We start from the raw sequence: 72,089 nt of genomic DNA, 5'->3' as shown, positions 1-72,089 counted from the left end.
TCTGTAATGTTGTTTTAAAATATTTCCTGTGATTCTGAACTCTTAGTTACTGTGTTGTTTGAGTATTGTCTTGTTCTTTTATTAATTGTTATTAAATATATTTAAACCGTTTAACTGTGGCTGGTTTGTTTAGAGATATTTAAGCTCTTAGAGGACTTGCATATGTATTTGGTGACACTGTACAGGCCACTCCTAAATAGCCTTGAAAGTCTTGGTTACACTTACCATTTGGATAATAGTAACATTACACAGTAAGATTGGGCACCCTTTGGTAAGGGCCTTAAAAGTAGTTGATAAGTGGTGGCTGGTGGCAGCTGGTACTACCTTATAGTCTGGGCAGAAGGGATCATAGCTAGTAAACCTGTGCCAGCCTTTCCCAGGTATGTGTTTGTGTTTGTGTATAAATCAAATCTCAAAGTGTGTGTGTGTGTGTGTGTGTGTGTGTGTGTGTGTGTGTGTGTGTGTGTGTGTGTGTGTGTGTGTGTGTGTGTGTGTGTGAGCTACTTGGGCAGGGACATGAAGTACTGGTTGGACAGAGAGGGTTCTGGAGGTTTTGGCTTGGCCACTCAGCTGATATCTCAACCCTATAGCTGTCCCAGTGGGGAGTGTTATTGGGGATCTGAAGAAAGAGGAAGAAACCAGCCCAAAACTGAGTGTGATCTCTGTATGCTCTTAAGGGAAATTGTACTTTACTGTGTGTGTACTTCTCATCCTCCCAATGTGTACGTCCCTCACTGGTGTCAGTGGTGAAGATGGAGGCTCCTTGATTACTGGCCAGTGCAGGGGCATCACAAAGCTATTCCCAACATTTGTGTGTAAATTTAAGTTGCTCATTTATACTGACAAAAAAATAGATCAGGGCGGCCATGGAGGTACAGTGGTTAGCATTGTCGCCTCACAGCAAGAGGTTCTCCGGTTCGATCCTTGGCTGGGGTGCCTTCTGTGCGGAGTCTGCATGTCCTCCTTGTGGTTGTGTGGGTTCCCTCCGGGTGCTCCGGTTTCCTCCCACATCCCAAAGACATGCAGTAGGTGGATTGGACACTCTAAATTGGCCCTAGGTGTGAGTGCGTGTGTGTGCCTTCTGTGGAAGGTTGGGTGCTGGGCTGGCAACTCGATACTGTAAAACTCCACTGCCAATCATGAGTGGACAGATGATCCGCTGTGGCGACCCCTAACCGGGGAAAGCCAAACGAAGAAGAAGATAGCATTTAGCATGTACTGGGGGATTAGAGAAGTCTAACACAATCTATTCAAAATTTTGAAAAGCGAACTCACTGGTAGTATCAGGATGAAATAAAAAATACTAGACAATGTAGCTGGAGGCATGGCAAAATTTCAGAGACTGACTCACTTAATACTGAGCATGAGCATTGTCACAGATCTTCTGGTGATTTTAGATGTTTTAAAGATACTGAGGAGAAGCTGTGCTTGGTAGACTAAGCAGAACAGTCAGCATTACTACTACTATTACTTAAAGCACTTTTCCAGGCAAAAACTGAAAAAAATATATATATATATGTGTGTGTGTGTGTGTGTGTGTGTGTGTGTGTGTGTGTGTGTGTGTGTGTGTGTGTATATATATATATATATATATATATATATATATATATATATATATTTATTTATTTATTTTTTTAATCTTACCACAAATTTCTACACAATCCAAACCTGCCATGATCACAAAAAATATTTATTACTAATTTTATTTTTCCTATCCCTGAATGCTCTCACTGGAGCAGACATGCTGACACGGTTTTGTTTTCTTGAAAAGCTATCTCTTGATCATAATGCACTGTGAGAGCATAGCTGATGAAATTACAGTGTCCTGCTCTGCATTGTAAGATCACAGTCTCATTCACTTAGAATGGAAGAAGTAAGGCAACTGCCATCCTTAAGAATCCTGAATAAAACTGTCAGTGACTTTTTTGCTATGACCCTTAAATGTGTTTCCTGCATATGCATTACACCAACTATGAAAAGTTCTTGTAAAAGGATAAGGAAATAACTGAGATAATTTAGCCTTTCAAAACTGATACTGATCTGAGTTTCAGGGTCTGTCTTCTTTCCCTGAATCAGCCAGAATGAGAATGCTATATTTCTTGGCTTGCAAATCTCAGCTAATTAGTGAAGTTGTTCTGAGTGGTTATCAGGTTTATTCTTCTCCAGTCTTTAAAAAAGGTTTAACAGATTTACAGTCCCAGCAAGGAAGAAGAATGCAGGCTTTTACAAGAATACAGAATCAAAGAGTTACACATTTTGAGTCTAAATAGCTTTATGACTTTAGCAGTTGTGGAATAAAAAAAAGATCAACAGGTGTCTTGCTGTATTTGTTTTCTGTAGAAAAATACATGTAAAAGGAATTGTGAGATGAGGTTTCATTCAACTTCAGCATAACATACACAGAGAAAACAGACTAGGAGAGAAATGTCACAGAGCTGGAGAAACTGCAACATCATGCTTTTTTAATACATGAAAGCATGGTGATCATCCTCTAGGGAGAGAAATACACCCTGCAGAAAGAAAATGTTGCATTTGTCCCTTTAAATGGATAGTAGTGCCATTAAATAATTCATAAAGGCTTTTGTAAGAAAGTGGCACCATGAATGTCCAAGGCTAAAAGCTGTGAGGAATACATGTACAGCTTGTCTTCACCCAGCTGTTCAAATCATTGTCTATTGGCTACAGATTAAGATAACCTCAGCACCGGACTCCCTAAGAATACCAGTGCTACAGATATGAAGACTTTTCCTAAAAATACATTGTATTTTGAAAATATCTTATCTGCTGTCCACATTTCTACAGTTCACTGTTAATGAATATTAAAATCAATTCATCAGATTACATACCGTGGTGGTACGGCGGTAGCGTTGTTACCTCACAGTAAGAGGTTCTCCCGTTCGCTTCTTGGCGTGGCTTGATAGTGCCTTCTGTGTGGAGTCTGCATGTCCTCCCTGTGGTTGGGTAGGGTTCAAAAGACATGTGTGTGTAAATGGGTGTGCCTTTGTTGAAGGTTGGGTGTCGGGCTGGCACCTCAGCATTACGTAAAAATCTACTGCCAATCATTAGCGGACTGGAGTTCTGCTGTGGCGACCCCTTACCGGGAAAAAGCTGGAAAACAAACAACAACAGACAGATGCATGGAAACCTACAGTAAGTGGAGTAAGATCACAGACTTTTAAGGATGTAACTGAATTTCTCAGATGTACATACCTGGACCCTAGCAATTACTATTTTTTCCCAATTGGAATTCATAGAGAATGTACTCCACTGAAGGGGAAGCAGGCAGCCTAGCTTCCTGCTATGCTAACACCTACAGGAGGGTAATGGGTGTAACATACAGCACTATGGGTGAGGGTCAGTCATGGCTACAGGATACCAAGTGGATTGGCATACGCGTATGATGCATACATTAGTCTTCTTAGGAAGCAGCCATTTTATTACTACAGCTATGAGAGGGTTAAGCTGAGGCTGCTTAGGGCCTGCCTCATACTCTTACTGCTTGTCTGCTGGAGGAATGAATTAGATCATTAGATTTTGCCTCAACCAGAATAAAATGGACTGTAGGAGTCTCATCTTGGTTGGGGAATGAATGTGCCCGTTCATACCCTTAGGAGGAACAAATACTGGTATATGCAGCTGTGAGGGGGGCCAAAAGAAATCAACAAATGGAGGCAGGTTAAGAAAATGATCAAATCAAATTTAAAATTATCTTTTCTACATTTACTCAAGGAAAGCCTCACGAAATTAGCATATTATGGCACAATTAGTTCTATTTAGAGTATAGGCATCTTGAAAGGAAATCACTTTAAAGCACTTAAAACACACTAGGCAGCTTATCACAGGCAAACCCAATATTTCAGAACTGCATTGTCATATCAGCAATAAATGTACTTCTTACTAAAGTGTTTTCCACTGTATTATTGTGAAACTACAGCTTTTAATTATAACATGCTCTACTATTATTTTATAAAGGCTCAGATATGGGTGCTTATTTAAAATGGAAACCATTGAATGGCACTTTGTATTTTTTTCTTTTGCAGTATTTTTGGAACATCTTTTATAGAAACAGACAAACATTTTGCCTGTTTTGTTATATAGTGGCAATGGAAGATGAGGTACAAATATTCTTAGTGAGTCCTATGAGATATATTGTGGAAGTTGGCATAATAGTTAAGGTGTTTACCTTATAGACACAAGGTGGAGAGTTTGATCCCCACATTGGGTTACTGGATAGGCTTAAAATAGCCCACAAGGACAGTTGGCCTAGTACTAAACTATGTAATAAAACTGAATGCATATAATGGACCATTAGCAGTGACAACTGCATTAGCTCAGTCATACATATTTGATTTTGTCCATTTTATTTGCAGTAATACCGTAAGCTAATTCAGCTACCATGTTTGTATTTACTACAACCAGCTTGCACCCCTTTTTAACAGAGACCAAGGAAAAATGCACAAATATAAGTAAACACGACATAAAAATAGCAGTATATAACAAAATGCATAACATAAAAATATCAGTATAACAAAATACAAGAATATGTAAAGTACACTTGAGTAATTAGATACAGTTAACATAAGCAACACAGACTCATGGGTAAGTTAATATTTCAAAGCAAGCTGTGCAGCTTCCATAACCTACAAGTGAAATGACAACAGCATAGAGTTCACTCTGGGCTATTACAGAAAAGAAGCAACAAGATAACATAACGGTATAGCAAGAAAAATTTCATAGAGTTCCTGAGCACTTGACTAAGGTTAAGAAAGCAAATAATTGTATTACAAGTAATTAATGTTCATTCTATAGTTTGGAGACTAAAGCACATGCACGTTAAATGTATAATTTGTGATTGTTTTAAAATTTTATTATGATAGAATTCTTTACACAAGAAATAGTAAAAGTCCTTTAGAGCAGGTTAATGGCTTCAAAATTTTAACATGCATTTTCTAATAGTAAGAGGCATGAATGTCTCTTTAAAAACAGGTTGTAGGTGTTTATTATGATCTGCAGTTGCTGAATTTATTTTGTAGTGAGGTTTGGAAAATGGCTTAGAAGTAGGATGTGAGATTTCTTGCTTGAAGCTAACTGTGAAACACAACCCCTGGAAGCTAATCAAGGAAGGATTGAATGGGAAGGGTGGAGCAATGAAGCAGAAACTGTAAACAACCTTATCACCTATACTCAACCCTTAATCTCACACCAATTAACAATAAATAGTATGGGAGGTTTGTTGATAAAGTCACACCATTAGAAGACTGACAAAGACAGTCATTCATAGACAGGTTAAATAACAGACTAAATACAGATTGCGGAAACCCTATTTGGGGAAAATGCAGCAGTAGATCTAATGAGCCACCCTTCTTATATACTCTTACAGCACAAATTGTTATTTTATCACTATTCAATGTAGGGACAGCTGTTGAATAAAATAACTTTTATTCACCTTGATAGTCTTTATATTCAAACTGAGTTGCCTCCTCTTGCAATATTTACTAGAACAATTTCTTGAAAGGAACTTTAAAATGAATGATACAGTTCTAACAGAATACAGATGAGAGGCCTAATGTAGCAAAAGCTAGTATAGCCATGATATATACCAGTGATGGCGAGCCTTTTGGGCACGGTGTGTCAAAAATTCAGAAAATGCCTATCTTGACTCTATTGTCGTGCCCCCACCCGAACAAAAGAGAAACAATTCTTTACATATTTATTTTTAAAAATACCGTTCAATCATGTGTGCTGCTCTGTATTATAAAAGAAAAATCAGTGACGTGTAATAGACAAAACTTTATGTGCACTGATAATTGGGCTTAAAACAGTGTACTAAAAATTACCCTACTTTTAACAGTAATTTTAAATTGAAACTGAAAAAAATATGGAACACATTGCATTTAATTTGATTAACATCAATGAATGACTTTTTTGTTGCTGTGTTTTAATAGATAAGTGCAGGGTCTCATATTTCTTGCATTTTTGTTGATTCAGTTTCTTTGGTAGCTCAGGTGGTGAATGCTGGTGTGTCACCCAAAACATTGTGGTGTGTCACCTTTGACATGCATATCATAGGTTCGCCATCACTGATATGTTCCATGCACTTGTCTCACTTGCGTGACAAAATGTCCAGGTCAGACCAAGAGGATTAAGCAACCAAAACTGGTATATCTCCATGCTGACCAGTTAGAGAAATTAAGAATTTTATAAAGGTCAGTTACCTACAGTGTTTTACAGAACTGACATGCTGCCTAGCAAGAGCAAAGATATCCAGTCAAACGTGACAAGCCTGGCAGGTTAATATGTCTCTCAAAACTTTCATGTGACAGTCCCTAATAGGCTAGACCATTAAAATATCCATATTCAAGAAATAAAAACAGAAAATCAGTGGCAGCATACAAATGAATCAAGTGGGCACCTACAACATGTTCTACTTTATCAAAGCCTTCACATTGTTATTTGTATTCTGCACTTGGGTGTTTGTGTGTGTGCATGTATGTCATTTGCTCAGTGCTACATTACATCTTGTTTTCTCAAGCTTCATATCCTAAGGTTATTAGAACTTCCTGATTTGTATATTTCATTCAGTTTAAAATATTTTTTCCTTGGCCAATAGTTTTTTTCATTGCTTCAGACTGCAGCCTCCCTTTAAAAGAATGAATTGATTTCTGTTTTTTTGCTGATATATGTAACCTTGGACTGAGTAATAAAGTAGCATGGGCAGTGAAGCTCCCACGTAGGGGGACGAATGGTAGTTTGCCCTCCCTCAAAAAAATGTTTCTGGTGAGTTTGTAGGTGTTTTGTTTGCTCAAAGTTGCAGCCAAACTGTTCCAAAGCTGTTCATTTTCAAGAAGATGTTACAGTTCATCTCTCTCTCTTTCTCCTCTCTTCTATATATATATATATATATATATATAATATGTATAATATATACATATGGTCTATATCAGATATTCGAACGCTTAAAAGTTTGAATCACTAAAGAACGAACTTTAGTGATCAAACGCGTAAAAGTTTGAATATCTATAAACAAAATAGTAAAAAAAAAAGAAAAAGTAAAGGGTTTAAGAAGGGGGGCAAGCGCCCCTGCACCTCCCACACCCCCCGCTACTTAAATATACCAACTCCGAGATCGCACTTCAGTCTGCTACAGTTCGGAAATGGAAAATTTCCCATTTTCTACACTGTAGCGAGATCTTTGAGTTGGTATATTTAAGTAGCGGGGGGTGTGGGGGGTGCAGGGGAGGGCTTGCCCCCTTGCTTATACCCTTTAGTTTTTCTTTTTTTTATTTTATTTTTTTTTATTTTTATGTATATTCGAACATTTAAGCGTTCAGTCACTAAAGTTCGTTCTTTAGTGATTCAAACTTTTAAGCATTCGAATATCTAATATAGACCCTATATATATATATATATATATATATATATATATATATATATATATATATATATATATAACCTTGTGTGTGTGTGTGTGTGTGTGTGTGTGTGTGTGTGTGTGTGTGTGTGTGTGTGAGTGTGTGCGAGGGACTGTAGAATGGGTGTGAGTTTGCTTTCTTTTTCTGTTTGTGTGATCTTGGAGTTAGTATATATAAGTAGGGGATTGGGGAGGTGCAGCCCCCCACATGGGGAGTGCAGGGGGGCTTGCCCCCTTGCTTATTTGTAGTGTAGGTTTGTGGATTTGTGGTATCTTTTTGTGTGTTTTTTGTTTTGCCCTGTGGGTATTGTGGTGTATGTGTGGTGTGGTGTATGCTGTGTGTTCGGAATTTTAAATTTTGCAGTTTTGGGCTGTCGGTATTTTATGGATTCGCCTTTATGGTTTTGAGATACTGAAATTTGAGATTTCAGTATTTCGAGATTATAAAGGGGAACTATATATATATATATATATATATATATATATATATATATATATATATATATATATATATATATATATATATATCTATATATACATTTTGCGACATTGTGTGATGGCACCACTGGGAATAGCCCGGCAGACAGTAGCGATATATGAAGCAGGTTCATTGACATCATGGCAGAAGTCAGTGTTCATGAGTCCTGAGAAGACTGGAGGGGAGTTCCCTGTAAAATGAGATGCACCTAGCCTGAAGTAGTTGCCTCTGAGGTGGAAAGTCTTTATCCCGAGCTGCACAGTCCTGGTGATTTGAATCCTGAGCCATATCTTCCAGTAAGGAGTGGCGAGCCATAGACACTGGTTTGCACAACTATTTAAGGTATTGCTTAAGAGACCTGTTACCAAAAACATTGTCAGAAACTTCCATTTGCCAGACACTAGTTTCCAAAAGTTGTAGAAGATTGTTAAAGACCTGATTTTATGTGCAAAAGACTTTTATCTTCATTCACCATACTGCCCATATGTGAGACTTTTCAGCCATGTGACCTGACTGCTAGTTTTGAATATAAAAGACACAAACCTAAAGAACTACTTCTGCTTGACAGTGTGAGGTTTGGTAAAAGAGACTTTCTGTTACTTTCCTTAGTAAGACAGCGTTACTGTTACTGATCACCAGGCCATGACCTGAAGGAAAAGACTTAAGGTGGTATTCATAGCTGCTTGTACAAATGCAATAGTGTAGCTAAGGGGAGATTTGTAGAGGCCAAGGCAGCACAGTGGCACAGTGGACTGTGTTGTCACCCAACAGCAAGAGGTTGCCTGGTTTAATTCTCTGCAAGAGTGCCTTCTGTGCAGACTCTGCATGTCCTACCTGTGTTCTCCTGGATTTCCTCCAGATGTTCCGGTTTCCTTTCACATTCCAAAGACATGCAGTAGGTGAACTGGACAATCTAAACTGGCCGTAGGTGTACATGCAAGTGTGTTTTGTGGAAGAACCACCACAGCAGGACTAGCCATCTGGCAGATTATACTTTGGTTCTAGATGATTGTCACTGTTGAAGTGACACCCTGATCCCATATGCAAAAATGGGAAAAAAGCGTTGTGAATGGATAGATTTATGCTAATGTACAAGGCCTGAAAAATATGACATGCAAATAAGAAATGTTGTAAAGCATAATATGCTAATGAAGTGGTTTTGGAATCCATAGTCCAATATCCCTGCAGTATGCACATCCATTGTCAAATGCCATTTTTCACCTTTGATATTGGAGTTGCAATCCATGAACTTGTTTGCCCAAGTACATGGAAGCACTTCCCTGACACACCAATGAATTATTTCCCCCAGCAACCTGTTCATTAGTTTGTATTATGTATTCACAAGTACTACAATGATAAAATAAATTATTTTTTCCAGCGATCATTTCAGCAGTATAACAATATATGCACAAGCACTTCCCCAACACACAAATGAATTATTTCCCCCGCGACCCCTTCAGTAACATTTCCTAGCATGCACAAGCACCAAAATAAAATATTCACCCAATCAACCCCTTCAGTGACATGCCCCAGTATGCACAAGCACCAAAATGAAACATTTTCCCAAATGACCCTTCAGTAACATACCCTAGTATGTGCAAGCACCAGAATGAAGCATTCACCCAAGCAACCCTTCAGTAATATGTCCAGGCATGGACAACCACTAAAATAAAACATTTCCTCAAACGACCCCATCAGTAACATGCTCTAGGTATGCAGTAGCACTTAAATTAAACATTTCCCCAAGCGACCCCTTTAGTAGCATGCCTACTATGCACAAGCACAAACATGAAGCATTCACTTAAGTAACCCCTTCAGTAACATGCCCCAGTATGCACAAGCACCAAAATGAAACATTTTCCCAAATGACCCTTCAGTAACATACCCTAGTATGGATAAGTACCAGAATGAAGCATTCAGCCAAGCAGCTTAGTCAAATAGAATTTAATATATAATTCTATCAACTGTATAAATAAATGTAAAATACAGGCTTGTGTTTTTAAATGTAAGAAAACACTCTGAAATGTGGAACTGCAAAATATGTGACAACATTGCACTCTACTGGCCCAGTGAAGCATGTTGTATCCTTTCATGTTAGAATTTGGCCCGCGGGCGGCTGGATGAAGATTTCATGCCCATTGTTTTAAGGCTAAAGTTTATGACTAGAATTTAGATGTGAAAGGTGCTTTATGGCTTTAGTTTCTGTTAGTATATACATATGAAATGTCTTCTATTGTTGTAAGTTTCTGTGCAGGTGTTAGATTGCTAAATAATACAGTTTGTGGCATGAGAACTCAGACCAGGTGTTAAGATGATGCAATATGAATACTGGGAAAATCTAAGTGTCAAAAATGATGTAATTTTGGGAGGGCCTTAGGGACATATTTGTTAGTAATGTTTAAATACTATTTCTCCCAAGCGACCTAAGAGCAGTTTGATCTGGACATCTAACTTATCATAACTCTGCTTATGCTCACATGTAAGTTTTTAGCACTGTGATATCTTGTAGGAAGAGTTAAAGATAGTAAAGATTAATTAGGTATTTTTCTTTGAAACCAGACCTGTCCTACTGTATTATTTTAAGTTTCTGTGTGATCTGTGAACTCTTAGATATCTCTGTAGTGTAGTAGTTTTGTCTTGTGTTTTAATTATTTATTATTAAATATTTTTAAAACCTTCTACCTGTGACTGCTTGTGTACAGATGAAGTATGCTTTAGAGTACATTATATATTTATAGAGTTTACTGTCTAAGCCCTTCCAATAAGCCTTAGACTGTATAGTCACATTACCATTGGATATTAATATTGCACAGTAATAATTGGACACCCTTTAAGGGCTTTTTAGTAGCTGATATTATTAACTGGGTGGTGGCAGTAATTACTACCATATAGTCTAGGTAAAGGGGCACAGCTGGAGAATCTGTGTCAGCCTTTCCCAGGAGTGTCTGTAAAGTTGTATAAATACTTATCTCAAAGTGTGTGTGTGTGTTGTGTCAGCTACTTAGGCAGGGGCACAAAGCGCTGGTTGGACAGAGAGGGTACTGGAGGTCCTAGTTTGCCCAGTTAGGCTGAGACCTGGGCCCTATAGCTGTGCCAGTGGGAAGTCTTATTGGGGACCTGGTGAGCAAGGGAGCAGCCAGCCCCAGACTGATTGTGATCTCTGTGTGCACTTAAGGGAAATTGTACTTTACTGTGTGTATTAGTTATCCTTTCCTCTTCTAGGAGATGACCTCCCTGGTGTTAGTGGTGAGGATTGAGGCTCCTTGATTGCTGGGCCAGGGCATGGTCATCACAAGTGTTTGGCAGTGGTGGGATCTACTTCACATACTAATTGGCTTGTAGAGGGGTGGGTAGAGCGAATTCCTGTAGCTTATGTACAGTGATCTCTAAAAGTGTTTTGTACTCTAAAACAACCACGCAGTGTATACCAAGAGTTCAGATCACAATTGTTTATTTCTTTTGTTAGCTTAGTGTTAATCAGGGTGAGCAGGCAGCATGTCAGCAGAAGAGTATGGAAAGCTGACAAGAAGCCAGCTGGCGGAGATGTGCCAGGCTAGGGGGCTGTTGCATGGAAAACTGACTAAGGCAGACCTGATTTCAGCCTTGGTTACAGCTGCATCAGAAAACAGCAGGAGGATAATCAGACTGACAGTGGAGATATGGACAGCTCAAACTTTCTGTAATGGACTTAAAAATCCAGCTGGAGCTAAAGAGACTTGAGTTGGAGGCCAGGCGTATGGAACTAGAAGCAGCCGAGAGAATGAAAAGCCTAGAAGCTGAAGAAAATGAACAGCAGAGGAGGCATGAGAGGGAAATGCTGACTCTTTGCCAGAGTCATGGAGGTAATGGGGAAGGGAGTAACCGGAACCCAGAAGCACAAAAGTTCAGTCAATTTCTTCCACAGTTTAAAGGGGGATAATTTTGATAGCTTCATTCATATGTTTGAGCAGGTATCTAAACAGTAATGCTGACTCTTTGCCAGAGTCATGGAGGTAATGGGGAAGGGAGTAACCGGAACCCAGAAGCACAAAAGTTCAGTCAATTTCTTCCACAGTTTAAAGAGGGGGATAATTTTGATAGCTTCATTCATATGTTTGAGCAGGTATCTAAACAGTATGAAGTTTACCAAAGGCTCTGGGTATGGTTCCTGACCCTCTTACTCCATGGTAAAGCTGTAACGTCTTTAGCAAAAATGCATGACACTGACTGTTTTGATTATACTGCTGTAAAAAGACATTTATTAGAATGTTTTAAGCTAACACCTGAAATGTATAGGAAAAAGTTTCATGAGCATAGATTCAAGGCAGACGAAAATGTATGTGAATATGTTGTTGAACTGAGCACTTATTTTCATAGCTGGGTGAGTGGATGTCAGGTCACTACTTTTGAAGGGCTGGCAGACCTTTTGGTAAGGAAACAAGCCCTTAGCACTTTGCCTGAGGACATGAGGATCTGGTTAGCTGATAGACAGTGTGCTACTTCAGAGGAGTTGGGGAAGAAGGGAGACCTATACCTAGCAAGCAGGGCAGCCCTGCACAGGAAAGGGACCCCCAGTACTGCTCATGAGACTAAAGGAACTCATGGTGGGCAGCACAGACTGCCCCAACAGAATCCGCCGGTAGCAGGGGAAGCTGCTAGTCCAGGTACACGTCCAGGAGCTAGGGTTAAATGTTTTGAATGCAACCAGTGGGGCCATGTGGCATACAGGTGTCCACGGAGGCAAGGTGGGGAACCAAAGGTAAAAGAGCCAGTAAGTGGTAAAGACAAAATGCCAATAGCGGGTTGTCTTGAGACAACAGGGGTATGGAACTACCATTCTGCAGATGTCCTGAGAGGGAAGGATTTGGATGAGGCAGTACCATGTACTTACGCAGTTAAATGCAGTGAGGCTAGGAGACAAGCATGTGGATCTGGTAGCCTGAGGGAGACCCAGACAGACTGTATACTTGCAGCCAGGACTGTTGAGGTGGTTACTTCAGGGAGTGAGCTACGCTGTAGCAGTGAGACTGAATGTGAGCCACAGTTGCTTGTGGGTACTAATGTTCCCTTGGACAGGGTAACTGTAAAGGTAGAGGTGAATAGTAGTACCCAGGCTGACAGAGAGGCACCGCTGTCAGAGAATGCCAGACTTCCCATGGAAGGGGAGCTGGGAAGGGTTAAAAGGAAAGATTTGAGACAGGCTCAGCTCTCAGACTCTACATTGCAAGGCCTGAGGCAGGTAGTTAGGGAGGCACCTGATTTTCAAGGGAAGGGGGAATCTGTATACTGGAACAAAGGGTTACTGTACAGAGAGTGAACCCCTGAGGGAGGGCTAGAAGGTGAGAGAGTACAGCAGTTGGTAGTGCCTAGAGCTTACCATCTGACGCTTCTAGCCATAGCCCATGATATTCCCTTTGCAGGTCATATGGGCATAAAACGTACAAAGAGGCGTATTATATAACATTTCTATTGGCCTGGAATTTCCAGAGATGTAACAGGGTACTGTAGGACCTGTGAGCAGTGCCAAAAGGTAAGCAAGGCAGGAGACAAGTTGAGAGCTCCTTTGATGCCTTTGTCTGTGATTAAGGAGCCATTTCAGAGGGTAGCTATGGATATTGTGGGTCCTCTGAGTACCCCAAGTTCCACAGGGAAAAAGTATATCCTAGTGATTGTAGATTATGCTACACGATACCCTGAGTCAGTGGCTTTGTCTTCCATTGAGGCAGAAAAGGTGGCAAATGCTTTGCTAGAGATTTTCAGCAGGGTAGGTTTCCCAAAGGAAATACTGTCTGACAGAGGTGCCAATTTTATGTCAGACCTGCTGGCTTGTCTGTGGAAGTCCTGTGGGGTGAAGCACATAAAGACCACCCCTACCATCCCCAGACTAATGGTCTTGTTGAGAGGTTAAACTCTACAATCAAGCCCATGCTACGGGCATTTGCAGATCAGTTTAAGAGGGAGTGGGACAAATATTTGCCCCATCTGTTGTTTGATTACAGAGAGGTTTCCCAGGAATTCAGTTTTTTCACCCTTTAAGTTGCTGTATGGGCATAGGGTGAAGGGTCCTCTAGATTTAATTTGAGATGAGTGGGAAGGTGAGTGTCAGTCTCACAAGGAATCTGTTGTGGCATATGTCCTGCACCTCAGGACAAGGCTCAGGGAACTCATGAGCCTGGCCCAGGAGAACCTGGCAGAAGCCCAACAACAGAAAAAGTTGTGGTATGACAGGAATGTTCGAGCTAGAGAGTATGCTGTAGGGCTGCAGGTGATGGTTCTCATTCCTGTCAGACACAACAAGTTGCAGGCAGTTTGGAAGGGACCCTACAAGGTGGTAAAAAAGGTAAGTGATGTTAACTACATGGTGGAAATGCGAGGCAGATGGCAGGGGAACAAATTGTACCATGTTAACATGATGAAACCTTACCATGATAGGGAGGTCCTTGTGCTGAGCATTTGCAGTGGATTGCAGGAGTCTAAGAGAGATCTTGTGACTGATCTCCTCATTGAGGTTCGGCTTGACACCTCAGTGGAAGAGGTAGCAATGTCCCAGCAGCTATCTCCTACCCAGGTTTGAGAAATCTGAGCAGTGTTGCAGGAGTTTGGGGGCATGTTCACCGGGAAACCAGGGAGCACCCACCTGGTGCAGCACCAGGTGGATATAGGACCTCAAAGGCCTACCAGGCATGCCCCTTATAAGGTGCCTGAGAGAGTCAAACAGACTCTGAAGGAAGAGGTACAAGAGATGTTGGAACTAGGGGTGATTCAAGAGTCCAACAGTCCCTGGGCCTCACCAGTGGTTTTGGTACCAAAGAAGGATGGCAGCACCAGGTTCTGTGTGGATTACAGGAAATTAAATAGTCACACAGAGTCAGATGCTTACCCAATGCCTAGGACAGATGAGGCCCTAGAGCAGCTGGGTGGGGCTAAGTATCTTACAACCATTGATCTTACCAAGGGTTACTAGCAGGTGCCCCTGACTCCCAGTACTAGAGAGAAGTCAGCCTTTGTGGATCCTTTTGGTTTGTATCAGTTCACAAAGATGCCCTTTGGGATGAAGAATGCCCCAGTGACTTTCCAGAGGCTGGTAGATCATATCTTAGCAGGAGCAGGAGGGTTTGCCCTTGCCAACACAGATGATATTGCTATCTACAGCATTTCCTAGCAAGAGCACCTTCAGCATGTCAGGGAGGTGCTGGGCAGACTACAGAGGTCTGAGTTGACCATTAAGCCAAGCAAATGTCAGGTGGGAATGGCAGAGGTCTCCTACCTAGGACATAGACTGGGGAGTGGTAAGATAAGGCCAGAACCTGCCAAAGTGGGAGCTATTCAGCCATAGCCTGCACCTGTTGGGACAGCAGGGTACTACAGAAAGTTTGTTCCCAATTATAGTACCATAGCTGCTCCCCTCACAGACCTGACAAGGAAGAACAGGCCAGATAAAGTAGTGTGGACCCCAGCATGTGAGCAGGCATTTCAGAAGCTTAAGGAAGTTTTGGGAGGACTCCCTGTGTTAGCCAGTCCAGACAACAGTAATGACTTTGTTCTGCAGGTGGATGCTTAAAACTATAGGGTGGGGGCTGTACTTGGCCAGATTTCCTCAGAAGGAGAAGAGAACCCAGTGGTTTACCTCAGTCGTAGGGTCCAACCTAGGGAGGAATGCTATGCAGCGGTAGAAAAGAAATGTCTAGCCATAGTGTGGGCACTAAAAAAATTTCAGCCTTATCTGTTTGGAAGAAAATTCACTGTGATGACAGATCACAACCCTCTAACATGGTTAAACAGAGCCAGTCAGCAAAATGCCAAGTTGCTAAGATGGAGCCTGGGATTGCAAGCATATGATATGTCAGTGCAGCACCACAGTGGGAGTAGCAATGCCAATGCAGATGGGCTCTCAAGACAGGGAAGGGGGTGAGGTACACCCAGATAGACCTGACACTCTCAAGCGATGTTTCTCAAGGGGCACTTGAAAAACTTGCTTGAATTCCCCGGGGGGGGAAGAGATGTGATGATTGGGGAGATATGGGCGAAGGCTGCCAGCTTAGTCAAATAGAATTTAATATATAATTCTATCAACTGTATAAATAAATGTAAAATACAGGCTTGTGTTTTTAAATGTAAGAAAACACTCTGAAATGTGGAACTGCAAAATATGTGACAACATTGCACTCTACTGGCCCAGTGAAGCATGTTGTATCCTTTCATGTTAGAATTTGGCCCGTAGGTGGCTGGATGAAGTTTTCATGCCCATTGTTTTAAGGCTAAAGTTTATGACTAGAATTTAGATGTGAAATGTGCTTTGTGGCTTTAGTTTCTGTTAGTATATACATGTGAAATGTCTTCTATTGTTGTAAGTTTCTGTGCAGGTGTTAGATTGCTAAATAATGCAGTTTGTGGCCTGAGAACTCAGACTAGGTGTTAAGATGATGCAATATGAATACTGGGAAAACCTAAGTGTCAAAAATGATGTAATTTTGGGAGGGCCTTAGCGACATGTTTGTTAGTAATGTTTAAATACTATTTCTTATAAGTGACCTAAGAGCAGTTTGATCTGGACATCTAACTTATCAGCACTCTGCTTATGCTCACATGTAAGTTTTTAGCACTGTGATATCTTGTAGGAAGAGTTAAAGCTAGTAAAGATTAATTAGGTATTTTTCTTTGAAACCAGACCTGTCCTACTGTATTATTTAAGTTTCTGTGTGATCTGTGAACTCTTAGATATCTCTGTGGTGTAGTAGTTTTGTCTTGTGTTTTAATTATTTAGTATTAAATATTTTTAAAACCTTCTACCTGTGGCTGCTTTGTGTAGAGATGAAGTATGCTTTAGAGTACATTATATATTTATAGAGTTTACTGTCTAAGACCTTCCAATAAGCCTTAGACTGTATAGTCACATTACTATTGGATATTAATATTGCACAGTAATAATTGGACACCCTTTAAGGGCTTTTTAGTAGCTGATATTATTAACTGGGTGGTGGCAGTAATTACTATCATATAGTCTGAGTAAAGGGGCACAGATGGTCAGCCTTTCCCAGGAGTGTCTGTGAAGTTGTATAAATACTTATCTCAAAGTGTGTGTGTGTTGTGTCACCTACTTGGGCAGGAACACGAAGCACTGGTTGGACAGAGAGGGTACTGAAGGTCCTAGTTTGCCCAGTTAGGCTGAGACCTGGGCCCTATAGCTGTGCCAGTGGGGAGTCTTATTGGGGACCTAGTGAGCAAGGGAGCAGCCAGCCCCAGACTGACTGTGATCTCTGTGTGCACTTAAGGGAAATTGTACTTTACTGTGTGTATTAGTCATCCTTTCCTCTTCTAGGGGATGACCTACCTGATGTTAGTGGTGAGGATTGAGGCTCCTTGATTGCTGGGCCAGGGCACGGTCATCACAGAAGCAGCGACGAGAGTGGTATCCAAACTCCAGCATGCAGAGGCCAATGGTCTTGCAGTCCATTGCCTTAACCACTCAGCCACCTTATCTGTTCTTCATGTCTGCTTCTATTGATAGTTAGTTTGTTGCTACTTACATGTTGTATCCCATTCCTGTTTGTCTAGTGCCTAGTCAAAACATTTTATATAACTCTTGTTACTATGCGCAACCAATAGTACTTCACCTTATCTCTGATGTGCTAAGTTGATGCTATTTGCCAGAATTACAATGGACAACAAGCCACCTCTTATGACATGGCATGCATGTGGTGGTGTTACTAGTTAGGTATTGCCTTAGTCTATGAGATGCTGCAGAAAAGAAAGGTGTGTAAGTAAGGAGAAGGTTTTTATATTCTGCCCTATTAATGGAGTGTTAAGCAGTCAATCACTAGTCCAGTTTCTTATATGGAAAAAATAAAAAAAAACAGACTCATTTGTGTCCATTACAGTACTGCCCTTTCTACAAATGATTATATGTCAAAACTGATATTCTTGTATCCTTAACAAAAGCGATGAGAAAAAAATATATATATAGTGAGATTGTGGTTATTTATTATTTTTTAATTATCCTTTATTGACTGGTTCTGTGAGGTTTCAGCCAGTAACTAGTAGTTTATTGGTCGTTTTGGGCCAGTTTCTAGCTTTTTCCAGCCCCCTGGTATACAACGCGGTAAACGCGCGTTCTTCAGCTTGTACCTACTCAGCACAGACTCGACGTGGGCCAGCAGAGTAATCCAGGCTGCAGAGAGCTGAATAAGTGACTTTTCTTGATACTAAGTATATTTTTTGTTGCTTTCCACATCTGAATACCTAGCGACTGTATTTCGCCTGCCTTTCTGTTACATTGAAGCTGTTTTTACTGCATTTAACTTAATATTGCACTTGGAATCCTTGTTTGTTACTATTTGACTGTATTTGTAGCAAATTCTTCTGTGTAAGCTGTAGTAGCTGATTCATAGCATTTATAAGTGTTTGCTGTACCTGTTTCTGCCTGTTTTGTGAAAAAAAAAAAAAAGAAAAAATATCTCTTGTTTTTCCTGCTTTACTAGTTTAGTCCAGTTTCAGAGTTGCTGATTCCTCGGCTTTGGTTGTAGTTCCTGTGTACTGTTTCCTTGCCTTATTTGGGGGAGAGGAAGTTACCTTGCTTACCAGTGGGAGTGGGAAGCATTGAGCTGCCTTTTGTCCAGTTTTGTGAGGTTTCAGCCAGTAACTAGTAGTTTATTGGTCGTTTTGGGCCAGTTTCTAGCTTTTTCCAGCCCCCTGGTATAAAACGTGGTAAACGCGCATTTTTCAGCTTGTACCTACTCAGCACAGACTCCACGTGGGCCAGCAGAGTAATCCAGGCTGCAGAGAGCTGAATAAGTGACTTTTCTTGATACTAAGTATAATTTTTGTTGCTTTCCACATCTGAATACCTAGCGACTGTATTTCGCCTGCCTTTCTGTTACATTGAAGCTGTTTTTACTGCATTTAACTTAATATTGCACTTGGAATCCTTGTTTGTTACTATTTGACTATATTTGTAGCAAATTCTTCTGTGTAAGCTGTAGTAGCTGATTCATAGCATTTATAAGTGTTTGCTGTACCTGTTTCTGCCTGTTTTGTGAAAAAAAAAAAAAAGAAAAAAAAAAATATCTCTTGTTTTTCCTGCTTTACTAGTTTAGTCCAGTTTCAGAGTTGCTGATTCCTGGGCTTTGGTTGTAGTTCCTGTGTACTGTTTCCTTGCCTTATTTGGGGGAGAGGAAGTTACCTTGCTTACCATTGGGAGTGGGAAGCATTGAGCTGCCTTTTGTCCAGTTTTGTGAGGTTTCAGCCAGTAACTAGTAGTTTATTGGTCATTTTGGGCCAGTTTCTAGCTTTTTCCAGCCCCCTGGTATAAAACGCAGTAAACGCGTGTTTTTCAGCTTGTACCTACTCAGCACAGACTCCACGTGGGCCAGCAGAGTAATCCAGGCTGCAGAGAGCTGAATAAGTGACTTTTCTTGATACTAAGTATATTTTTTTGTTGCTTTCCACATCTGAATACCTAGCGACTGTATTTCGCCTGCCTTTCTGTTACATTGAAGCTGTTTTTACTGCATTTAACTTAATATTGCACTTGGAATCCTTGTTTGTTACTATTTGACTGTATTTGTAGCAAATTCTTCTGTGTAAGCTGTAGTAGCTGATTCATAGCATTTATAAGTGTTTGCTGTACCTGTTTCTGCCTGTTTTGTGAAAAAAAAAAAAAAAAAAAAATATCTCTTGTTTTTCCTGCTTTACTAGTTTAGTCCAGTTTCAGAGTTGCTGATTCCTGGGCTTTGGTTGTAGTTCCTGTGTACTGTTTCCTTGCCTTATTTGGGGGAGAGGAAGTTACCTTGCTTACCAGTGGGAGTGGGAAGCATTGAGCTGCCTTTTGTCCAGTTTTGTGAGGTTTCAGCCAGTAACTAGTAGTTTATTGGTCGTTTTGGGCCAGTTTCTAGCTTTTTCCAGCCCCTGGTATAAAACGCCGTAAACGCACGTTTTTCAGCTTGTACCTACTCAGCACAGACTCCACGTGGGCCAGCAGAGTAATCCAGGCTGCAGAGAGCTGAATAAGTGACTTTTCTTGATACTAAGTATATTTTTGTTGCTTTCCACATCTGAATACCTAGCGACTGTATTTTGCCTGCCTTTCTGTTACATTGAAGCTGTTTTACTGCATTTAACTTAATATTGCACTTGGAATCCTTGTTTGTTACTATTTGACTGTATTTGTAGCACATTCTTCTGTGTAAGCTGTAGTAGCTGATTCATAGCATTTATAAGTGTTTGCTGTACCTGTTTCTGCCTGTTTTGTGAAAAAAAAAAAAAAGAAAAAAATATCTCTTGTTTTTCCTGCTTTACTAGTTTAGTCCAGTTTCAGAGTTGCTGATTCCTGGGCTTTGGTTGTAGTTCCTGTGTACTGTTTCCTTGCCGTATTTGGGGGAGAGGAAGTTACCTTGCTTACCAGTGGGAGTGGGAAGCATTGAGCTGCCTTTTGTCCAGTTTTGTGAGGTTTCAGCCAGTAACTAGTAGTTTATTGGTCGTTTTGGGGCCAGTTTCTAGCTTTTCCAGCCCCTGGTATAAAACGCGGTAAACGCGTTTTCACCTTTGTACCTACTCAGCACAGACTCCACGTGGGCCAGCAGAGTAATCCAGGCTGCAGAGAGCTGAATAAGTGACTTTTCTTGATACTAAGTATATTTTTGTTGCTTTCCACATCTGAATACCTAGCGACTGTATTTGCCTGCCTTTCTGTTACATTGAAGCTGTTTTACTGCATTTAACTTAATATTGCACTTGGAATCCTTGTTTGTTACCATTTGACTGTATTTGTAGCAAATTCTTCTGTGTAAGCTGTAGTAGCTGATTCATAGCATTTATAAGTGTTTGCTGTACCTGTTTCTGCCTGTTTTGTGGAAAAAAAAAAAAGAAAAAAATATCTCTTGTTTTTCCTGCTTTACTAGTTTAGTCCAGTTTCAGAGTTGCTGATTCCTGGGCTTTGGTTGTAGTTCCTGTGTACTGTTTCCTTGCCTTATTTGGGGGAGAGGAAGTTACCTTGCTTACCAGTGGGAGTGGGAAGCATTGAGCTGCCGTTTTTCCAGTTTTGTGAGGTTTCAGCCAGTAACTAGTAGTTTATTGGTCGTTTTGGGTCAGTTTCTAGCTTTTTCCAGCCCCTGGTATGAAACAGTAGCGCGTTTTTCAGCTTGTACCTACTCAGCACAGACTCCACATGGGCCAGCAGAGTAATCCAGGCTGCAGAGAGCTGAATAAGTGACTTTTCTTGATACTAAGTATATTTTTTGTTGCTTTCCACATCTGAATACCTAGCGACTGTATTTCGCCTGCCTTTCTGTTACATTGAAGCTGTTTTACTGCATTTAACTTAATATTGCACTTGGAATCCTTGTTTGTTACTATTTGACTGTATTTGTAGCAAATTCTTCTGTGTAAGCTGTAGTAGCTGATTCATAGCATTTATAAGTGTTTGCTGTACCTGTTTCTGCCTGTTTTGTGAAAAAAAAAAAAAAGAAAAAATATCTCTTGTTTTTCCTGCTTTACTAGTTTAGTCCAGTTTCAGAGTTGCTGATTCCTGGGCTTTGGTTGTAGTTCCTGTGTACTGTTTCCTTGCCTTATTTGGGGAGAGGAAGTTACCTTGCTTACCAGTGGGAGTGGGAAGCATTGAGCTGCCTTTTGTCCAGTTTTGTGAGGTTTCAGCCAGTAACTAGTAGTTTATTGGTCGTTTTGGGCCAGTTTCTAGCTTTTTCCACCCCCTGGTATAAAGCTGTAAGCAGCGTTTTCAGCTTGTACCTACTCAGCACAGACTCCACGTGGGCCAGCAGAGTAATCCAGGCTGCAGAGAGCTGAATAAGTGACTTTTCTTGATACTAAGTATATTTTTGTTGGTTTCCACATCTGAATACCTAGCGACTGTATTTTGCCTGCCTTTCTGTTACATTGAAGCTGTTTTACTGCATTTAACTTAATATTGCACTTGGAATCCTTGTTTGTTACTATTTGACTGTATTTGTAGCACATTCTTCTGTGTAAGCTGTAGTAGCTGATTCATAGCATTTATAAGTGTTTGCTGTACCTGTTTCTGCCTGTTTTGTGAAAAAAAAAAAAAAAAAAAAAAATATCTCTTGTTTTTCCTGCTTTACTAGTTTAGTCCAGTTTCAGAGTTGCTGATTCCTGGGCTTTGGTTGTAGTTCCTGTGTACTGTTTCCTTGCCTTATTTGGGGGAGAGGAAGTTACCTTGCTTACCAGTGGGAGTGGGAAGCATTGAGCTGCCTTTTGTCCAGTTTTGTGAGGTTTCAGCCAGTAACTAGTAGTTTATTGGTTGTTTTGGGCCAGTTTCTAGCTTTTTCCAGCCCCCTGGTATAAAACGCGGTAAACGCGCGTTTTTCACCTTGTACCTACTCAGCACAGACTCCACGTGGGCCAGCAGAGTAATCCAGGCTGCAGAGAGCTGAATAAGTGACTTTTCTTGATACTAAGTATATTTTTGTTGCTTTCCACATCTGAATACCTAGCGACTGTATTTCGCCTGCCTTTCTGTTACATTGAAGCTGTTTTTACTGCATTTAACTTAATATTGCACTTGGAATCCTTGTTTGTTACCATTTGACTGTATTTGTAGCAAATTCTTCTGTGTAAGCTGTAGTAGCTGATTCATAGCATTTATAAGTGTTTGCTGTACCTGTTTCTGCCTGTTTTGTGGAAAAAAAAAAAAAAGAAAAAAATATCTCTTGTTTTTCCTGCTTTACTAGTTTAGTCCAGTTTCAGAGTTGCTGATTCCTGGGCTTTGGTTGTAGTTCCTGTGTACTGTTTCCTTGCCTTATTTGGGGGAGAGGAAGTTACCTTGCTTACCAGTGGGAGTGGGAAGCATTGAGCTGCCTTTTGTCCAGTTTTGTGAGGTTTCAGCCAGTAACTAGTAGTTTATTGGTCGTTTTGGGCCAGTTTCTAGCTTTTTCCAGCCCCTGGTATGAAAGCGGTAAACGCGCGTTTTCAGCTTGTACCTACTCAGCACAGACTCCACATGGGCCAGCAGAGTAATCCAGGCTGCAGAGAGCTGAATAAGTGACTTTTCTTGATACTAAGTATATTTTTGTTGCTTTCCACATCTGAATACCTAGCGACTGTATTTCGCCTGCCTTTCTGTTACATTGAAGCTGTTTTACTGCATTTAACTTAATATTGCACTTGGAATCCTTGTTTGTTACTATTTGACTGTATTTGTAGCAAATTCTTCTGTGTAAGCTGTAGTAGCTGATTCATAGCATTTATAAGTGTTTGCTGTACCTGTTTCTGCCTGTTTTGTGAAAAAAAGAAAAAAAAAAAAAATATCTCTTGTTTTTCCTGCTTTACTAGTTTAGTCCAGTTTCAGAGTTGCTGATTCCTGGGCTTTGGTTGTAGTTCCTGTGTACTGTTTCCTTGCCGTATTTGGTGGAGAGGAAGTTACCTTGCTTACCAGTGGGAGTGGGAAGCATTGAGCTGCCTTTGTCCAGTTTTGTGAGGTTTCAGCCAGTAACTAGTAGTTTATTGGTTGTTTTGGGCCAGTTTCTAGCTTTTCCAGCCCCTGGTATAAAACGCGGTAAACGGCGTTTTCACCTTGTACCTACTCAGCACAGACTCCACGTGGGCCAGCAGAGTAATCCAGGCTGCAGAGAGCTGAATAAGTGACTTTTCTTGATACTAAGTATAATTTTTGTTGCTTTCCACATCTGAATACCTAGCGACTGTATTTCGCCTGCCTTTCTGTTACATTGAAGCTGTTTTACTGCATTTAACTTAATATTGCACTTGGAATCCTTGTTTGTTACCATTTGACTGTATTTGTAGCAAATTCTTCTGTGTAAGCTGTAGTAGCTGATTCATAGCATTTATAAGTGTTTGCTGTACCTGTTTCTGCCTGTTTTGTGAAAAAAAAAAAAAAAAAGAAAAAATATCTCTTGTTTTTCCTGCTTTACTAGTTTAGTCCAGTTTCAGAGTTGCTGATTCCTGGGCTTTGGTTGTAGTTCCTGTGTACTGTTTCCTTGCCTTATTTGGGGAGAGGAAGTTACCTTGCTTACCAGTGGGAGTGGGAAGCATTGAGCTGCCTTTTGTCCAGTTTTGTGAGGTTTCAGCCAGTAACTAGTAGTTTATTGGTCGTTTTGGGCCAGTTTCTAGCTTTTTCCAGCCCCTGGTATGAAACGCTGCCAGCGTTTTCAGCTTGTACCTACTCAGCACAGACTCCACATGGGCCAGCAGAGTAATCCAGGCTGCAGAGAGCTGAATAAGTGACTTTTCTTGATACTAAGTATATTTTTTGTTGCTTTCCACATCTGAATACCTAGCGACTGTATTTCGCCTGCCTTTCTGTTACATTGAAGCTGTTTTTACTGCATTTAACTTAATATTGCACTTGGAATCCTTGTTTGTTACTATTTGACTGTATTTGTAGCAAATTCTTCTGTGTAAGCTGTAGTAGCTGATTCATAGCATTTATAAGTGTTTGCTGTACCTGTTTCTGCCTGTTTTGTGAAAAAAAAAAAAAAAAAAAAATATCTCTTGTTTTTCCTGCTTTACTAGTTTAGTCCAGTTTCAGAGTTGCTGATTCCTGGGCTTTGGTTGTAGTTCCTGTGTACTGTTTCCTTGCCTTATTTGGGGTGAGGAAGTTACCTTGCTTACCAGTGGGAGTGGGAAGCATTGAGCTGCCTTTTGTCCAGTTTTGTGAGGTTTCAGCCAGTAACTAGTAGTTTATTGGTCGTTTTGGGCCAGTTTCTAGCTTTTTCCAGCCCCTAGTATAAAACGCGGTAAACGCGCGTTTTTCAGCTTGTACCTACTCAGCACAGACTCCACGTGGGCCAGCAGAGTAATCCAGGCTGCAGAGAGCTGAATAAGTGACTTTTCTTGATACTAAGTATAATTTTTGTTGCTTTCCACATCTGAATACCTAGCGACTGTATTTTGCCTGCCTTTCTGTTACATTGAAGCTGTTTTACTGCATTTAACTTAATATTGCACTTGGAATCCTTGTTTGTTACTATTTGACTGTATTTGTAGCACATTCTTCTGTGTAAGCTGTAGTAGCTGATTCATAGCATTTATAAGTGTTTGCTGTACCTGTTTCTGCCTGTTTTGTGAAAAAAAAAAAAAAAAAAAAAATATCTCTTGTTTTTCCTGCTTTACTAGTTTAGTCCAGTTTCAGAGTTGCTGATTCCTGGGCTTTGGTTGTAGTTCCTGTGTACTGTTTCCTTGCCGTATTTGGGGAGAGGAAGTTACCTTGCTTACCAGTGGGAGTGGGAAGCATTGAGCTGCCTTTTGTCCAGTTTTGTGAGGTTTCAGCCAGTAACTAGTAGTTTATTGGTTGTTTTGGGCCAGTTTCTAGCTTTTTCCAGCCCCCTGGTATAAAACGCGGTAAACGCGTTTTTCACCTTGTACCTACTCAGCACAGACTCCACGTGGGCCAGCAGAGTAATCCAGGCTGCAGAGAGCTGAATAAGTGACTTTTCTTGATACTAAGTATATTTTTGTTGCTTTCCACATCTGAATACCTAGCGACTGTATTTTGCCTGCCTTTCTGTTACATTGAAGCTGTTTTACTGCATTTAACTTAATATTGCACTTGGAATCCTTGTTTGTTACCATTTGACTGTATTTGTAGCAAATTCTTCTGTGTAAGCTGTAGTAGCTGATTCATAGCATTTATAAGTGTTTGCTGTACCTGTTTCTGCCTGTTTTGTGGAAAAAAAAAAAGAAAAAAAAATATCTCTTGTTTTTCCTGCTTTACTAGTTTAGTCCAGTTTCAGAGTTGCTGATTCCTGGGCTTTGGTTGTAGTTCCTGTGTACTGTTTCCTTGCCTTATTTAGGGGAGAGGAAGTTACCTTGCTTACCAGTGGGAGTGGGAAGCATTGAGCTGCCTTTTGTCCAGTTTTGTGAGGTTTCAGCCAGTAACTAGTAGTTTATTGGTCGTTTTGGGCCAGTTTCTAGCTTTTTCCAGCCCCCTGGTATGAAACGCGGTAAACGCGTTTTTCAGCTTGTACCTACTCAGCACAGACTCCACATGGGCCAGCAGAGTAATCCAGGCTGCAGAGAGCTGAATAAGTGACTTTTCTTGATACTAAGTATATTTTTTGTTGCTTTCCACATCTGAATACCTAGCGACTGTATTTCGCCTGCCTTTCTGTTACATTGAAGCTGTTTTACTGCATTTAACTTAATATTGCACTTGGAATCCTTGTTTGTTACTATTTGACTGTATTTGTAGCAAATTCTTCTGTGTAAGCTGTAGTAGCTGATTCATAGCATTTATAAGTGTTTGCTGTACCTGTTTCTGCCTGTTTTGTGAAAAAAAAAAAAGAAAAAATATCTCTTGTTTTTCCTGCTTTACTAGTTTAGTCCAGTTTCAGAGTTGCTGATTCCTGGGCTTTGGTTGTAGTTCCTGTGTACTGTTTCCTTGCCTTATTTGGGGAGAGGAAGTTACCTTGCTTACCAGTGGGAGTGGGAAGCATTGAGCTGCCTTTTGTCCAGTTTTGTGAGGTTTCAGCCAGTAACTAGTAGTTTATTGGTCGTTTTGGGCCAGTTTCTAGCTTTTTCCAGCGCCCTGGTATAAAACGCGGTAAACGCGTGTTTTCCAGCTTGTACCTACTCAGCACAGACTCCACGTGGGCCAGCAGAGTAATCCAGGCTGCAGAGAGCTGAATAAGTGACTTTTCTTGATACTAAGTATATTTTTTGTTGCTTTCCACATCTGAATACGTAGCGACTGTATTTCGCCTGCCTTTCTGTTACATTGAAGCTGTTTTTACTGCATTTAACTTAATATTGCACTTGGAATCCTTGTTTTTACTATTTGACTGTATTTGTAGCAAATTCTTCTGTGTAAGCTGTAGTAGCTGATTCATAGCATTTATAAGTGTTTGCTGTACCTGTTTCTGCCTGTTTTGTGAAAAAAAAAAAAAAAAAAAAAATATCTTTTGTTTTTCCTGCTTTACTAGTTTAGTCCAGTTTCAGAGTTGCTGATTCCTGGGCTTTGGTTGTAGTTCCTGTGTACTGTTTCCTTGCCTTATTTGGGTGAGAGGAAGTTACCTTGCTTACCAGTGGGAGTGGGAAGCATTGAGCTGCCTTTTGTCCAGTTTTGTGAGGTTTCAGCCAGTAACTAGTAGTTTATTGGTCGTTTTGGGCCAGTTTCTAGCTTTCTCCAGCCCCTGGTATAAAACGCGGTAAACGTGCGTTTTTCAGCTTGTACCTACTCAGCACAGACTCCACGTGGGCCAGCAGAGTAATCCAGGCTGCAGAGAGCTGAATAAGTGACTTTTCTTGATACTAAGTATATTTTTTGTTGCTTTCCACATCTGAATACCTAGCGACTGTATTTCGCCTGCCTTTCTATTACATTGAAGCTGTTTTTACTGCATTTAACTTAATATTGCACTTGGAATCCTTGTTTGTTACTATTTGACTGTATTTGTAGCAAATTCTTCTGTGTAAGCTGTAGTAGCTGATTCATAGCATTTATAAGTGTTTGCTGTACCTGTTTCTGCCTGTTTTGTGAAAAAAAAAAAAAGAAAAAATATCTCTTGTTTTTCCTGCTTTACTAGTTTAGTCCAGTTTCAGAGTTGCTGATTCCTGGGCTTTGGTTGTAGTTCCTGTGTACTGTTTCCTTGCCTTATTTGGGGAGAGGAAGTTACCTTGCTTACCAGTGGGAGTGGGAAGCATTGAGCTGCCTTTTGTCCAGTTTTGTGAGGTTTCAGCCAGTAACTAGTAGTTTATTGGTCGTTTTGGGCCAGTTTCTAGCTTTTTCCAGCCCCTGGTATAAAACGCGGTAAACGCGAATTTTTCAGCTTGTACCTACTCAGCACAGACTCCACGTGGGCCAGCAGAGTAATCCAGGCTGCAGAGAGCTGAATAAGTGACTTTTCTTGATACTAAGTATATTTTTGTTGCTTTCCACATCTGAATACCTAGCGACTGTATTTCGGCTGCCTTTCTGTTACATTGAAGCTGTTTTTACTGCATTTAACTTAATATTGCACTTGGAATCCTTGTTTGTTACTATTTGACTGTATTTGTAGCAAATTCTTCTGTGTAAGCTGTAGTAGCTGATTCATAGCATTTATAAGTGTTTGCTGTACCTGTTTCTGCCTGTTTTGTGAAAAAAAAAAAAAAGAAAAAATATCTCTTGTTTTTCCTGCTTTACTAGTTTAGTCCAGTTTCAGAGTTGCTGATTCCTGGGCTTTGGTTGTAGTTCCTGTGTACTGTTTCCTTGCCTTATTTGGTGGAGAGGAAGTTACCTTGCTTACCAGTGGGAGTGTGAAGCATTGAGCTGCCTTTTGTCCAGTTTTGTGAGGTTTCAGCCAGTAACTAGTAGTTTATTGGTCGTTTTGGGCCAGTTTCTAGCTTTTCCAGCCCCTGGTATAAAACGCTAAACGCCAGCATTTTCAGCTTGTACCTACTCAGCACAGACTCCACGTGGGCCAGCAGAGTAATCCAGGCTGCAGAGAGCTGAATAAGTGACTTTTCTTGATACTAAGTATATTTTTGTTGCTTTCCACATCTGAATACCTAGCGACTGTATTTTGCCTGCCTTTCTGTTACATTGAAGCTGTTTTTACTGCATTTAACTTAATATTGCACTTGGAATCCTTGTTTGTTACTATTTGACTGTATTTGTAGCAAATTCTTCTGTGTAAGCTGTAGTAGCTGATTCATAGCATTTATAAGTGTTTGCTGTACCTGTTTCTGCCTGTTTTGTGAAAAAAAAAAAAAAAAAAAAAATATCTCTTGTTTTTCCTGCTTTACTAGTTTAGTCCAGTTTCAGAGTTGCTGATTCCTGGGCTTTGGTTGTAGTTCCTGTGTACTGTTTCCTTGCCTTATTTGGGGGAGAGGAAGTTACCTTGCTTACCAGTGGGAGTGTGAAGCATTGAGCTGCCTTTTGTCCAGTTTTGTGAGGTTTCAGCCAGTAACTAGTAGTTTATTGGTCGTTTTGGGCCAGTTTCTAGCTTTTTCCAGCCCCCTGGTATAAAACGCGGTAAACGCGCGTTAGCGCGGAGCTGCCACTGTTGCACACTAGGGCAGCGCCGGTTAGGCAGGTTTAAACTATTCGGGCTACCTAAAGTCCACTCTTCAAATTTTCCCTTAAAACTACCTTCCTCGAACTATACTACTGATCTAATCAGCGTATCCTATAACTAAAAAGATCATCTCCACTTGACTCCAAGTAGACTATTCTCTATCTGTTAAACCTAGCACTTGCTCCTACAGTACTTATTACCTTGATACGGCACTCTTGTCATAGATAGTACCCCAAAAGGTAACCCCCATTTCTCGGTCCCCACGTCCCCTGAATCTTTTTAAAGTTTTTGTCTATCCTTCTAGCATGTCGAGGGATCAGTTGCTAGTGTCCTCTCCTGCTCAGCTGGTGAACCTGGGAATACTGAGGCAATGTTACAATTGCCTCATGTACACAGACAACCCTCTCCTCCTCCCACAAAACACAAATACATGCGAGAGATGCAACTATACGGCCAAACTGGAGGCTGAGCTCTTCAACACAGGACTGGCAAGACCAGTCAGGAGGAGAAGGTTACCACACACACTATAGACCCAGTCTCACATAGCACCATTACAACCTCAAATCATACACATAAACACACAAAGACATACTCAGAGGCTCTGATCAAAAATCTACCAAAACAGCAGAGGCCACCAAAGCAGACACCCAAACAACCACCACCTCAGAACACAACACCTGCAACACATAGACCTCACAGTCAGAGTGTCAAACAGTCACAGCCCTTAAGGCCAAACACAATGCCAGACACACTAGTCATTGGTGACTCCATAGTCAGACACACTGACGTCCCGCCACCAGACTGAGTAAGGAGAAGGTCACAGTAAGCTGCCTGTCGGGCGCTAGAATCCGCCACATAACGCAAGCACTCAGGTCTCTCAACAGCAAGTACAAATATGACTCAGTCATTGTCCACGCTGGTGTAAACGACCTGAGACGCACCTCCTTGGACTACATGAAAAGAGACATTGAGGAGCTCTCTGATTATGTAGCCCAGGCAGGTATGACCCTGACCTTGAGCAGTATCCTACCTTCACCAAGAGTGATGCCACAATACAGAGATAAGATGATCAGCTTTAACAATTGGCTTAAACACTGGTGTCATTCAAAGGGGATCCAGTATCTGTCTGCCTGGGATGACATGCTGGACAAGCCACGCTTCGCCAAGGGACGGCTTGCACCTGTCACCCTGGGATTCGGATATTGGCAAAGGCTCTTGCCACCCCCATAGTGCCTTTTTAGGCAAGGCTCAAATTCTAAACCTACCACCCTAGAACACAAAAAGGAAAAACTAAGGGTAATGCTGCTCAATGCCAGAAGTCTAAATCTCAAAATGCATGCACTCAAGGCCCTTCTCAGTATGGAGAACATCGATGTCTGTGCTGTGACAGAAACCTGGTTCAAGGCTCCTGAGAGCACCCCAGCGCTATCAGGTTTTACCTCATATCATGTGTTCCGCCCCAAAATCCGGACAATAACAAGAAAGGAGGGGAGTATCCATATTCATCAAGGACACCCACACCTCAAGACTGGTGGCAATGCACGATGCATCGGAGACCATCCAGGTGCAATTAACCATAGGCAAGACTGCTCTGCAAATTGTAGCATGTTACAGGCCACCCTCACAAACTCAGGAACCTCACATGGCCTTCCTGAAAACACTAGAGGGGATAAATGTATCACCAAACACCATCATACTAGGTGACTTCAATTACCCTAATATAGACTGGGAACACTACTCAAGCCCAAACACCCTAGCCCAAAAGTTCCTGGATTTCATAAACTCAAATGCCATGGAACAACTAGTCACCATCCCCACAAGAGGAGATAACATACTTGATCTCATCATCACGAACATGGGAGCACAATGTTCAACACCGGAAGTATACCCCTCACTGGTGAGATCAGATCACAAACTAATCTCGCTGGAGGTCCTCATCCCAACCCCACCTGAAATAAAAAAGACCACAGTAAAGAACTTCTCAAAAGCCGACTTCACACTTCTAAAGACTAGTGTGGTGTCCTTTAAGGCCCCGAGGCGGAAAACAGTACTCAAGCCGCTGAATCACTTACAAACACCTTCTACCAGCACCTGCAGGACTGCATGGATAAGGCAATCCCAAACAAAACAAAGACTCTTAGTACCAAAGGCAAGCGTCCAGTTTGGTGGATCCCAGCCATAAACAAACTCTACAATAAAAGGAGGAAGCTACTACAAGATAGAGCAAAATCCTTAAAAGGTAAGACGCCCTTGATCACTATAAGTAAAAAACTAAGAGCTCTCATAAAATCATCCAAAGCAAATTTCGAGAGAAAAATAGCTAAAGACTCAAAAGACAATCATAAGGCCTTCTTTAGCTATGTTAGAAACCTAGGAGGAAACTCCCAGATATGCTCAGAACTAGTTCAAAATGATGTGAAGATTACTGATCCTACAGACATTGCCAACATACTGGCTGACAGGTTCAGTGCAAACTTCTCCCTCCCCCAAAAGGAGAGATATCTATACCAAACGATTGCAGCCCCCAAACATCTCCAGCGCCCAAGTGAGAACTGCTCTCTCCAAAGCAAAAACACAGCATCCATGGGACCTGATGGTGTCCCGGCTGTGTGCTCCACGAACTCAATGAGGAATTAAACCCACAGCTAGGACAGCTGTTTAATCAAAGTCTTACCTCTGGATACGTACCCAGGAGTGGCGCACTGCAACTGTGGTCCCACTTCACAAAGGCGGTGCCTCCACCGACCCTGGAAATTACCGCCCATTAGTTTGACAAGCCTTATCTGCAAAGCCATGGAGAGGATCATAATGGACCTCATAAATAAAGACATAGGGAATTTGCAGACTTTGGATCCAACCCAGTTTGGCTTTGTCAAAGGCAGATCATGCCTTTTAAACTTGGTTGACTTCTTGAAACAGTCACCAAAGCCATTGACGAGGGAAAGGCAGTCCATACAGCCTACCTCGATCTGGCTAAGGCCTTCGATACAATACCCCACTCGGGTATCATTGAAAAACTCATCAGCTTAAATGTTAACCCATACATCACAAGATGGGTTGCAAACTGGCTGAGTGACAGAACCCACAGGGTCAGAGTTGCTGGCGCCATGTCAGACTCAAAGCCTGTCACAAGTGGTGTCCCACAGGGCTCAGTCCTGGGCCCACTCTTGTTTGGCATCTACTTTTCAGTACAAGCAAACACAGGAGGGTTATGGCTGACAAAGTTTGCAGATGACTGCAAACTGGGCCATAGTAGAAAACACATCTGACACAGATATTCTTCAGAAGGGTCTCACAGAAACGGATAACTGGTGCCAGAGCCACGGCCTGAAGTTAAATGCCAAAAATGCATAGTCATACCCTTTGGGAAAAACAAGGTTACCCCTAGCTACCAAATAGGTGGCAATCCACTGAGCACAGAAGAAGTTATCAGGGACCTGGGGACCCAGGTTGATAGTAGTCTGTCATTCGACACCCATGTAGCTAAAGTAGTTAGGAAGACCTTCTACATTGCCCACCTTATCATGAAGGGATTCTCATCTAGATCAAGGGAGGTCATAGTCTCCCTTTACTCATCACTCATCAGACCAATGATTGAGTACAATGCCCCATTCGGGATGTATCTGACCCGACACTTGCAGCAGCTGGAAAGGCCACAAAAGTTCCTCACCAAAAGGATAAAGGGTCTCAAAAATATGTCTTATGCTGCCCGACTGAAAGAACTCCAGCTCTATTCAGTCGCTCATTGCTCAGAGGTGACCTTTGCCTAACATACAAGGCCATGTCAAACCCAGATTTGATGAATATGCTTCACCTCAAAAATCTAGATCCATCAGAGCCACAAGGGCGGAGACTTAAACCTCGACACGGCTATTAATAGGACGTGCTGGAGGGATAGATTCATCACCCAAAGACTCCTATGCTGTGGAACAAAATCCCGGTACATGTGAGGCAGAGCACCTCGCTGGCCTTGTTCAAGAGAAATCTTGACCAATGGATGGGAGATCGCAGATATACCCCAGGGATTACCTCAGTGTCACTGCTCGACAGAGGCACAGCAAAATAATGGGTATAGTTCCCCATACTAAAGGGGTGGCGTAAGCCACAAAACGATGGGCTAGGCTTGTAAATGCCCTCGGGCAGATAGCCTAGTATGAACCTATGAACCTATGAACCTATGGATTAGTCCCAGTAGACTGGTAGCCTCTTTTAAATTCAGGCCTGAGGTGGTATTTATACTACTACGGGAAATTTAGCCAGGGCATAAGGAAATTTCCCCTGCTCTTTGGAGATGCTAGATGGCACAGAAGGGCTCCTGCAACAGCAAGGAAGATGCCTAGAGGAAGCAGCAGCATGAAGGAGGAGAGAAAATCTGTGGAGGGTTTGGAGGTGGAAACTGGAATTTGGAGAATAATCTGGTTGATATGTAGCTTCAGAATATAAGCAAAGATTTCTGTTTGACGAATATTTCAAATGAACAGTGTTTAGCTGTCTCCATGGAGGAAGAAGTAAGTGAGTCTGTTGAAGTGGTGCAGATAGAACTGGTGTCAGGATGGCTTGCAGATGATCTGTTAAAAGTAATTGAGCAGGATGATCTAGGTGACATTTCTGCTGTTTCATGGGATGAGATGACTGATAACCTTTTTAGAAGTGCTGAGGTGGGGAACGTGGACAACGAACTAGGTAATATGGCAGCAGAGAATACAGCTGTTAAAACTTATGCAGCAGTGACAGAAAGTAAAAGAGGAAAGTAGCAACAAAATGAGAAAGTGTCTGTTTTTGGGCAGCAGATAATGCAGTAACTAAAACAAATACAGCAGTGACAGCAGACAAAAAAGGAGAGCAGCAATAAAACTATAAGTGAAACTGTTTTATAAAAAGAAGAGAAGACCAACTGTGAGAATAAGAATCAAAAAATGGCAATCTAGTAGATACATATTATGTATGCGACAATTTGGTAACTGTTTTGGGTTTTAAACCTCAAGAAGTTTGGTCTTTTACATATATTGGGACAGAGACTTTTTGTGACTTAACATTCTAGAATGCTGGCCTGATGATGAAATTTCTGGAACTGTGTAATGAAAAGAAGGAAATGTATCTGTGTGACAGTTATTTGTTTTATGTTTAGTAACATAAATGTTAAAAAAAATGTTACTTTGCAGTTTAGAGCTGATGAACTGAAAGACGACAATATTGAAAAATGTGTACAGAGTCTGTGTGAAACTATTGATAATATTGTAAAAGGTGGATACGAGAGAAACTTATGGAATGGATAGTGAAGGCTGGAAGCTAAGTGTTATTTTTGTGACTGGTCATAGAGGGACATTAAGATATGCTGGCCAGCATTATGTAACTTTTCTAATTTAATTAATGATTGTGACAATGTACAATGTAATCAGTGTGGGGACAAAGGACATACAGCAAAAAGATGCATGCCTGAATGTAGGTTGTGTTAAAAAGGGGGAACGTTTGGGATGGATTGTTAAGAATTACAAAAACATGGTAGAGCCAGCAAACAGTGGACCATAATCTGTTTATTAAGGGAAGAAGGAAAAGAACATACCGGTTTCGGCCATTAGGCCTTCCTCAGGGTTTGTCACAAACACTGAGGAAGGCCTAATGGCTGAAACTGGTATGTTCTTGTCCTTCTTCCCTTAATAAATGGATTATGGTCCACTGTTTGCTGGCTCTACCATGTTTTTGTAATTCTTTGATGCTTCTGAGCCGTGCAGTAGCCGTACGTGCAGAGGTCTGGCTGTACTTATCATGGATTGTCAAGAGCAAATAGTAAATAATGAAAAATAAGACGAAAGGGAATAGAACATGCACATTAGGAAGGTCAAGAAGAGGTTAGGGGAGAGGATGAACTAGCTCAAGAATAAACTGTAGAAGAAGAAAAAAATATTGAGGGGGAAATGAAGAGATGGAAAAAGAGAGAGAGCATGCAGGAAGAGTGGTCATGAGAAGGGATTTATACTAAACTTTTTTGAAGCTCTTCAGAGTAAAACAATCTGATTCTGGGGATCAATGATTATTTGTGCATAAACACAGGAAAATTACTCAACTGGGAAAAAAGTAAAAAATAAGAAAAATGAAAATTTAAAAATATTTCCCCTAAAGTTCAAAAGAAGGAAAAGCAACAGTTTAAGAGTACTTTCAGTGAGTGTGAACAGAGATATTGGAATAGTGTGTTAAATGTGATGTAGATGTCTTATTATATTAGAGAATGTATGATTCTGACAAGTGGGGAAATATTGGAAACAGAAAAATTATGCAATGAAAATATAAAATGGAACAAAGGAAAAGAACATTGTTCTGGAATGGCTATGTTGTTTAAAAACAGTGAAAATGCTAGATGCAACATTGGTAAGAATGGGAAGGTTAACTGTTGTGGATGTGCGGTGGAGAGAATATCTTGGGATTCAATAAACTCCATTTAGGCTTTGCGCAAAGCCTACATGGAGTTCACATGTTTGCGCGGTGGGCAGCAGCACTAATTACATATTCATGATGCACACAGTGTTTAAACATAAACAAGAGCAGTTATGTGGCTGGCAGCAGTGTCGCTGGCCAGGAAACTGTAGAAAACAACATGGCTAATTAATATCTTTACAATAAAGCAAACTGGGTTAATGGGATTGTGCAGAATGCCACAGTGATTACCAGGGTTTAACATATAATAATGTACATGGTTGAAACACAGTACAGGACAGAGTATACAGTGCAGAGTATTGTGAAATGCCACTCCAGGCATTCTGTACAAAAGGTGTGTAAATGATCTGTAAGGGTAGATGGACTGCCATTTAAAATAAACAGTCTAGGGAAGTATGTGTATTGAACAGGGACACACAAATGAATTGTAGGAATGAACACAGGGAAAGATGACAGGTGAAACATCCTAATGTGGAGCAGATGAGGGTATGTCAATGGAAGAAAGTTGTAGCAGGAAAACTAAAGTCATATCGGTATGGTACAGTATGGGCTGCAGATTGAAAATGTATATTATGTGATGGTCACATAAGGTAGCATAACAATGGAGAAGATGTCTTTGTGAGATAAGCATCCTTTTATGAACAATGCAGAAGACATTTATCAGAAATGTTATATACAATTGGGGTCGGGGCATATTGTGAAGCTGTGCATACTGATTTGCCTGAATATGAGGGTTATGTCAGCAGAGGTCTCCAGCAAGTGGGACACAGTTACAGGATCCTGGATAATAGTAAAAGAAGCTTACACAATCATGGACAATATCAGAATAATACCACAAGTAATCCCATGTTTCTGACACAACATATGTGATTCTGACTGATCATAGATGGTTCTGCACAAACACACTTGCACACCTATTATGACATGTCAGCAATCTATGAGGCAATCAAGCACAATGTCCTAACACTGTAACATCTGCTGGAGGTGTTAGGAGGGACACTGTTATACCTGTATGTGACAATATGACCACTACACGCTAGTTGATTGGTGTGCATGGCAGATATATATGGCACAATCTAGACTGTCATAAATGTACCCATCCAATCAGTGTTATCAAACAGCTATGCATGTACTGTGTGCATCACCAGAACAGGTATCACACATGCATCTGGTGTAACATCTTCATGGGTGTTCCACACCATCAGTCAACAATGTTTATGCAACAAAAAGAATACCTAGGTATGGCCAATAATATGTGTGACAGCTTACTGTGGCAAAAGTGATACACTTCAGTTAAACATCACTGGAAGATGTGTAGAAAGTGCATGAAGAAGGGTGCATTGTATTCTGCTATTGGTGTGATGAAGACTGTGAACTATGGAGGTATTATGACCTTTGATGTGGATGTCCTTCACATAGTCAGTAGTTGTGTTACATACAAGGGAGTAGTCAGCACTGTGGCCACATGCTGGTGGACATTCCACATACCATCTACTCAAGGACACAGGTTACATATCATTTGGTCTGTTTATAGGGTGTGATGTCCACATTATGCTTGGGTTGTGCATTTGTTTTCATAATGCAACAAATCCCCCCATGCTTTTGTTTCATCTCAAGTGTTGTCATGGCTTGGCAGCAGTCTTTGGTGTGTGATGATACTGTCTGCATTATACTAAAATTACAGTTGAAGTCAATGATTACCCACAATCTGTAGTCCTTCAGACAGCTCTTTGGACACAAGATGTCTATGTCATTTGTGACATCTGTGACTAAAATAATAGACATAAAAAGGGCCTAGCAGACAGCCCTGACATATGGACCTGATCACTGGACCTGATATATAGATCACTTCACATATTTCAATATATTTAGGTGCCATCTATGTGATCTACTGGTCTACCCACTTGGTGATATAGGTGTTTATGGCCACATCTGACAGAGTTGAGTGAATACATCAGTGTGGATTTGTGTCAAGAGCCTTGGCCTAGTCCAGTTTCACAGGATGATAGTGTTGTCACCGTGCATGCCCTTGATGACCTCTTTGAGGACATCTCACAGATGTAGCAGACACAGATGTAGCAAGGTCATTTACTGCACTGTTATAACTTGTTGATACTTGTTAACCTCTGCTATCTCTGAAAAAACAAAAACAAAAAAAAATCTTGCTTTTTTCCCACTTTTCTGAGATTTAAAAAAGTTCAGTTACAGGCTTGCTGTACTTGAACTGTTTGTAAGTTTCTGTGAGGCCATTTTTTGCTTGGACTAAAGGAAAGTCTCTCTGTTGATCAGTGGCAGTGAAAAACATTGAGCAGTCTGCCTGCCCCTGTGGGAGTGGTTACTGACTTGAAACTGTAGTTTTATTGGCCATTCTGGGTCAATTCCAAAACTCCTTCATCTTCCTCTCTTAAAACCTGGTTGCCTCGTGGTTTTGGTGTCTTTTCAGGCTTGTTGGCTGTTGGTGAAGCACCCACCAAGAGGAGAAAACGCTGAGAGAAGAAAGGAGCCACTTTTGAGACTTTAAGTATTTTTCCTCTATTTATTTGCTAAGTTTTTCTGCATAGCCGCCTATTTTGAGCATTTTCTGGCTTGTTAAATTTGATTTCTGCATTAGTAACTGTATTTAGAGCACAAGCACAACCTAGAGCTGTTTACTGAATTTCCTGTTTGCACTTATTTTTAAAATCGTTTTTTTCTCAAAACTTGCATTTTATCTGTCTTTGGCCTAGCACGCTTGTGTGGGGTAATTTACTGCACTGTTATAACTTGCTGATACTTGTTAACCTCTGCTATCTCTGAAAAAACAAAAACAAAAAAAAAATCTTGCTTTTTTCTCACTTTTCTGAGATTTAAAAAAGTTCAGTTACAGGCTTGCTGTTCTTGAACTGTTTGTAAGTTTCTGTGAGGCCATTTTTTGCTTGGGATAAAGGAAAGTCTCTCTGTTGATCAGTGGCAGTGAAAAACATTGAGCAGCCTGCCTGCCCCTGTGGGAGTGGTTACTGACTTGAAACTGTAGTTTTATTGGCCATTCTGGGTCAATTCCAAAACTCCTTCATCTTCCTCTCTTAAAACCCTCTTTTGCGCGGTTTTGCATGTTTTTGAGCATAGCACAACAACGGGCAGCGCCACCTAATTGGGTTTAAACTATTCCTGGCTCCACAAAGTCTGCTCTTCACTTTTTCCCTTAGAACTGCTCTATCTCTCAATTTAAACACCATATTCTCATTCTAAGGCCCTTCACTGGTCCAATTAAGTAATCCTACAAGTTAGCACTATTAAACCATAAGCACTACTTACTCTTATACTCTACGATTACCCTGTCCTCTATTGGTCCATCTTAAATTCAGTTTCCCTATTACTCTAGCATGTCCAAAGGTCAGTCAATGGTTTCCTCTCCAGTCCAGCTGGTGAATCTGGGAATTTTGAGGCAATGTTACAACTGTCTCATGTACACGGACAACCCTCTCCTCCTCCAAACAGGTTCAAGTATATGTGAGAGATGCAACTATTTAGCCAACCTCTCCTCCTCCAAACAGGTTCAAATATATGTGAGAGATGCAACTATTTAGCCAAACTGGAGGCTGAGCTCTCTCATCTCAAAACTGGTGTAACCAGTCAGGAGGAGAAGGTAACCTCACACAACACAATTCCAGTATCACATAGTCCCATCACATCAGCGAACCAAACACATAAATACACAAAAACATACTCGGAGGCTCTAAATAAAAATCTACCTAAGCAACAGAGACCTCCAAAGCAGACATCCAAGCAAACGCTACCTCAAAACAAAACACACACAACACATAACCCACAAAGTCAGTGTGCCAAGCAGCCACAGCCCTTAAGGCTGAATAACACACCTGATACTCTTGTTATAGGTGACTCTATTGTCAGACACACTGACGTCCCGCTCACCAGGCTGAATAAAGAGAAGGTCACAGTGAGCTGCCTGTCGGGTGCTAGGATCTGACACATAATGCAAGCACTCAGGTCACTCCAAAGCAAATACAAATATGACTCAGTCATTGTACATGCTGGTGTGAATGACCTGAGACATACCTCCCTGGACTACATGAAAAGAGACATAGAGGAGCTCTCTGATCATGTAGCCCAGGCTGGTATGACCCTGACCTTGAGCAGCATCTTACTCTCACCTAGAATGATGCCACAGTACAAAGACAAAATGATCGATTTTAACAATTGGCTAAAATTTTGGTGTCATTCAAAGGGGATCCAGTGTCTGTCAGCCTGGGATGACATGCTCGACAAGCCACGTTGCTTCGCTAGGGATGTCTTGCACCTGTCACCACTGGGCTTTCGGATATTGGCAAAGGCTCTTGCCACCCCCATAGTGCCTTCGTTGGGCAAGGCTCAAAAGTCAAACCCACCCCATAGACAGCACAAGGAACAAGAAACTAAGGGTAATGCTGCTAAACGCCAGAAGTCTTAACCTCAAGATGCACACACTCGAAGCTCTCCTCAGTATGGAGAACATCGATATCTGTACAGTGACAGAAACCTGGTTCAAGGCTCCAGAGAGCACCCCAGCACTACCAGGCTATACCTCATATCATGCTTTTCAGCCCCAAAACCCGGACCGAACCACAAAAGGAGGGGGAGTTTCCATATTTATCAAGAATATCCACACCTCCAGGTTAGTGGCATTGCTCGAAGTATCGGAGACCATCCATGTGCAACTAACAGTGGGCAAGACTTCTTTTCAGTTTATAGCATCCTACAGACAACCCTCTCAAAGTCAGGAATCCCATTCGGCTTTCCTGAAAACATTGGGGAACATGAAGATCTCTCCGAACACCATTATCATGGGCAACTTCAACTACCCAAACATTGACTGGATGCACTACTCAAGCCCCAGCACCTTAGCCCAAAGATTCCTGGAAATTATAAACTCAAATGCTATGGAACAACTAGTCACAACTCCCACAAGAGGGGACAACATACTAGACCTGATCATTACCAACATGGGGACTCTATGCTCCACACCAGAAGTATATCCCTCATTGGTAAGATCATACCATAAATTAATTTCACTGGATGTCCACATCCCGACCCCACCCCCAGCCCAGAAAACCACAGTGAAAAACTTCTCAAAAGCAAACTTCTCACTTCTCAAAACTGAAGTGGAATCCTTCAAGGCCCCAGGGCCAATGGAAACTACAGCCCAAACTGCAGAATCCTATATAAATGCATTTTACGGACATCTCCAGGAATGCATGGATCAAACAAAACCAAGACCCAATCATCCAAAGGCAGGCGTCCAGTCTGGTGGACCCCTGCCATAAATAAACTGTACAACAGAAGGAGGAAGCTACTACATGATAGAGCAAAATCCCTAATAGGGAAGGCATCTCTGATCAGTACTAGCAAAAAATTACGATCCCTCATAAAATCCTCCAAGGCCAGCTTCGAGAGATAAATTGCACAGGACACCAAAGACAATCATAAGGCTTTTTTCAGTTATGTTAGAAACCTGGGATGCAACTCCCAGACTTGTTCTGAGTTGATTCTAAACAACAAAAAATACACTGAACCCACAGACATCGCCAATATCCTGGCAGACAGGTTCAGTGCAAACTCTCCCCCCCTCCCCCCCAAAAGAGTAAGTATCTATCCCGGCAGAGGGCTGCCTCCCAAACATCTCAGATACTCAGGTGAAGGCTGCCCTCTCCAAAGCAAAAAACACTGCTTCCATGGGACCAGATGGCGTCCCAGGTTGCGTCCTACATGAACTACAAGAGGAACTAATCACTCAAATAAAACAGCTATACAATCTCAGCCTCACTACAGGATATGTGCCCACAGAATGGCGTACAGCAACAGTGGTCCCACTCCACAAAGGTGGAGCCTCTACGGACCCTGGAAACTATCGCCCCATAAGTCTGACTAGCTTAGTCGGCAAGGCTATGGAGAGGATCATCATGGAGCTCATAAACAAAGATATTGGGGACCTACAGACACTAGATCCTACCCAGTTCGGCTTTGTCAAGGGCAGATCCTGCCTTTTGAACCTGGTTGACTTCTTTGAAACAGTCATCAAAGCCATAGATGAAGGGAAGGTAGTCCACACAGCCTATCTGGACCTTGCAAAGGCATTTGACACAATACCCCACTCGGGCATCATAGATAAGCTATCCAGCTTAAATATAAACCCCTATGTCACAAGATGGGTCGCAAACTGGCTCAAAGACAGAACCCACAGAGTGAGAGTTGCTGGAGCCATGTCAGACTCGAAACCGGTCACAAGTGGCGTCCCACAGGGTTCTGTCCTGGGACCACTCTTGTTCGGTATATACTTTTCCGAGGTACAGGCAAATATGGGAGGATTATGGCTCACCAAGTTCGCAGATGACTGCAAACTGGGCGCCATAATCAACTCTCCAGCTGACACAAACATCCTTCAAAAGGTCTCACAGAGACAGATAACTGGTGCCAGCGCCATGGTTTAAAGCTAAATGCCAAAAAATGTATAGTCATACCCTTTGGCAAAAACAATGTGCCCACAAATTACCACATAGGTGGAAACCCATTAAGTACAGAGAAAGTTATTAGGGACCTGGGGACCCAAGTTGATAGCAATCTTTCCTTTGAAAACCACATTGCCAAAGTGGTTAGAAAGACCTTCTACATAGCCCACCTCATCACAAAGGGTTTCACATCTAGATCAAGAGAGGTAATCATGCCCCTTTATTCATCCCTCATCAGGCCCATCATAGAATACAATGCCCCTTTTGGGATGTACCTTACCCGACACCTGCAGCAATTAGAAAGACCCCAAAAGTATCTCACCAAGAGGATCAAGGGTCTCAAACAGATATGCTGCTCGGTTAAAAAAACTCCAGCTCTACTCAGTTGCATACCGCCTACTTCGAGGCGATCTATGCCTGACATACAAAGCTATGTCAAATCCAGAATTAATGGACATGCTCCATCTCAGTAAATCTAAATCCCTTAGAGCCACACGCTCGGGGGACTTGAACCTCAGCACAGAAATAAATAGAACTTGCTGGAGGGACAGGTTCATAACCCAGAGGCTCCCTTCGCTCTGGAATAGAATTCCAGTTCATGTGAGGCAGAGCACCTCACTGAATCTCTTCAAGAAGAATCTCGATAAGTGGATGGGGGATCGTAGGTTTGTCCCAGGGATTACTCCCTTGTCACTATTAGACAGAGGCACAGTAAACTAAACCTTAAAAAGGGCACAGTATACTCAAATCAAGGGGTGGGTTAAGCCATACAGAATCGGGCTAGGCTTATAATTGCCCCAGGGCAGATAGCCTAGTATGAACCTATGAACCTATTAATAACTCACACAGGTCTGTTGCACACAGCCAGGATATTAGTATTGTCCATTTTAAAAGATCCATGATGACATGTTGGTCTACCTCATAGATGAGGAGAGTCAGGATGTGTCCATTCATGCATGCATCAGGTCCTGTCCCCCAACTCAAATGGATACATCTTGATATACATCCTTCTATGGAACATAGTCCACATAGTGTGCATTCAACTGTGTCAGGAAGGTGTATCTACTGAGTCATGCTATAGGTAATCTGTGATGTTGTTACAGCCCGACAATTCCGCATGATACACCTGGATGAAGGTAAGACAGTACATACTGCCTATCTTGATCTGGCCTAGTGTTTTGGCACAATCCCCCACTCAGGTATCATTGAGAAACTCTCCCAGGTAGGGATTAACCCTTACGTCACTAGATGGTTAACCAATTGGCTCACCAACAGAACTCATACTATGAAAGTTGGTGAATCAACATCTACCAGTAGAGCTGTCACCACTGGCATACCTCAGGGATCTGTGCTTGGCCCTTTACTGTTTGGAATCTATTTCTTGACAGTTCAGACTAAAGTATACAGCCTTTAGTTTACCAAGTTTGCTGATTCTTGCATATTGGGTGCATTGAGACCACCAATGATGATAACATACTACATGAGGGGCTAACATAGCCAAATGACTGGTGCCAAAGGCACATGGTCTACAAATAAGTGCAAAAATCTGTCTTTTTTTTGCCTTCTACAAAGAGGAATTCCCTGATAATTACAGCATTGACAACATTAACCCTATGCTGAAACCCAGTGGTGCATGACATGGGAACACACATAGGTAGCAATCTGAACTTCGACCACCAAGTGTCCACAGTAGTACAGAAAGGCTAAATTGTGCACCTCATAGGTCAGGCCATCATATTCATATCTGAGGATTATATAACAGTACTGTACTCGAATCTCATCAAAACCCAGGTAGAGTATAATGCTCTCTTTTGCATGTGGACAGTCTGAAAGCTCTGTCACTGTAATCTGTATCATATATGATGATGAAATAACTTGTGTCTGGTCTGTAGGCCAATCTCTGACCCTGCCCTGGTGGGAACACTGCACATCCACAAATCAGCTATAGCTGATGACATCAGCAGAGCCTGGTAAGAAGAAGATGGTACTAGCAGTCACATGCTGGTGTAAAATGCACACTGTAATATCTGTCAAGGGCACACACACACACACACACACACACACACACACACACACACACACACACACACACACACACACACACATTGACTGCAGTGACAGCAGAACCCCTACTTATCTAAGCACACCAACTAAAAAACTCTGTATTTAAGGTAAGCACCACAGCTCAAGTCTGGCTTAAGAGTGTCAGACAACACTTTATAGCTGATGACATCAGCAGTGTATGGTGAGGAGAAAATGCTAATAGTGGTGTCCCACATGCTGGAGTAAAATGCACACTTTAATGTTAAGGAAGAGCATAACACACATCCCACTTGATTGCAGTGGGAACAGAACCCTTACATAAGTACACCAAATAGAGAACTCTGTATTTAAGGCAAGCTCCACAGCTCAGTTCTGATTTGGAGAGTGTCAGACAACACTTTATAGCTGATGACATCAGCAGTGTCTAGTGAGGAGAAAATACTAATAGCAATGTCCTACATGCTGGCGTGAAATTTACTCTGTAATGTTAAGCAACAACACAAAACACTCACTAGTTGACAGTAGTGAAAACAGAGCCCCTCTCTAGCTAAGGTACACTGACTACAGAACACAATACTTTATCAAGTGCCACAACTCAAATCTAACTTTTACAGGGCTGCAGGACAACTTATAGGTTCATAGGTTCATATGTTGGTACTAGGCTACCGGCCCTAGGGCCTATACAAGCCTAGCCATAACAATTCCCTGGATATTTCTTCCCACAATATTTACTTCTCTGGACCCCTGTCTAGCAGGGCAACTGACATGATCCCAGGGGTGAATTTCCTATCTCCCATTCAATCATCAAGGTTCCTTTTGAAGAGGGCCAAGGAGGCATTCTGCTTGACATGTATGGGCAGTCTATTCCAGAGTATGGGGAGTCTCTGGGTCAGGAACCTATCCCTCCAGCATGTTTGGTTCCTTGTGATGACAAGGTTTAGATCCCTGGAGCATGTGGCTCTGAGGGATTGGGATTTCTTTAAGTTGCGCATGTCCAATAGCTCATAGTTTGACATGGCCTTGTATGTTAAGCAGAGATCACCTCTGAGTAGAAGATATGCCAAAGAGTATAGCTGGAGTTTTTTAGATGGTCAGCATACGGCTTCTGCTTTAAGCCTGTGATTCTTTTAGTGAGGTATTTCTGTGGCCTTTCCAGCTGTTGCAGATGTCTTGTGAAGTACATACCAAGCGGGGCATTATTCTCTATAATGGGTCTAATGAGGGATGAGCTCAGTGGGACAATGACCTCCTTTTTTCTGGATGAAAAGCCCTTAGTGATGAGATGTGCCACATAGAAGGATTTCCTGACTGTTGTGGCAATGTGGTTATCGAAAGTGAGACCACTGTCCACCTGTGTCCCTAAGTCTCTCATCACACTTTTGATGTTTAGTGTACTGCCTCCTATGTGGTAATTCATGGGTACATAGTAAAACAAACAAGGCGACTCTGTGTAACGCGGACTTGTTTAATATAAAATACAAAACAAAAACAAAACGCAGAGCAGGCAAGGTAAAAAAGATACTGAGCGCTTTCACCCCTACACACTTGGGGTATCATCAGAGTATCAGTTGCTGAACATCACACATCACTTAAATAGTGAAACTAATATCAATTAACCAATCACACTGTAGTAAATATAATGAAATATAATACATATGGTATACTGTAATGTAAAACCAAACGCCTCCACTCTCAACATTAAATAATCAAACTTATTTGAAACATAATTCCAATAAATACCTATCATAAAACAAGTATAACTCAAATGTAATAATTTTAAAATTTGATTGAAATACTTATAAATACTTATAAAGAAAAAACATTATTAATGTTAAGGTACATTAAAAATGCATAAAATGACATTAAAAATTACACAAAAATAAATATACAACGTCCTTAATATTGCACTTTCATATAAAATGGGATTTGTATTTTAAAATACTTGTTATTGAAATTTGTTCATTAATGCCAGGTGAATTTCTAGCATTTAACCTTAACTGCCATAAGCATTCTTTAACTTCTAAAAAAGTATTGTCATCACCCCCTTTATTTGAATTATAAGGGATCCTATCAATAACAAAAAAAATAAACCTTTTAAAATCCTTACATCTGATACTATGATTATACAGTGAGTTGGTACATTTTTTGTTTTTTATGTCTCTATTATGTTCCATGATACGATCCCTTAACCTGGTACATGTTTTTTTCCAAAGGGGATAACTATACATTTCTTGGCATTAAGCTTGAGTCCATGGCTCTGGCACCAGGCATTTGTTTCTGTAAGGCCCTTTTGTAGAATATCCACATCATTTGGGGATTCAATAATGGCTCCCAGTTTGCAGTCATCCATGAACTTTGTTAGCCAGAGTCCCTTAGTGTTGGCCTGTACTTCAGAGAAGTAGATGCTAAACAAGAGTGGTCCCAGGACTGAACCCTGAGGTACTCCACTTGTCACTTGTCTGGAGCTGGATTTGGAGTTGGCTACTTTTACAGTCTGGGTTCTGTCAGTAAGCCAGTTGGCAACCCATCGAGTGATGTAGGGATTTATGCCCAGCTTAGTAAGTTTATCTATGATTCCAGAGTGGGGGATGGTGTTGAAGGCCTTGGCGAGGTCCAGATAGGCTGTGTGGACTGCCTTATCCTCATCCACAGCTCTGGAGACTGATTCAAAGAAGTCAATCAGGTTCAGGAGACAAGATCGGCCCTTCACAAACTCAAACTGGGTGGGATCCAGTGTTTGAAGGTTGCCAATGTCTTTGTTTATAAGTTCCATGATAATGTGTTCCATGCCTTTGCAGATCAGGCTTGTCGGACTGATGGGACTGTAGTTCCTGGGATCCAAGGTGGATTCCCTTTTGTGGAGTGGGATAACTGTAGCTGTGCGCCACTCAGTGGGCATAAAGCCAGAGGTGAGGCTATGATTAAACATGATACTTAGGTGAGCTGCCAGTTTATTTTGTAGTTCATGTAGTACACAGCCTGGGATGTCATCTGGTCCCATGGATGCTGCTTTCTTAGCTTAGGAGAGTGCAGTTTCTACCTGTGTGGCCGTGATTACTGGAATTTGGCAATCTTTTGGTATTGAGATAGGCCCTTTAGGGGGTGAGAGGGGGGTGAAGTTGGCACTAAATTGATCTGCCAGGATATTGGCGATATCCTTGGGATCAGTATATTTAATGCCATTCTGTTGTAGCTCAGAGCAGATCTGAGCATTGCCATTTAGATTCTTGACATAACTACAGAATGCCTTGTGGTTGTCTTTGGAATCTTTGGCAATTTTATTTTCGTAACTAGCGTTTGAGGATTTTATGAGGGATCTCAGCTTCTTACTGAGGTTGTTGAGGGAGTTTTTGCATCCTGGGATTTTCCTCTTTTCTGTAACAGTTTCTTCCTTCTGTTGTATAGTTTGTTTATAGCAGGGGACCACCATATTGGCTTCCTTTTTTGGAGGAGAGCATCTTGGTTCAATTTGGGATGGCATGATTCATGCACAAGTGGATGTGCTCATACAGTGCCTTAGTGTAGGATTCTGCAGTCGAGCTTTCAGATCCCGTCTGCATGGGTGTCATGAAGTTTGTCACTTCTGAATTCAGTAGCATGAAGTTGGCTTTGGAGAAGTTTTTTAAGGAGGTTTCCTTACTGGGGGTGGGATGCGGATGTCAATGGTGATTTGCTTATGGTCAGACCTGACCAATCAGGAGGTGACCACTGGTGTGGAGCATCTATCTCCCATGCTGGTAATGACCAGGTCTAGGATATTGGAGCCCCTGGTGTGACAATGGATTAGTTGATCCAGGGCGTTGGAATTTATGAATTCCAAGAACTGTTGGGAAAAGGAGTTGGTACCTGAGTAGTTTTCCCAGTTAATGGCAGGGTAGTTGAAATCACCCAGTATTAGGGCATTTGGTTGTATCTTAATATTTTCCAGTATGTTTAGAAAGGTGTAGTGAGAATCTTGGGGCATGGTGGGGAATCTGTAGCAAGCTACAATTTGGATTGCAGTCTTACCTAGTATTAGTTGCACCTGGAGAATTTCAGATGCATTGTGTTGGGCAACTAGCCGGGAGGTGTGAATATCCTTGCTTAATATGGACACTCCTCCACCTTTAGTGTTTTGGTCTTGGTTTTGTGGCCGAAAAGTGTGTTAAGAGTTGTAGCCTGGTATTGCGGGGATCCTCTCTGGAAACTTGAACCAAGTCTCAGTTACTGCACAGATATCGATGTTCTCCATTTTTAGGAGTGCCTCAAGTGAGTGCATTTTGAGGTTTAGACTTCTAGCATTGAGTAGCATTACCTTCAGATTTTGCATGCTTGTATCTGTTACAGTGATGGTTTTGTCCTTTGAACCTTGCCTTAAAAAGGCACTATAGGGGTGGCAAGAGCTTTAACCAGTAACCTGAATCCCAGGGTTGACAGGTGCAGACCATCTCTGGCAAAGCATCATGGTTTGTCGATCATGTCTTCCCAGGCAGACAGATACTAGATCCCCTTTTGAATGACACCGGAAGCTTAGCCAATTGTTGAAGTCAATCATTTTGTCCTTATACTGTGGTATGATTCTGGGTGAAGGCAGGATGCTACTGAGGGCTAGGGTCATACCTGCCTGGGCCACATGATCCAAGAGTTCTTCCAAGTCTCTTTTTATGTAGTCCAGGGAGGTACGTCTCAAGTCATTCACTCCAGCATGGACAATGACAGAGTCGTATTTGTACTTGTTGTGGAGTGACTTGAGTGCATGCGTTATGTGGTGGATCCTGGCACCTGACAGGCAGCTGACTGTAATATTCTCCTTGTTCAGCCTCGTGAGTGGGACATCAGTGTGCCTGACTATAGAGTCACCTATGACTAAAGTGTTGCATACATTGCCTTGCCTTAATGGCTGTTGTTGGGTGGCACACTGGTGTTGTGAGCTATGAGTCACTTTGGTTGTGACTGGTGTTTGTTTGCGTTTCAGCTTCGGAAGTCCTTGTTGCTTGGGCAGGTTACTGTTAAGGGCCTCTGCATATGTGGGTTTAGTGTTGCTATGTGTGGGTGTTGATGGTGTGGGTTTTGAAGGGCTATGAGTTGCTTGAGGTGTAGTGCAGGTGTTAACCTTCTCCTCTTGACTTTCTAGCACAATCTTGGCTGGAGAGAGCTTTGCTTCCAGTTTGGCTATGTAAATGCATCTCTCGCAGGTTGTAGTGTTGGGTGGTAGGAGGAGAGGGTTGTCTGTGTAAATAAGACAGTCTCCGCATTGCCCCAGTATGCCCAGATTCACCAGGTGGACAGGAGAAATCACCGGAAGCTGACCCTTAGACATGCCTGTTTAGGTGCTTTTTTTGTAAAGCATAAGAGCTGTTTTCGCTTACCTTTGCAAGGTACTTTGGAATTATAGGCTGTTTAGTGCCTATGATTAATTCCTCCTTATTGACAAGGAGAGTTGAGTGCTTGTATCAGTTTCAGGCTTCCTAGTGCTTTCCAGCAGGTTCTAGAGCAAGTGCTAGTCACAGGGGTTCAGATTTTAGTGCTACTACTGAGAAACCAGCTAGTTCTAAGGGAAAAATTGAAGAGCAGACTTTCTGGCACCTGGAATAGTTTATCTCTAGCCTCATGGTGCTGCACAATGCGAAATATTTGCAAACACATGTGTTTTTAAGCCAGAAAGTTGAAAGGGATAGAAATCAGCCCGAAAAGGCTAATAAAATGACAATTTTAGAGCTAGAAACCACTCCTCTAGAGTTAGATAGGCAGTATAATGCTCACCACTCCCACTGGTAAGCAGTAGGACTTGCCTTCACCACATCAAGGTCTTGATAGCTCTGAGCACAGCAAATAAAGCCCTGAGACAAGCTAAGCCTGGGATATGGACTGGCCAGAAAAGGTGGGAAACGAGCAAACAAGATAGTACTTTTTTTTTGTTGTTAAAACAGGCTAAACAATGCAATAATACAGTAAATAAACACAGAAAAGGCTAACACACTTGAGTGTGTAGTCCTAAACAGTAAATGCAATTAAAACTCTACAAAATTAACAATTTAAAACTTTTTAAATGAAGCAAGGCAAGTACACAACTGAAAAACAATTTAAGACGCAGCAATACAGCAGAATAAGTAGCTAGTCTACATATACAGAAAAGTCTATATATACAGAAAAGCAGCTAAAATGCACAAACAATTCAGATGCAGTGCAACCTAGAGCACTTGATTTGTAGCAATATTAAGGCAAATACAGTTATAATAAATGCTCTAAAATATACTCTATATTTCCAAAATGTTTGAGAAGCACAGTCAGAACACAAGGAGATTCAGGCAATTTTTTTGAAAGAGAGAAAGGAGAAACAGAAGGCCTTCTCAGATGTTCTCTCTGTATCAGGTCGAATGAGCTAATGACACTAGACTGGGAGGAGTGTCCCAGATCAAATTTACATTAGGGGCGGGCAACTGCAAAGCCACCAAGTATAACAACAAAACACCAACAGGGAGGGTGGGGACCAATATATGGTGGATGGCATCAGCAGTGAATGTTGGAGAGAAGATGTTTGGAGGCCTGCATAAAATGGATATGTAGGCTTGTGCAAGTGGAAAAATACTGTCAATCTATGGAAATAGAGTGCCAACTGTGAGATACGCAGTTATGCTTTTCTGGCTTGTTAAATACACACACACACCTCTCAGGTGGTTGCAGTGAGAATAGAACCCCTACTTATCTAAGTACACCAACTAGAAAAAAACAGCACTTTATGCAAGCTCCAAAGCTCAAGTCTCATTTGTACAAGGCAGCAAGACAGCTTATGCTGGATGACATCAGCATTGGATGTCAGGAGGCCTGCTTGAAATGGATGTGTAGGCATGTTCATCTGTCAAGATATTTCAAGTTCTCCATGTTACCAGACTGAGGAGTGTGTAGTCAGAAGTATGTGGTGGTTGTGTTCCAATGTGTAGATATAGTTTAAGTGACAGCTTTACAAACTATATGCAAGCAGGTGTCCACATTGCTACAAATATTTGAAAATCTGAATATGTATTGTCATTCTAAAGACATGTATGGTATATCACACATTTATTATTAACTTATGCAGTGTAGCTGATATATTTGTCAACAAGTACTGAAAGACCATAGTTGCAGTCCATGGGGAGAGGTAACACATGGCTGCATGCATTGTAAATATCTGGCATATTCTTAGAGAGGGCCTTCATTTTATGTTTCCACATGTAGTTTCATGGCATGAAGAATAAATGGACAGTAAATAGAACTAATGCATGCTAAAATTTCCTTTGAATAGTGCAATGACAAGAAGTGGATTTGCATGATGGCTGGCAAAGTGTTTGTGCATGCAAGATGTACAGTTCTACTGCTTTCCCTGTTTGTATGTAGTTAAGGAGTTCACATATGCAAGGCTCATTGGTAAAATTATGAGAGTTAATATTGAGTGTATGAAACACACCTGCAGCTTAGCTGACTTTGTAGCAGCAGGTGTAAATGCATTGACACATTTACTTTGAGCCCAGATGCTCCTGTGTTCAAATCCAGGCATATGTAATACTTTTAAATAAATAGTGATAATGCAATGAAGTTATTGTTTATGTTACATCCACCATCTGTTACTGTGTTTTACATTAGGATGGAGTGTTTAAGAGGAATTACATGGTGGTAAACCACACCATTGAAGAGTTGTTCACCATCGCTTGGCACTGGTGCAAGATGCCAAACTCCACACAAGCTTAGTGGCCAAAAAGTAAAAGGCTCCATTGCTTTTTTTTCTGGTACTTATGTGTGTTGTGTGTGATTCTGTTTTTGATCAGATTATAGGTGTTAAAATGGGTAGATAGGAAAGTGGAGAAATGGGGAGCAAGAAGGGAGAAGAACAAAGGGAAAGAAATAGAGGAATATGCAGGAGGGAGGTATTAAAGAACCATAGCTATCCATTTCTTTAATACTGTAAACTGAAAATATGTACAGAATATTAGCTGAATTTGGACTGTCACCTCCACAAAGAGGGGTGACAACATCACAATCATGTTCTGTAGCCAACTGGAACAAATCAAGTGTGTCAAGAAGACACGTATGTGAAATGGAGAGCTTTGTATGGGATGATATTCTTTTTAACTCAGTAACAGAGGAATGCTGGTTAAGGGACATTGGTATTTCTAGGTCAGGTAAGTTGGGTAGGTGAGGAAGAAAATGCAAAGAAACAAGACAAGACACAAGGACAGTGAGGGACACAAAAGATTGGGCAGCACCATGATTGGGGTGAGGGATGGGACAACACAAGCTGATGCCCATCAAACATGGGGATAGTGAGAATCTAGTCCTCACCAACAGGACTGTCACTGCTGTCCTCTTACTCTGCTGGGTGCTAGAGTGCTTGACATCTTCTCCTCCTATGGAACATGAGGGTGAGCAGCCTTTCAATGTAGGCATACACCAATGTTGTGGTGCACAACCACACACACCAACCTTCTGGTAGCATCTTTTGTGGCTGATGAAATCCTCACCTCTGCCACTACTCTCAGAGGGTACCACAGCACCAGCTGCTAGGACACTGCTACCTGAGGGTACAGGTAGTGCAAGGTTAGGTCTCAGGTGTGCTTATCATCATTGCTGGAGCCGGTGGAGTGGGGGAAGGCTTACTCCCTGTGGCTGGCCTACCTTGCTGTGCTGTGAAGAATTTAGTGATTTGTTACAGATGGATGACATGGAGACATTTTGACAACACATAATAGAAAATAAAAAAAAAGAGATAAGGTTTGGGGTGAGAGAAAAAAAAGACAGAAAATTAGTACCATCATATGTGACATACAATGCACTATCACAATTATACAACTATTTTATCTGAACTGTTATATTTAAGTATATGTCCTATCAATTACAAACTATAACTACAGGTTGCTCAAAGTAATAATTGCAATTTGCATATATTGCACATATGCTTTGTCCAAGTATACTGATTACAGTTAACAGCAGGGTATTTATGCCACTTGTAGAGTTTAATGTATGTAATATTATGAAGGAAATGCAATATTGTATAGTTTCTACTTATGGTATTGGTTTGTGCTACAGACTTATGCATGCATAATTGCTTTTACAGTTAGGACATGTATGCTTACTTTGCTGCTACTGTATATAATACAAAAAAATCTGTCATTAACTTTTAAAGCTACAATAACACTTTTCTTGTGCTGCATACATACCACCTGCTTCCCTCAGCCTCTCCAGATGATCAGCAAGAGTCTGTAAATTCAATCTCTATTTTGGCATTAGCTGTGAAAAGAAAAGAAAAGAACAGATGAGCATTATGCATACTAGTCTTGCCTATATTTAGCTTTTAACCATGTATGTGTGTGACCTGACAAGGTTCTTGTATATGCATACATTTATTTGTGTATGTGTCTTATTTAAGTATGAAGGCCATCCAAGTCCAGATAGCAGAATTATATTTACAGAAATATAATGGACAGTATACCCTCAGTCATACATCTGAAAACACAATAAGGGTGTCTTATCTCTCATACATATAATTCATATAAGCTTCACTATTTAAAGTGTTATAAGTGGGATTGAACATAATCTGAAATTAAACAACGGTAAAAATGTCTGGAATGTCCTGTATTAGAACCCAGGACCACGTGTATGGCACCTCTACACTTACACCTGTTGCCACAATAATGTTGAAATGATACTTCTATGTTTTTCTATTCATTGCTATAAACTGGACTGTCACAACAGTAAAAATATGTTGCACTTCCTGCATTAGAAGCCATGACCATCTTTATTACAGCCCTAAACTTACGCCTGCTGCCACAGGCATAGTTAAATGAGAGTTGCATAATTTCCTGTTCATTCTTAAATTTTGTGTGTTAACAGCCATGCAACGCCACTTACCATGTTTGTGTGGTGCCTAATAGAATTAATAGAATGCATCCATTTTAAATTATTGACTGCATCCTGCCTGCAGGTGTTTGATGGCTGCAGGTGTTGGCAGACCTTGCTAACTACAGCACAATGTTGCTTAGCGACATTGCATGATGGAAAGCAAAAATTGCAATAATGTATCCTTTTTGACCTTTACACTATTTACACCCTGTCTGCAGGTATTCTTTCTGCTAAGCATTTTGCAGATGAGATAAGCACAGCTAAACCTGACATTCCTGTGTTTTTCCATTTCCTTCATTTGTGTTAAGTTGTGCAATGCACAAACACTGGCATAAAAAAAATAAAGGTAAAATTTGTTGAAATGAAGAAAAACAATCTATGAAATAAACACTACAAAATTTTGGTTGGTACACATGGAATATTTTTACACAGGTCTGGATTTGAACTTACTCAAATGAACCTTCAGAACACAGTAAGGGTGTCTTATCCCTCTTTGCCACAAAAGCAGCTTTTCAGCAGAGAGCTAAACTCATTCTCCATACAACCAACTGCAACTTCATCCACAGTACTAACAAAACATATGACAGTTGTTTCTACATGTATTAATTTCAGATGTAGTGCACTGAGTGATCACACAACCATTTATGACTATTGCTTGTAAAAATGCAGTTCGGTCTTATCGCTCTGTGTTTGTTGCTCATTCTTGTCTTATCTGAGCAGTAATCTAAGACATGTAGTCTATAAGGCATTCTGTATAATTGTCCTTAAAATGTGTGACGATATTAAGCAAGCAATAATGTCTGACAGGGTGGGTGTTAATGTGTAATTAACACCCACATAGGGTTATTATAAGGCCCAACTCCACAGGCAAAGGGCCTCTACACCCCTGGAAGGGAGTTAATTACACATTAACACACACTGTGGAGGGCATTACTGTACTTAGAGAGTGGGTTCTCTGGAAAATTGTTGTATTTTACTTATTTATTTTTTTAAGTACTATACTATTTTTTTATATATTTTTGATGTAAACTAGTTCTTCTGCCTAATGTTTCAAACTTGCTGTAGCATGTTAGTGGCGATGAAGGAAGCATTTTATATCTAAAATATAACACTTTAAAAATGTCCAGGTATTTATTTTTTTTTGTTCCTTACTCCTAAAACTTTTGGTTTGTTGCCAGCTACTAGAGATTGATGTCACTAAATAATGACATAGATTTGAATTTCATACTTTCATTTTATTTAGAAAATTAATTCTAGCATAAACAGTCTTATTTAAGCAACTTTTATAAGAACAATTAAAATCTGTTCCTATTTTTGAGCATTTGTTCCCCCTTAATTTTATTTATCTAGATTTCTTTAGCTGAAATGTTGAGAGGTATGCTGCCAGTGGTCGATCTCTCATACACACACACACACATACACACACACACACACACACACACACACACACACACACACACACACACACACACACACACACACACACACACACACTTTTGCTTTTTACATTTTACACTCGCTAAACAGCAGAAGACCTGCTTATTGAGCATAAAGTAATGGCCGCCATTATGTTTTTCTGTCTGAACTCCACAGCGGCTTGATATGCTGTCGTGAAGCGGTGGACTTATTTTTCAATGATTATTACTTCCATATTAATAGCCTGCTGGAGAATATTAATTCTTCGGTCAGGATATCTATAGATCACCCAGTCTCTAAATTTCAATAATATACAGTAGTCAACAAATGAAGAAGACATCAGATGTTACTGAACAGAAACTATGAAATGTGTGCTGCTTACTTACATTTAAAACCTTGATACAGTTACTTCTATACTATGTAAGTGTAACCTGGTTAACACACCCACTGGAGATAGGGCAGTCTGAATTGCTGTTGAGTTTTCCTTCACCCTACCAGTAATCATTCACATTTGCAATCCATTAGTAACAAACCCTGAGAGAGTGCCTGTACTATGTTTACATTTGATACACTGTGTCAAGTAATAGGGATTCTCAATCGTAATGAGTTAGCATCTCATTTGCATCTTCACCATGCTCACAACCTTGACTCTACACCATAAAAAGGGAACTGTGTAGCTAGGGAACCTGAAGGTGAGTTATTTATGTGGATAACACAGAAAAGGATATTACTTTGGGATATATCTGCACAGAAAACTACTGACCTCGATAAGGTATGTTTGTATTTTTCAGCTATATACTGCATATGTTGAAATGTGTTTTATATATATATATATATATATATATATATACACACACACACACACACACACACACACACACACACACACACACACACACACACATACACTAGCAAATGCTACTTTTATCTGTATGCATTTCTTAGAAGTGTTCTGATGACGTGGGCATGTTTGTCAGGGCATTTCACTTTCTCAGATGCACAGCCTTATTAACAGTCATCACATGTTTTAATGTTACACCGTTTTTTTCTGTGTACACTCTTCTATTGTTATTTCTGTATAATGTAAATACTCTGTATTGTCAATGACATAGGAGTATTAGCCTTATAGGATGAACTGTACACACTTCTAGGGGAGTGCCGGCCACAGGTAGACATGACTGGTAATAGGTTAAAATTGAATGTTCTGTGTTAAATCCGTACACGTGTTTCAGGGACAGTTCATTTGGTAGCACTTTTAGCAGTTCATTGAGGGTTTGTTAGCAAAATGTGTCATTTACCTGTTCTTTTGTGGCACAAATAAAATATTCTGCTATTGTTACTCTCCTTGATTTTGATCCAGCCTTGGTTTGTGTGTAATTGTAATGTGTTACAACCACAAAGTTCCTTTTTTATTTTAATATCTTGATGGTTTTATGTTTCTCTAGTGGATAATAGTGAAATGCTACCTCTTATGTGTTATCTGCAAACAAGACGTTTAGTTATGTGATACTTATGTACAGTATTGTTCTGTTATGTTTTAGGTCACCTATGGCACCCAGATGTCCCAATCCATGAAACCCTCCCTTCAGTGCACCTGAGACTCAGGTCATTGTGGAAGCTTTTAGGTGACATGGTATCATTCTGCTTGAGAGGGAATGTGGAGATATGTCAGGCAAAATGCAAATTTGGCAGCAGGAAATTGCTGATGTGAATGCAGTAGGTGGCCACAGCAAGACATATGATCAGGTGTGCCATAGAGCCACTGACATGATTTCATCCGCACAGAAGAAAGCAGCTGCAGTGGCCTGTGATTTGATTGGTACTGGGGTCTGCTACAGAGCCATCACTAACAGCAGATGAGCTCCAGTCCACTGTCTGAGATCCAGACAGCTCCCAGGAAAGTACAGAACAGCATGTCATTGACAGTGGTATTACTGTTTCAGGGAGAACAAGTATATCCCAGGAAGAGTTTCCAGGTAGGCTTATGTATCTCAATTAGTAAATACTGTTGCATAGTTAAATATTAGCATGTATATTTTGTTTAACAATAAATTCATTTGGGGGGAGAGTTGTAGATTGATACAGTTAACAACACATTCTTATTGATTACACTTGGGCTTTGGTTGGACTTGTCATACAAGTTCTTGTTAAAAGTATCATTAATAGACATATGAGGGGCAAGAAGTTTTAACCCACCTGTGTTACTGTTAATTGTGATTATGTTGTCCTTGCCTTTTGTTTAATTTCTTCTAGGACCATCATCCATGGGAAGCATAGCACCATCTGCATAAGGTAAGACAAATATTTTTTTCTCTGTAGTGATGAGCAGTTCAAAAAATATTTATTTTATCCATATGTGTGATGTGGGTGTCAGGACTGTTATGTGTATTGCTGTACTGTCTGTAGTAGTGGCACCACTGTTACATTGTTAGCATACATTTGACTATAGTAGTGAAGCTATTAATTTCTTTCCTGTGTTTGTTACTTATTATCAAAGGTGATCCTAACAGTGGAAGTGTAGAACTACAAGACAAAATTTGCAGAGTCCCTCAATGTTTCAGTAAACCATGTGTTACACACTTAACCCAAAAAAAAAAACAAAAACTATGAGAAACTTTCTACCAGGTGTACTCAGTGGAATAACTACACAAATATACACCCCAGATTTCTGGGGAGTATTTTTGTGTAGTTTTTCTACTGAGAACACCTGGTGGAAAGTTTCTTACAGTGTTTGCAAGTGTAGAACTCTTACCACCTGATGTCACACAATCAGCAGACTCTGATGATGATTGTGGCCAAACAGAGGCACAGTCAGTGGTACAGAGGTTGAATCTGACATTGAGGTTGACAATAAGCCATCCCCTGTAATTCCATTGGACACAGCCAGTAGGCCTACACTTACCCATTCAAGTGAGCCCTCAGATATTGGACAAGTGAAGGGTGAGACACTCGATCAGGGAAGTTTGGTTACTGTGGCTTCAGTGCCTGTTGACTCTAGCCATAGCCAAAGTGTGGGCGAGGTGCCATGCAGGAGGATTGTTAGGGGTGCTGGGAGGAGGCCTGCTGTCCATCCACCACCTGATCCAGGTGTGTCTGCCAGTGCCACTCGACATATGTTTAGGGCCATCATGGAGGCACAAGCACATTCCTATAGGTCCTCCAAAGAAATACTTAGCGTTGTAGATATTGCACAGGCTGACATGCATGACTGCCTCCACAGTGTTGCTGATTCAATGGATCAGATGAATGACGCTTTGGAATGTGCGATGTCTGTGATGGAACATCAGCTGGGAGGGGGACATCATCCTCATGGCCATAGGTCACCCACATCATCTGCTGTTAGCCGACATGGCTGTGCCTGATCATGCTCCCATGGTGGCACTACTTCCACTGTTCTGTCAGTGGTTGAGGTGTCCACACCCAAACATGATAGGCCATGGGGGCATGGTTCTGGGCATCCTTGTGATGGGAGCTCATCCAGCAGACATCAGTCATATTCAGGTAGCAGTAGTGCATCTGATCATGGGTGTGGACATGTCAGTGCAACTCCTGGCAGAACCAGTTTTCGTGGTCAGGTATGACAACGATAAACTACCACCTCTACCATTCATGGCTCACACCTGTCCAACATACCAAAATGTAGAGCTAGCACAGAGCTTGGCTGTGTTCATGCAGTCACACAACCAGTTTCATCTGGAGGACCCATATAGACACACATACAACAGTTCATGGTTCAGCTGTGAAGCTTAAAGCTCATTTTGTCTCATTAGCCATTTGTTACTTTATCTGAATGTCTGCCTGCTTCTCTTTCTTACTCACATACACTCACCAACCTTTTGTGTCAGTCTAGGCTTCCTGACCACCCCACAACACCCTGTGCAAGTGATGATAACTGTGCCAGGGCCTTTTTATATCTTTTAGATTCAGACGTACATAACATTTGTGTCTGATGCTCAGGGTGCAAAGCAGACTTAGTACTTAGTATATTTGCGTTTGTGATGTTGTTTTGCTAATTGTACCTTTGACATATTTTTGTCTCAGAAAGTCAAACAGCTGATAGACTCAAACATTTTTTTGCATAAATAATTTTAATAATCTTCTGAGGGTTGTGAAGTCTGAAACTGAAATGTGTCTCATTACTTTCTAACTACTCTCTTCAATGATTTTCCTGTACAAAAGTATGATGATAAACTGAAGACATTCAGTGACGATCAATACTTTTGAGAGGTATGAATGTGTGAATCTTGGATGCCTTAGGCCTACTACTTGATAGAGGATACATGTAGTCACATAAGTCTCTGCTGTCACATGTTAAAGTAATTTCTGTACAAATTACCCACCTTTTACGTGCTTACATTAACAAGTAACAACATGCAAGGATATGCCATTCACATGTATTATTACTCAATAAACTCCAGGTTCAACACTTACCTTGTAAATCTAGCAGTTGCAATGGTTTTAGCTCAGGGCTGACTCTGTCTGATGCTAGGCGTACACAGCCATGACATTGTAGGTAAAGGCTGTGAGCATTCCCTGGCATCAATGTTACTAAATGTATGTGTGTAGGATGAAGGTTTTACCCCTTTAGGTGGTGAGTGTGCTATGCATTGCCTCTTAGCCAATGAGAGGGCATATTGAGCACACCTATGTCTGCCTACACCCCCAGCAACAGCTGGTTCTCCATCTGAATCCTCACCTGCGTGTGGCTGTGGTGACCTTGCCATTGGTGGTGGGACGTGTGCCCCTTCCCCTTGTTGATCTTGTTGAAGCTGCTTTCTCAGGATTATGTTGTGTAGCATGGCACATACTGTGAATATTTCTACATGTACGTGGATTGTACTGCAGGGCCCCCCAGATGTATCTAGACACCAGAATGGCGACTTCAGCAGCCCAAATGCATCCTCAGATATTTCTGGTTTGAGCGTATGCCTCATTATGGCATTCTTCAGCTGGTGTGTGTATTTCTGATAGGCATCATCAGCCATGGTTCCAGTGGATAACCTACATCCCTCAGTAAATGACATTGTGGAATATCCCCCCTAGTGAACATCAGATACAGTTGGGAGGTGTGCCAGATATGTGAACCACAGTGACTGCCTGTGTTGCCAGCACACATGCTAAAGATGATTCCCTTGGCATTACACATGACTTGGCAGTTAATAGCATGAAAGCCCTTTCTGTTTATATAGAGCCCTCCCTGTTCCCCAGGTGGTGCCTTAATTTCTATGTGTACAATCTATGGCACCCTGTATTTCAGGGTAGTGTGCTACAGGGTAGAATTCCAGCATATTTGTGGCCCTGTCCTGTCCTCAGGAGTATGGGGAAAATATTGTGGTCACTGACATGTTGGAGCATAACATTCAGGAATTGATGGAGGATCCTGGATGCTGATTACTGTGACACCCCTAACATGTTTCCGTTTGGTCTCTGAAAGGTTCCTGTAGCTAAAATGCTAAGTGCTACACATACCTTTGTCTCCACTGGTATGCATTCCTCTCAGTTTGCCCTGGCTCTAGAGTTGAAGATAACAGAGGTTGCAGAGTTCCTGTAGTGTGTCTATATCCACCTGTAGTGCTCTACAATTTTCATGTCATGCAGCCTGTTATAAGTTAAACAGGGTCTGAAAACTCTTCTCCTTCTTGGCTGTAGTCTATTAGTAGCAGCAGCACCATAGATTTCAGCCTGTCACACATACACATGAATTAAAGCACTAGCAGCCCCTAATATTCTTCTTTCTGTGTAGTCGACTTTCCATGGTTGTATTCCAGTAGGTTCTGGAATTTGGAGGGAAAAAAAGCACTAAGTCTACATGGTTGCTTTATAACTTATTGAATAGCTCCTCCATCTTGAATTGCTTGATTAGCATACAATTTGGCTGCTTATGCTGCAATTAACATACCATGGTGTAGACCTTGTTTCCGCAGTGTGTAGAGCTGCTTACTGAATTCAGAATAGTGCTATATCATGTGGACGTTGAGGCATGATGCACATACAGTGCAAGTGGACCCTGAAGGGTTTATTGAATCTGCTGAATGTTTATAGAATTCTAACATTATATACATATATAAGTAGCTAGGAAAGAGAGAACCTGCTTAATCAAATATTAGACTATGTGATAGTGAACATAAAAATTATAATTGCATGGGACTTTTAATTTTGATTTAAGGGGGAAATGTAAAAAGAAAGAGAAAAGTATAAAAAATACAGGAAGTGATTAAATGTTAAAGGTGTGTAGAGCAGAAGTCAGTGAAATCGATCTGAAATTGAGTATTTTGTCTTATCAAAAGGCTTGGGGGTAGCAGATTGTGGTGAAGTTGTGAAGAGTTTTTCAGACCATTTAGCAATACTTATTGAGGTGATGGAAGACAGGAAGTATATTAAAATAAGAAAGGGAATAACAATAATAAGTGAGAGATTATGGGAAAAAATTAGAGTGTGGGAAGTATTGCATTTATGGAAGTATCATATACCCATGAACAAATTCTATAAAGCTAGTCTGAATGGTGGATTGAATTTAAAAATAAGTATAAAAAGTGTTTTTCAATGTCAGGATGATGTAAGAAAGGAAGAGAATGTGATGTATGGGAAAATGTATAGAAATGTATTATTGAATTTAAAGAATAATACAAAAGAGTACTATGACATGGAAAAATATTTAAAAGATGTAGAGAAGAAATAAGGCATTACTGTTTAGGAAGATGTATTATTTACACAGGAGAAGGGAAGAAGTATCTGCATATTTGAGTAAAATAGTGAAGGAGGATATTAGTATGATGAGGGAAATGAAAAATGTAAATTGAGAAGTAAACAGAGCACAAGAGGAACTTATGAGTATTGTAGTACAGCATATGGAAAATTTGTATAAGAGTGAAATGAAGCAAGATAAAAGAGAATGGGAAGTAAAACACTCTAGAATTAAAGGAAGAATTTGAAAAAGAAATGACTATTCCTGAGTAGGTTGAAGTACTCATTAAAGTAAATGCTGATTCAGTATCAGGCCTAGATGTTATAGGGCATGGAATGCACAAGAAATTAATGGGAGAGCAAAGAGAGTATTTTGTAAATGTACTAAATGAATGGTTGAAGAGAGGGTTTGTTTATGAAGAATTATGTAGGGGGATAATAAAATGTGTAAGGAGGAAAGACAAGAAGAATGAAATAAAAAAATGGAGACCCATCACACTATATAAGACAGATTGCAAAATATTTATGAGACGAATGCAGAGGAAAATAGAAGGAAGGATGAGGGATATTATGATAGAAGTAACATATGGTATAAAAGGAAAGGGATGTCAAGAACTGTTATTGGTTGTGAGAGAAATTGTGGATGATATTATAAGTAAAAGGGAACATGAGAAAAATATGAAAAGGAAATTGTTCAACTGGTGTTTTCTTTCAAATGGGGTTTAAGATTAAACTCCGTGAAAAAAGATGTGTTACATATGAGTGAAGATGAAGGGACTGGGGTTACTAAATCCTGCTGCTTATTCTGCTTCTTTGCAGTTGTACAGAGTATTAAAATAGGTAAAGGAAGAGAATGAGAAATTAATAGTCAGAATGTTTAAATATATGTACAAAAAGTTCCGGAAGCTGATGAGAATAAGAAAAAAGAACGAGTAAATGAAAAAAATTAAGCTATCAATAAAAAAATACTAAAATGGAAAATTAAAATTGATGATATAGAGAAAAGATGGAATGATGTAGTATAATAATGTAATGAGACAATATTATAAAATAAGTCCATGAGGAAATTTTGCAGAAGAAAAATTTTAAAGACATTAAAGTAAGGAAAGAGTGGTGTACCAAGACAGTAGAGTATGAAAACTGATAAGAAATAACTTATCTGTAAAGAGAATATGGCATATAAAAAAGTTGAAAGTGTGTGTTTATTTTGTGAGGAGAAAGAGACAGCAGGGTATGTTTTTTTTTTTCTTTTTGAAATTTAAAAGCATGGTGAAAAGCTTGGTGAAACTCTGGAAAAACCATGTGAATAATTTTTTTTCAAAATATTAATGACTTAATATAGATATAAATATGATTATGTATAGATATAAGAGCAAGAAGAAAAAAATATGTAAGAAGGGTAAATAAGAGTTTATGTTATGTAATATGGATTATATGGAATGAAAGACTGAATGAAACTTTAATGGAAAATGGATTTTGGCAGATATATTGCAAAAAAATAGATTAAAGTTGTGGAAGAAGGAGGGAGGGTCAATTATGTAAGAATAATAATGACAATACTATAAGAAAAACTATAAATAGTTAAAAAAATAGACACGTACATACGTGCCTGTATATATCTACATTTTGGACATATATAAATAATGCATTTTATGTTGTGTTAAATAAAGGATCACTGCTATTTTCCATAAGTGCTGTGAGATCATTTACATCTACATCAGCTACCACCAACTCAAGCTGATGGGACTTGGTTTAATGTCTCATCTGAAGAACAGCACAATGAGAAGTGCATTACCCCCCTTATATTCTAATGCAGTGTCTGAAATCCATCTGTCTGGTGTGGAAATAGAACCTATATCCTTCTGCAACAAAGGCAAGTGTGCTACCTGCTGTGCCACTCTATATTCCCTTATATGTCTTGAATTCCCTGCTTTTCACTGATTAAATGAATTCTCTTAAATTCAAGCCATATTAACAATTAAACAACAAAAAACAGTTGAAGTGAATGATACCACAAAATAATATATAGTTGACCAGATTTATTGGTATATAAACATTGCAAACTGCCACACAAAACCGTTTTTGTAAGACAAACACTCAAACTTCATCAGATATCTAAACACTATCCTCTCATCACTTCCTTTAAATACTAATTCATGAAAATGCATTTCCAATTTAATTGGATGTTTAAAGAGCCCTTTACTTAATAAAAAAAAATATATAAATATATATATATATATGGATATATGAATATATAGGTCTACCTGAAAATGCCAAAATCACAGAAAGCCGACATCGAGAACACCGACACCAAAAGATCAACAACGGAGAAGACTGACAGTTGAGAATCCCGACGCTGAGAACACCGACATGTTAAGGTAAGTGTGCGATAGAGACGGATGTTAGGGTAGGTTGTGGGTCAGGTAAGTGTGCAATAGTGACGGAGTTTAGGTTTAGGGGTGGGTTAAGTTAGTTAGGGTTAGGGTGTGGGTAAGGTAAATGTGCAATAGTGATGGACTTGAGGGTTAGGGGCGGATTAAGTGAGTTAGGGTGCGGGTAAGGTAAGTGTGCGATAGTGACGGACCTTAGGGTTAGGGTTTGGGTTAAGGTTACTGCATAGATAGTTGTGTATGTAAGGTTTAGTGTAGGTTTGTAAGGTTTTTGGTGTGCTTATGTTGTGTGTGTGTTTTTTGGAAAAGGTCTTTGTTTTGTTGATTGTCGGGATTTTGGTTTGTCGGGCATGTGAAGTTTCGTGTTTTTGAACTTTTTTTTTTTTTTTCATTTTTTTGTGTCAGTTATTTCACTGTCGGTGTTTTGGCATGTCGGTGTTATTGGGTAGACCCATATATATATATATATATATATATATATATATATATATATATATATATATATATATATATATATATATATATAAAACAATACATAAATTAAAACTGGTTTCCTACCTTGAATATATTGAATAAAACTTAGAATACTAATACAAAAAAAATCTGTGTTATAGTTATCAAAGATTTCTTTGATCAGGGGGTAATAGATTATGACACCTATTTGTATTTAGAAAACAAGTCCCCTAGGATGCCATCTATTTTTAGGGTACCCAAGGTCCATAAGGATGTTAAAAATCCCCCTTTAAGACCTATTGTAGCATCGAAGGATCTAAAATTTCTCCCTTGTCAAAATTCCTGGATTGGAAAATGAAAAGTATATGGGGAAAAGACAAACATTTATTAAAAGATTCTTGGGAGTTTTTAAGTAAAATTAAACCAGAGTTAAGGGTACCACATCTTAAATTTCTCACCATAGATGTGACAGATCTTTTTTCCATCATACCCCACAATGTTGGTTTTAGCATGGTTAGAGGAGGCTCTTAGAGCAGGGCCAGGAACCTCAGAAAATGATATTTTTTCTAATTTTGGAAATGGCTGAACTAATTCTCAATGATAATTTTTTATATTTTGAAGGAGAATCTTTCAAACAGGAATCTGGTGTAGCAATGAGGGCTAATTGTGCCCCCACCTACACAGATGTTGTTTTATCTGTGGGAGAAAAAATGTATACATTACAGTGAATATGCCAAGTACTGGAATCTATACACCAGATTCCTGGATGACATTTGTATTTTTTGGATTGGTATTGATCAACAATTAGAAGAATTTATTATGTATTTAAATCAAAGTATCACTTTTCTAAAGCTAACCCACCAGGTGACAACTAATTACATTAATTATCTGGATGTATCCCTACATATTATCGAAACTGGGTTTAGGTCTACCTTATTCAGGAAACCTACTTTTTTCAAATACATACATTAGGTATACCAGTGCCCATCCGCTACACCAAAAAAAGGGTATAGTGAAGGGATAGTATGTTCGGGCTTGTCGTATGACATCCAAGGACGAGGATTACAATCAAGAATGTGAAATACTTACTAAGATGTTCTTAGAAAGAGGTTATCCATTTGAACTTATTATGGACATACAAAGGGAGGTTTGTTCTGGTAGACAAGATAAGTATAGACCCATTTAGGCATGGGAGAATTACATTTCAACTTATATAGAGATAATCACAAGGAACTAGTTTAGGGTATAGTAGGACGTTTGTCACAAATTTTAGTGCCAATGCTTACACCATCAAAAATATTGTAGAAAATGAATGGGCTAAATTCATTGAATATACAGACCTACCCAAATTGAAAGGGAAATTAGTAGAAACTGTCTCCCAAAAAGGCTACAATATAAAAAATTATTTGGAGAATGCTGAGCACCCTTCAGTATTTTCTAGTAAACCAAGAGGCACATATAAATGTGGCGCATGCCCTCAATGCAAGTTTATTTCTCATAAACAAGAAATATTTGTGGCAGCTAGGAAGAGAAGGTTAAAAGCACTCACTTATTCCAATTGTAATTCTCAGGGGTTGGTGTACATTGTTATGTGTGAAGGTTGTGAGGGGTTCTACATTGAAAAAACAGAAAGAACTTTGAAACATAGAATCTATGAGCACATGAATAACATTCACAAGCAAAATTCTCAAAATGCCCTATATAGACACACCCTAAAATGTTGCCAAGCTAAATTCACTTTTTATGTGATTGAAATAGTTCCCAAAGAGCTTAGGGGAGGCCCCTGGGAAACAAAATTGGAATATAGGGAGACTTATTGGCAAATAATTTTGGAAGCCAACATGACGCCGGGCATGAATGATCACATTTCTATTGCCCCTTTACTCAAACTTAGATCAGCCAAACTGTAATTGTACTACACAATGTGATGAATATATATATATATATATATATATATATATATATATATATATATATATATATATGTATATGTATTTTGCAATAATATTTGCTCTGATTGTTTTATATATATTTTATACAACATTTTTATGTGTTAATTTTTATAACATATGGGGTGCATACTGTCTCACATATTTTATCACAGTTCTTACATATATATTGATGTGTTTAAAAATGTTTGATATAATATTCATATAACACAGATTTTTTTGTATTAGTATTATAAGTTTTATTCTATATATTCAAGGTAAGAGACCAGTTTTAATTTATGTATTATAATATATATATATATATATATATATATATATATATATATATTTATATATATTTTATTAAGTAAAGGGCTCTTTAAATGTCCAATTAAATTGGAAATGCATTTTCATGAATTAGTATTTAAAGGAAGTGATGAGAGGATAGTGTTAAGATGTCTTATGAAGTTCGAGTGTTTCTCTTACAAAAACGGTTTTGTGTGGCAGTTTGCAACGTTTATGTACCAATAATCTGGTCAACTATATATTATTTTGTGGTATCCTTCACTTCAACTGGTTTTTGGTGTTTAGTGATTGTGTTCCAGCCATACTCCATTTTTCTTGATATTAACAATTCTATGACAGCCCATCAGATTATAATCCTTGAATGCTATGCTATAGTAAACATAATTGATCTGCTGTAGTTGAGAAAAGTAGTGATTAAACTATAGATTGTTAATTCAGAACTAGGAATAAAGATGTACAATATAACAATAGGTCTACTGCCAAAATCCATACATATTAAACAATGCAGGTGCTGCTGATTGTAAAACAAACTCAAGCTCAGCCTGTGATGGGATGGTACTTTCAAATCTGTGACTAACTTAGTCTAAATTTGTGAAGATAAGGCTAAATTATAGGAAGTTGAGAATCAAGTCAAAACAGAAAAGCACCTTTGCCTCAGGGTACATAACATGAGAATTGAGTAGTTCATTAAAAGATCATGGGGATAAGTGTCTGGTTAGGTAACTATGCTGACATGCATGATAATGTATATTGTGACCTTAAGAAAAATCTGTCAGCTTATAGCTATTATAAACAAGCATGTAAAATAAAACCAAGAATCTAAAGCACTTCTGCCTATCTACCAATAAGTAGGTGCAGCTTCATCATATCACTGTGAAACTTTACCATGACATTAAGTACATTGAAACAGTTAACTCCACTAAATGATAAATATGTGTGCATAATAAATTTTTGTGTCAGGGCCAGAAGAAAACAAATTGACATTTTAGCAATTTTAAACAATGGGTGTGTATAAGCCCATTTTAAAATTTTTGTAAAGGTTATTGAATGAAAGCTTTAAAATATATGATTAGTTGTAATATTATTAATGACACATTGGATATTGGACTGAGAAAAGTGCTGTTTCAGAAGGCAGCTTTATATATAAACGTAAAAGTGTTTTTGAACCAACGATGTTATAGAATCACAGAATCACAGAAAACACATGGCAACTTGGCCATGTGGCCCTTTATGTCTTTCAGTACCCACCCTTTGCCCATACCTCCTTTTTCAAGGAGTGATAAACCAGTCATGGTAGGAGTGAATGTGAAAATAATTGACTGACTCCATTTTAAAGGAAGATAGTGTGTCACATTGCTTAAGGTGGAGTGGAAGATTTTTAAAGAAGGAGTAGTCACTGCATGATGAATCTGTCTCTCCACAATTATTTTTTTTATTTGCTGAAGCAAATTCAGATTTCTGGTTCTAGTGTTCACTAGACTGCATGATTTGTGGAAATATAAGAGATCCTGGACTGCTGTATCCCTAATGGCCTGAAAAGAAAGGCAGGGAGTCTATAGGACACTGAATATGGGGACAGAAGCTCCAGCCTGAACAGGTAGCTCAGGTCTTGTAGGCCCATGATCTGTTTTGTTAGGAACCTCTGGGGTCTTTTCAACTGAATGATATGTCTAGTAAGATACATCAAAAAGGGACATTGTATTATTTTCCATGATGGGCCTGATCAGCATGAACTATACAGGGATAAGGACTTCTGTGAATCTAGAGGTGATACCCTTTGTAACCAGCTGTACTAGACAGAAGGATTTCCTAACAACTCAACAAATTCCTTATACTTATCTGTAAAACCATTCCATGAGATGATCAGATGAGAGGATATTATCTACCTATGTTCCAAAGTCAAGGTCTCTCACATCTTCATTTTCAAGTGGAGTATTACCTGTACTACACTCTGGGTTGAGAGATTGTTTACCAAATGCAACTGTATTGCACATTTTAGCATTTTGCTTTAGCCCATTTTCTCTGTGCCAGCTATTAACATGAGAAAGTTCAAATTTTAGCTTCTGCATGTCAGAAGGGTATTTTGAAGATGACACTCAGTTTACAACCATTCACAATCTTGGCTAGCCAGAGATCCCCATTTTGATTTAGAGTTCAGGAAAGTGGATACCAAATAACAGAGATCCCAGTATGGATCCTTGAAGAACTTACCCCCATGCTGTATGAGGATACACCTGCCACCTTCATTGTGTGGACTGTGTCCCTCAGCCAATTTGCTATCCACCTAACTACAAAGAGATCAATTTGGAAGATTTTGCTTGTTAATTAATGTGGTATGATATCAAATACTTTGGCAAAGTCAAGAAATGACATATAGACAGCATGACCTGTGTCTATATCTTCTCTTACTCTCTCAAAGAGATTTACCAGATTCATTAGGCAAGATCTACCCTTAACAAAGCCATATTGCTGGAGCCAAGTCTTATAAGATTTTTAATATCATAATTTATGAGGTCAGTTTTGACCCATTCCTTGTCCTTGCAGATGAGGTTTGTCAGGCCCAGGGGTCTGTAGTTTCCGGGATCTGTAATGGAACTAACCTTTTGAAGTGGCATCACAGCATGCTTTTTTTCACTTCTCTTTGCCAACTTCATTTTGTGGGGTCACTGTATTCATTTGGTCTCTTAATGAAAGATTGAAGAAAGTAGTGTTGTTGCTCTGTTTCAGGGTTGTAAGGTGACCACTTATGTCTTGTACCAATTTTCACTCTACCCCATTACAAGAAAGTCACTTTGTAGCTGGTCCAGGTTGCATAGAACTTTTGTTGTTCCCCCATAAACATGGGCTATTGTCATCTCTTCTGGCTTAATAGCTTTATTCTTTGTGATTTTGGGATGCATACTGTTTGCATATAGCAGAAGACCTGTATGTGTGTTCTACAAAGGTCATTGTTTAACATAGAGTTACTTTTTTTTCTAAACGGTGAGATCAAGAAAATCCACCTTTTCATATCTATAGTAGCTAGTGGAATGTTCAATTAAATCAATAAATTCCTTATACTTTTCTGTAAAGCCATTCCATGAGATTAAAACATTGTTGATAAATGGGTAATAACAGTTTTGAGAGTTATGGATGGTGTTTTCTTCCCATTTGGCTAAGGCAGTATTTGCCAGCCTGGGGCCATTGCTGCTCCCTGGTTATTTAGGTTCATAGGTTCATAGGTTCATAGGTAGGTACTAGGCTATCTGCCTCAGGGCATTTATAAGCCTAGCCAGAGTGTGTTGGCTTCCGCCACCTCATTGATTAATTAACTGATCCTCTGTCAAACAGAGCCAATGAAGTGATCCCAGGGGTGTATTTTCTGTTACCCATCCACTCGTCAAGGTTTCTCTTGAAGAGTGTTAGTGAGGGGTTCTCTATAATGTAGTTTGGAATTTTGTTCCAAAGCATGGGGAGTCTCTGTGACAGAAATCTATCCCTCCAGCATGTTCTATTTATTGTTGTGGTGAAGTTTAGCTCACTAGAGTGCATGGCTCACAGTGACTTGGATGTCTTTAGGTGGAGCATTCCCATCAATTCTGAGTTGGACATGGCTTTGTAAGTCAGGCAGAGATCACCTCTGAGTAAGCGATATGCCACTGAGTACAGCCAGAGTTTTTTCAGTTGGGCTGCATCGGACATATGTTTGAGGCCAGTAATCCTCTTGGTGAGGTACTTTTGTGGTCTCTCCAGCTGTTGGAAGTGTCTTGTGAGGTACATCCCAAATGGAGCATTGTACTCTATGATGGGTCTGATAAGTGATGAGTAGAGGGGCACTATAACCTCTTTATTTCTAGATGCAAGCCCTTTAGTGATTAGGTGAGCCAAATAGAAGGATTTCTTAACTACTTTGGCAATATGATTGTCAAAGGAGAGATTACTATCTAACTGGGTCCCCAGATCTCTCATTACCTCTTCTGTATTAAGGGGGCTGCCACCTTTGTGATAATTCATGGGTGCTTTGTTTTTCCCAAATGGGATGACTATGCATTTTTTGGCATTTAGCTTGAGGCCATGACTTTGACACCAGGTGTCCGTCTCAGTAAGGCCTTTTTGTAGGATGTCTGTGTCAGCCGGAGAGTCAATTAGGGCTCTCAGTTTTCAGTCATTGGCAAACTTGGTTAGCCATAGTCCTCTTGTGTTTGCCTGTACTTCTGAGAAATATATGCCGAACAATAGGGGTCCAAGGACTGAGCCTTGCGGGACACCACTTGTGACTGGTTTAGAGTCAGACCTGGAGCCCGCTATTCTTACCATGTGAGTTTTGTCTGTAAGCCAGTTGGCAACCCATCTCATGATGTAGGGGTTTATGTTCAGGCTGATGAGTTTTTCTGTAGTACCTGAGTGGGGAATGGTGTCGAAAGCCTTGGCGAGGTCAAGGTAGGCTGTGTGAACAACCTTTCCCTCGTCTATGGCCTTGGTGACTGTCTTGAAGAAGTCAACCAGGTGTATTAGGCATGAACTGCCCTTAACAAAGCTGAATGGGTCAGGTCAAGTGTTTGGAGGTTCCCAATGTCTTTTCTAATGAATTCCATGATGATGCGCTCCATACCCTTGCAGACCAGGTTAGTCAGGCTTATGGGGCGATAGTTACCAGGGTCAATTGTGGCCCCTCCTTTGTGGAGTGGAATAACCATTGCTGTGCACCATTCTATGGACACATAGCCTATGGAGAGGCTGAGGTTCAACAGTGTGTTTAGGTGGGGGGTTATTTCATTCTATAGGTCATGCAAGATGGCGCCTGGGACACCATCTGGCCCTATTCATGCTATGTTTTTGGCTTTTGAAAGGGCTATTTTCACCTGTGCATCTGCGATTTCCAGAACACTACACTTGTCTGGTATTGTTGTGGGCCCTTTTGGGGGTGAGAGGGGGGGTAAAGTTTGCACTGAATCTATCTGCCAGGATGTTGGCAATATCAGTAGGGTCAGTAAATTTTGTGCTATTTTGCACTAGTTCAGTGCATATCTGCGAGTTGCCACTTAGATTCTTAACATAGCTAAAGAAGGCTTTGTGGTTAACTTTTGAATCCTTGGCTATTTTTCTTTCGAAGTTAGCCTTGGATGATTTTATGAGGGACCTTAGTTTCTTACTGATACTGATCAGGGATATCTTTTATTCTTGGGATTTGCTTTTTTTCTAAACTAGTTTCCTCCTTCTATTGTATAGCCTGTTTATGGCAGGGGTCCACCAGACTGGTTTCCTTCTCTTA

This window comes from Protopterus annectens, chromosome 2.part1, assembly GCF_019279795.1.
Source record: "Protopterus annectens isolate FY-2018-M chromosome 2.part1, PAN1.0, whole genome shotgun sequence".
In the NCBI taxonomy this organism is placed as follows: domain Eukaryota; kingdom Metazoa; phylum Chordata; order Ceratodontiformes; family Protopteridae; genus Protopterus; species Protopterus annectens.
This window is presented reverse-complemented; position numbering follows the sequence as displayed.